This window comes from Lacerta agilis, chromosome 6 (assembly GCF_009819535.1).
Source record: "Lacerta agilis isolate rLacAgi1 chromosome 6, rLacAgi1.pri, whole genome shotgun sequence".
Classification (NCBI taxonomy): domain Eukaryota; kingdom Metazoa; phylum Chordata; class Lepidosauria; order Squamata; family Lacertidae; genus Lacerta; species Lacerta agilis.
In genome coordinates this window covers 41,858,465-41,930,553 of record NC_046317.1, presented here as the reverse complement: position 1 = coordinate 41,930,553, position 72,089 = coordinate 41,858,465, and the positions used below count along the sequence as shown (strand labels likewise).

The window sequence follows — 72,089 nt, the reverse complement described above, 5'->3', positions numbered from 1 at the left end:
CATCTATTGCAGAGCTCTGTTTTCACCCGGCGAAGGCCCAGGGAACAATCTGGCACAAACAGATGCTGTCAGCGCTACAGGGGATTTACAAACTGCCAATGGGCTTTCTCATCATATGTCAAAGCATGGGCTCTGCACGGAGTACACAAGCCCGGCATCCAGCGCGTGGATTTACTTGCTGTTTGCTGCTATCAGTCATGTAAAAGGCATCTTGATTGCATTAAGCTGGATGCCTTCAAAGTGCATGGGAAGGCTTGTCTCTTTTCCTCAGGTAGAATGGACCTCAATACATTTCAACCACTAAGCCAATCTGTATGCCTCTTAAGCCAAATGCAAAATTCTCTGGGCCTCTTGGGTCAGCTTGGCTGATAGGCATCATGCTCAAGTTTTAAGTTTTGCTATGCTTATTGCTGGAAAAGAATTCTTCTGCTGATAGCCTAGCTGAGGGGTTATTTCATCTTTCCCAGGCACAGTTTATAATAACTTCTCTGCTTCATAAATACGGCACTATGATTGTGATTATGATTATTATTCAAGTATTTTCAGGCCAAATTTAGTTGTCAGAATAGCCCTGCTGGATCAGATGAAAGGACCATCTAGTCCTGGATCTTGGTTTCCCATACTGACCAATCAGATGCTTCTATGATGTCCATGAGCAGGGCATGAAGGCAATAGTTCTCACCTGCTCTTGCTCCTCAGCATACTGCCTCTGAACCTGAAAGCAGCATATAGCCATCATTACCTGTTGCCATATGTAAGAATTTTCCTTCACAAACTTGCATATTCCTGTTTTAAAGTTCCATAAGCCAATGACCATCTCGGGGCAGAGAATTTCCCAAGTTAATAATATGAGAAGGGATACTTTTGTTTGTCAAACTGCCAATAAGTTTCGTTGTGGGTGACCTTGAGTGTAATAAGCATTTGAGGGCAGGGAATTCTCTGTTTCTCTACATTGTACATAATTTTATAAATCCCTATTATTATCAAATAAGCCAGCATATTATCTATAAATGAACAAGCCACGAACTTCAAGGGCTCTTGACTTTTCTCCAGTTTGATATTTTCAGTTGCCTTTTCTCATCATATCACAAGACAACATTGACATGAGGAGAAATTTGCCAACAGCTATTGGGTCTTGCAACTAGAAGGAAGAACTCAAGTCTACATAATGACAGAATAAAAATATTAAACTCCCTGTAGCAGGGGTGGGTGGGATCACATTTCCTTATGGACAGGATATATTGGGGGCCACATGCAAGGGGTGTGCACCGTGATGCAAAACTAGGTGAAGCACTGAATGCAAAATTTATCTTTGTACAGTAGCATACAAACACTTCTCTATCCTCCTTTCAGGCAAGCAAGGACATTTGGTGAGCATTGGCCTGGGGAGAGTCCTGAGGACCCAATAAAGAAACCTGGAAACCTAATGCTCCTTGCTCTATGGATTCATTTAACAGAACTCACAAGTGCCTAACTAGACTACTAATTGGGATAAAGCATTGGGAATATACCTCATTGGTGCTTAAATAGACTGGGAACCAGGCAGCTCTTTAAAGTGCTGGTGTTTGTCTGTGGAGAGTCCTGGGGCCCTAGAGTTGCAGGGGCTCTTGTAGCCCATCTGTTCCAGCCCCCTGCTCAAGGCAGAACATTGAGAGCTAGAATAGATGACCATCCACACTTTGTTTGAAGGTCTCCAGTGAAGGGCAGCCTACCACCCTTCTAGCTAATTGGTTCCATTGTCAAGCAGTCCTTAGCATTAAGGAATTTCTCCTAATATCCGACTGAAATCCACCCTGCTGTAACAAGCCCATTAGATCTAGCCTTGCTCTCTAAAGCAGCCAAGAACAAGTGTTTGTCCTCTTCTGCAACATGCATTTGAATAATGCTATCATGTTCCCCCTCAGTATTCCCTTCTCTGGACTAAACACATCTAGTTACTTCAACTTTTCCTCATATAATTTCCCCCCTGTATCCCTGACCATCTTAACCCTTTTCTCAACCCATCCAAGTTTGCCTGTGGTGCTTATAACTGGACACAGTACTCCACATGAATTGCAACTAGTTCCCAAGTTCTGAAATAAATGTCAGAGGTTTCCTCTTCCATGTACTCCTGCCCTCTGAAGTAAGGTGTGATTGAGGAGCGGACCTTCTCAATTTCAGTGCCCCATGAAAATCATTTCTGTGCCACATAATTACCGGTACCTTTTTTTTTATTTGAATGCAATGAGATTTTTTATGTTGCTGGTTTTTACTCGGTTTGATGTATTTGTTTGCTTATGAACCACCCTAAAAACAGTTACTGAAAGGCACTATATATTTTCATTAAATAAACAAAGAAATATGGATTCCAGTGCTAACAAGGTACTCATTTGGGAATAAAAATGTTGACTATACCTGGCCAAAACAATGTACCTGTGATATGATCTCAGTTAAATCGTTAATGCTTGATAGAAAGCAGAAGAACTCCACTTTAAATAGGTGCTTTTTAATTTTTATAGGATGGGCAAGAATGGAGAAAATCAAATTATGGTATACCCCTGTCTCCTTTGTTAACACATACTCAAAAACTTTAGAGAAAATTTCTTGATTCCCACCCCCCGCAATACCCAAGCAGATTCCCCAATTAGAAATATTTGTCACAGAGACAGTAAATCCATGGCTTATAAAAATAAACACAGTAGTAATTACTTCTATCAAGGAAGAAAATTAACTCTGTTTATCTTCAAGTAATTAATCACCGGCACAGTCTCATGGCTACTTCATTTGCAAGCTGATTTGTGGGGGGGGGGTGGCATAACTAACATGTAATATACAACGATAAACCTTTGCAATATTCAAGTATCCCTGCCCCCCTCAACTGCGCTTATATAAGTGTCCATATGAATTATGAGAAATAATATTCAGGGCCAACAAGTTACAGAGCTGTGTAAAAGCTGCTACTTGAGGAAACAATAAATAACCCAAAGAACATTTGACACCCTCATTTGTATTAGTCCCTCTGAGGGGAAGGAGACTTTTTGGTCTATGCATATGCATCCTTGTAAGCCTTAAGGCTGGGGTTTTGATTGGAACTTGAGAGAACTAAATAAAATGAGTTCTTTAAGATGTGACATGGAATGTTCCCCTAGATCCAAGTCCAAACACCTCTCCCAGATTACACACACACACACACACACACACACAATGTTAGATATTTGGGGTGGACAGTCGTGAGTACTCCAGAAAGACCTGTAAGTAAGCTTTTACAAAAGGTGAGGCATTCCCCCCTGGCACTTCTATATTTCTTTAAAATCTACTATTATTAACATCTGTGAGAAAAAGAGAAAGTCATCTATAGATATACAAAGAATTATAAGGAGAAGTCAGTAGGTGAAATAATTCCCTAGTTAGCACATTACTAATTTCCCAAGTTTTGTCTAGTTGTGTCTTTCCTACAAATATCAGTGGACTTCACCTGTTTGGATTTGCAATATTTTTCCTCCTTGAAATTGGATTTGGAGTCATTGCATATGTAATGATTAATTATCCATCACAATTACAACTGTCATGGTTCAGTTACCACAACTGAAAGCAATCCATAACTTTGTACATGCAGGTCTTAGTACCAGGACAAGGAAAAACTGAAGGACGAAAATATTGACATTATTCTGTGCTATCCTAAAGTGGCATCATTTCTTCATTTAACAATGAAACTTCTTTGCACCAAATGAAAGCTCTGCCTACAGTCCTGCAGTTGACTTAAGGGAGAGGATTGGTATAATATGAGGGTACTTGCTTGTGTATAAAAAAATTCATTCCAGCATCATCCATCTGCATGACAAAATGATTCGGAAGAGGAAGCTGAGATTAAGGATGGATTCAAATAGCAATGTTATTTGCATGATGGCTGCAGTTATCACAACCAGGTCCTTGTGAAGATTTAATTAGAAGCTGGCGCTCCACTCTTCCCAATGGCACTTTTGTCTAAGGGTGGCAGTAATCATCAGTGGGAGAAAAACTAGCATGTGAGCAGATCATGGTTTGGTTAAGTGGTCATCTGAATTCACCTTGTGACATAGCTGATTGCCAGAAATGAATCAGAAATTCCAAAGTGTAATTGAAATTTGAATCCGTATCTCCTAGATCCAATTCCAAACACTTCTCCCAGATTACACGCACACAAAGTTAGATATTTGGGTTGGACAGTCGTGAGTACTCCAGAAAGACCTGTAAATAATTATAATATTCATTTTCCACATTTAGCTGCTACAATTTTACATCTTTCTCTCATTCCCTTCAAATAATCAGACTCAGTGGAGAGCTCTGGAATAATAAAATCCTTCCTTATAGCACTGGACAACCAGCTGGAAGCAGCTTGAAAGATGATGTGGGACTTGTCCCTCAGTGGAATGAAAAATGGCACTCAAGAGTCTATATTTTTAAAAGCTGCTCTGTTGGTCAAGCTATCTCTGCTTTCCTCAACAACTCACATATAAATCTGATGAAGTAGGAAGTTGAACCTCAGGTCATTAGAAATCCAATCATTTTCCTCCCTGTTTTTACTGCTCATTAAGGTGAGGTATAACTTTACCTCACAGGACACTCCTTTCACTTTTTATCTGGAATGATCCCTGCCAAACGCTAAGCAGGTCACATATGGCCTCTGTCAACTACACTGCAAACCTTTTGTGCCTTTTAATAAAAACAAGATGAATGTTTGCTTTTCCTTTCAGTTTCGCCCAGCCCATCTCCATGATAAATGGTGTCGTTGATGAAATAGCACTTTGTCAAAGAGGTTTTTCCATTCCAGGTCTCCACTGGTGGTTCCAGGACAACATTGGCATCGGGTTAGAGACCACATTCATACAGTGTTGACTCCATTTCTCAGGTTACAAATGGGAGGATCATTTTTATTTCTCTGAGCTTATTCAAGGATGAAGAGAACAATGTGGAAAAGGGCGGTCCTTTCCTCATTACTTTGGAAGGACAAATTGCCAAAGGGACTGGATATTGATCAGAACCTGGATATCAGTGCCTATCCCCCAAATTGTATCAAAGACCTAAAACAATATTGGTTGTAAAACCCTAGGAACTGAAATTGTTTGGGTTGTTGTTGGTTCTGAAATGTTAGAAGTTTTCAAAGCCTATATATTGGAAGATAAACACAGCCTCATGAGTCATCAAAAGTTTTAGAGAGATCCAGGTGGTTTCTAAAGGTCTCTTTTCAGTTAATGGTTTAGCTGAGTTTTGTTTTGTAAGAACCTTGTATCAATAGCATCCCACAGAGTACACTTTGTTGTGTCCATCCGCACAAATATGAACAGAATACTGAGAATTTCCACAAATGAGGAGATATAAGAGCACATGACAACACACCCCACTCAGAATTTATTGTGGACTGTGATATGGGACCCTCCAAATCTTGATGTACTTCAGGAGGTCCCGAAAACACTAATGAAATCAAAAAGAGGAAAATGCTGTAGAAACACAGGTTTCCTTGAGATTTTACCACATGCTGAAGAGACAAAGTGCTTTTAAGTTTAGGTTTTACAATGTGAATTGAAAACAGCTTGTCTCTTCAGCAGAGCATGTGTACACTGTGTGCACACCTCTTTTCCACATGTCCATATGACTTCATTGTTTTAATTTGAAAACTTCCAAGCATCCATCCACATGGTGGCCATAAGGTAAGAAAACGGGCTCCACAAAATGGAACTGCTCTGGTGCTCACCCCAAAAAGTTTAAGAAGCCTTGTGTGTTAATTTAGTCCAAAGGGTGATAACATCCACTAAATTAAAGGAAAATGGTTCTCGGCTCTTCAGTTGCATTTTAGTCTCCTTGCACATGCTACCCTTCTAGAAATTTGAATTATAATTTTTGAATCCACTTCTACAAAGGCAGGCATGCTGCTGTTCAGTTTAAGTGGACTTTTTTAAGATTTGAGGATTTATTAAGTGCGTTGGGCTGCCTTAGACTCAAAAGTTTTTAGCTGCTTTCAAAAATCAAGCAAGCTGAGTATTAAGAACTAAAAATAAAAAACCCTTGCTGTAAATTAGAATCTGTTTAATGAAACAAAACATGTCTAAATGCTGGAGAGACGCTACCTCATAGAAGGCTCACTGCTGGTGGCAACAGCTTTGATGGATAAATGAGACTGGGGGGTGGCAGTGGCCGCCAAAGCTTTTGACACAAAGGTAAATTCAGTGTGAAGTATGAATTTCTGCAATGGGTCGCATATCCCCACACACTCTGTTTCATCTATAGCATTCTAGTACTGCTGTTCCCTCTGCAAGTAATACAGCTATTTCTGTGCCTTATTGCAGTAATTTGTTTGCTGTTGTCATGGCACCACAAACTATGGTGTTCTGTTGCAAGCTGATATTCTGCCCCAACATTTGTTACCAATGAATTTGCCACACATATTTGGGCCATCTTGCTGCTATCTGCAGCAGCAGTCCTACTACAGTTATGCACAGGAAAGTCCAACTCATTTTAACAGGGCTTACCTGCACAAAACTGTGAGTAGCATTGTATCCAAGGAATTCTGGAAGCAAAGATAATACTATGTGGGAACAAGGCATAGCAGGCACTTGGTTGGAAATTCATCCAACTGTATTTACACACACACACACACACACACACCCCATCGGAAGAGGTGCTTAGGAATCCTCTGACTGTGGGGGTGGGTGACAGAGTCCTTTCCTATAACCTACTCAATATTGTTTTGTCCTTTTACTCCCACAGTATGGATAGGCTAGTTGTGTGACACCTGCAGCTGTAAAGAAAAATGATATAGAGGGACAGATTCTCCTTTCCCCCTGCTCATAAATATCCATCCCAACTATGGACTTCACCGCTGAACTGAAACTGGGAGAGAAGGGAGATACTTCTCAAAACCAGGCCACTTGGAACAAGAATAAAGAGATGAAACCTGACAGGATTTACCAAATTACTTCAACAGACCGCAAGTCCCTGATGGGCCATTTCAAAGGGGAGGGGTCCTAACACATGGAAAGTGATGGTTATTTCCACAGATGGAAAGGCAGATGAAAAACACAGGCCTTCCACCATCCTGCTGTCCCTTGCATACCAGCCCCAAACTGAAACATTGCACACTGTGATTATTATGCCATTTACTGTGACAGAAAGAGGTGGTGGAAAGGCAGAATTTCATTTCACAGGGGCCCACTAAGAAATATCTTGGCTTATTCTTACATATAGACACCTAGGAATCATTAGCAACAGAGGAAGCCCCAGGGATGGGAAGGACGCTACCACAAAAGGCGCTAGGATCATCATTCTTCCAGAACTCTCCTAAACATTTCTTTCCACCTGCAATAGATTAAAAGTCCCAGAGGTGGGGGGATTTTAAAAATTTATTTATTTATTATTACCATGCCCTAGATGTTTGTGCAGATCTATTGCAGCTCTATTGCTATTTCATTCAAAATAGTATAAAAAGTGGACAAGATGAGGGAGGTGGGAAGGGGAAGACAACTTTGAACAGAAATGATAAATATGCCCAAGTTCAAGCACAGCTATCAAGCCTGATCCACACACTAACAAACATCTGATTTAATTTGAGATGAACAGCAAGCAGCCCAACCCTGCCCTCCATGTTCAGCTGCTGTGGTGGCTAAGGAAACATTACCATGGAAAAGATCAAGCCTATCCATTCTTAAAGAAATCAGCCCTGAGTGCTCACTAGAAGGACAGATCCTGAAGTTGAGGCTCCAGTACTTTGGTCACCTCATGAGAAGAGGAGAAGACTCCCTAGAAAAGACCCTGATGTTGGGAAAGATGGAGGGCACAAGGAGAAGGGGATGATAGAAGACGAGATGGTTGGACAGTGTTCTCGAAGCTACTAACATGAGTTTGGCCAAAACTGCGAGAGGCAGTGAAGGATAGGGGTGCCTGGCGTGCTCTGGTCCATGGGGTCACAAAGAGTTGGACACGACTGAACGACTGAACAACAACAACAACAACAAAAATGCATGGAATGGCATGTCACTCTTCAGCATCTTTGAGCTTTGCTCTCCTATTTCATCATTTCAGTTGAAAACATCCTGCTTTTTTATGTAAGCATTTTAGATAAAAACCAACACATCGCATCTGTAAAAGACCCTTTAAAAATTAATAGAAACAAAAGGAATGTATATATCACAAATAAAATGAAGAAGGGCACAAAACAGAGAAATAAAAAAAGCTTGGGCAAACATATGGTTTTAAGAAATGTTTAAAGGCAATTACTATACCCACCTCACAAATTACCTGAGGAAGGGTATTCTAGTGCAACTGCTCACTTCTGCATTGTCACCAATGACAATCCACTGGTTGTGGAATGACCAGTTGGGGCTTCTCAGAAGATCTTAAAAGAACAACTTGATCAGTAGTGGGAGAGGCCAAGTATCCTGGCCCCATGTTGGTTAGGACTTTAAGCGTCTACAACTAAAACCTTGAACTTGGGTCGAAAGCTAATAGATAACCAGGGCGGATCTTTCAACACTGGGTTAATACGTGTTTCCCACCAAGAAACACAGCAGCTGCAGTTTGCACTAGCTGAAGTTTCTGAACTAGGCACAATGTACAGTGTATTACAGCAGTCTAATCACGATATTAAGGTAAAGGTAAATGGCCCCTGGACAGTTAAGTCCACTTAAGGCAACTATGGGGTGCAGCACTCATCTCGCTTCAGGCCAAGGGAGCTGGCGTTTGTCCACAGACAGCTTTCCAGGTCATGTGGTCAGCATGACTAAACCGCTTCTGGCACAACAGAACACCATGATGGAAGCCAGAGCGCACAGAAACGCTGTCTACCTTCCTGCCACAGCGCTAACTGTTTATCTACTTGCACTGGTGTGCTTTCGAACTGCTAGGTTGGCAGGAGCTGGGACAGAGCAACGGGAGCTCAGCCCATCACACAGATTCAAACTGCCGACCTTGTGATCAGCAAGCCCAAGAAGCTAAGTGGTTTAGACCACAGCGCCACCCGCATTACCAACGTATGGACCACCATGCTAAGGTTATCCCTGTCCAGGATGGTTGATGCACCATTTTTTCTCCTTTAAACCATCTAAGGGTGGTCTTAGTCACTCATCCACCTTGTCAGCAATTCCAGAAACAGGACTTGGGTAGGAGACGGCCTTTGGAACCAGCAATTAAGAAAAGGCTTTCTGCACATGACTTAAAGCTCCCCGCCCCCGCCCATAACTTCCTGTGCAAAGAATAATGATTTAAGTTGATAATAGATATTCACATTATTTGTAAGGATACTAATTTTCTAGCACAGGGTATAAGATGGGGGAGCGGGAATCATTTTTAAGAAATTCAGATTCAGCACTGAAGCTGGTTCTTCTGTTGTTATTAACTGAGTTCTAGCTGCATATATCTAGATGGAGAATATGGGGAGCAGGGGCGGAGCGAGGGGCGTGTAGGCGGCGGGTCGCCCCGGGTACCGCCCTGGGGGGGTGACACTCACTGGCCTGCCCCTCGCGTCCATAACGCGTCCATGCTTGAAAGCGCCTGCTTTGCTTTCCTTCCCCCCTTTCAGCGGCCTTTTTCACCGCTGGGCTCCCTGGGCGGAGCCGCGGCATGGACGCGAGGGGCAGGCCAGCAAGGAGGGGCTTCACGTCAGTGACAAGCACCCCTCCTCGCTGGCCCACCCCTCGCCTGCAAATTGTAGCCGAGTGCTGAAAAAGCCCTTAAAGGGGGCTGCTTTCCTTTTCTAGCGCCCGTGCGTTGTGCAAACAAGCGGCTGTTTTCCTTTTCTAGCGCCTGTGCGTTGTGCATCATGACGCACGCCGCCACCCCCAGGGGGTGCCTTTGGGTTTGGCGCCCTGGGTGCCGTGGAGGCTTCCTCTGCCACTGATGGGGAGATCCACATCATGCATTTTTTTCACATCATGCATTTAAAGCATATCCAACACACATTTGAAGCACGTGACATTCCCCAAAGATTCCTAGGAACTCGAGTTTCCCCTCTCAGAGCAACAGTTCCCAGTATACATTGAGAGAAGTCATGTGCTTTAAATGTGGGTGGAATGTGTTTTAAATATTTGCTGTGGATCTGTCCTAAATAGGATGTATTTCTCTGTTTGTCAAATACTGTAGTCTGCAGAAGAGCAAATACAGATTATTATGGACTACACAATGTCTCAGATTAGAATCAGTTTGCTCTGTTAGAACCACTTTAGTGTTGTCTATAAAAAAATGTTTCTTTCAAGGAAGCAGATGGAATTTCTGAAAGTACACAGTGTTGTTAATGTTCAACGAAATTAGATTTTTGGCATATGGGATAATCTCAAAATAGAGACATTTAAGGGATGTAATTTGCAGCAATCTTCCGCTTTGGCCCATGAATTCACTCATTAAATCCATACTGAAGAACTGAAACCTTTGGAAGAACACAACCAACCTCAGTCTCTTCTGGGAATAGCACCACAAATACAAAGGCTGTGGTGTCATTAGTAAAATTCTCCTGAGAATAAATACATTTTTTGTTCCACTTTTGTGGGGACAATTTGATGATACAGAATTTTTTATGGAAACAAAATTGTGGCCACTCACAACCAGATCATTGGTTAGTTATATTTTTGTTTTTGAGAAGAAATAATAAATTTAGTTTATACATGGTACCTTTTATACACCAATGCTATATTCAAGAGGTCAGCAACCTTTTTCAGCCATGGGCCGGTCCACCGTCACTCAGACCATGTGGTGGGCCGGACTATATTTTGAAAAAAAAATATGAACAAATTCCTATGCCCCACAAATAACCCAGTGATGCATTTTAAATAAAAGCACACATTCTACTCATATAAAAACACCAGGCATGCCCCACATATATGAACAAATTCCTATGCCCCACAAATAACCCAGAGATACATTTTAAATATAAGGGCACATTCTACTCCTGTAAAACATACTGATTCCCAGACTGTCCGTGGGCCCCTGGGCCTTAGGTTGCCTACTCCTGTTCAGGAGGAATCACTTCAGTTGCATGATTGGAAATCTGAGGTGCTGGTTGTCAAACTAAAATATTCACCTGATTCCTGCTTTCGGCATGGTATCCTGCAGTTTAGTTGGGGAAAGAAAATTGTAGGGTCAGAACAGCGGGAATTGAGAAATGTTCTTCTCCCACATTACTGCTGGTTCTACTGAAAAGATTCCTTTTACTGCAGCTTCAAACAATAAAAAACAAAATTGCTTCAGAAACTTAAAATATCTGTCCCACTCACAAGTCCTAAAAATAAGTCTTGTTACAAAGTTAGCCTTGCTAACACTCACTTGGTCCAGGACCCCCAAGAACTGAAAGGTTCTCAGGGCATCATCTAGACTCAAATCTACAACGATACGTGTGCATTTCAGAAGAAATTCAAGTAACTGAGTGGAATTCTGTGCGTGTCCACTCATGAGTAAGTTCAGTTGGAATAAGTTCAATGGAGTTTACAACTAGGAAACTGAAAATCACATCATAACATGAAGTACCAACAACTTTCGGGTAAAGTTGTTGGGGGGTTTTGTCAATTAATTTTTATTGCTTTTCAAAAAATTTAACAAATTAACATCAAATTAGTTCAAATTTAATACAAATTTAAAATTTGACTTCCCACCCCACTACCTTGATGTTTATCTTCCCTCCCTTACTCACTGCTCAATGCTGCATACATTCCCTAATTCCACAGGTGAAGTTGTTTTAAGGAGGAAATAACTTTGGCTGAGGAATGGGGGCGGTGGGGGGGAGAGAGAAATGCAGTCCTTAACCCTTTATTCACTTGCCAACTCTCTGATCCAAACTCCCATGAGGCTCCAAATATGTATTTGAAAAACATGATTTAATGTCATGCTTAATGTTGTTTATTTAAGGGCTTGTCCAGATGACCTATTTATTCTTCCTCATTGGCTTGCAAGAGGTTGGACTATGTCCAGTATTTATTGGGCATTGACTCTGATTTGTTTGCCGGGAAGTTATATGACAATGAGCTTTCATCTGCTTGTGGGGTATTTATATGGCTGTGTAGCATTTGGAACACACTGCGGTCATTTTTTTCTGGGTGCTTCTGTACATAGCAGTTTGCAATTGTGCACACCTCTATGTGGTACCATCACCAAAAGCAGCTGCTACTATCTCTGTTGTCTGTACACAGAGGTAAGCGTGATTCCAAACTAGTGCGCTATGGTGTACTCTGTTCTCCTCTCCTCAGTTTAGTGATTCCAGAGAGAGAGAGAGAGAGAGAGAGAGAGAGAGAGAGAGAGAGAGAGAGAACTTTGAAATAGTCTGCACAGTAAAAACCATGAGAAGCATCATTCCAATTTCCAACAGAAATGGGCAGTACAGAAAGAAACCTCAAAGTCAGACTCCTAATTCATTATATATCTGGTATTTGTGATCTGTATATCACACATTTTGCATTACATTACCTAGGAGACGTTACCTATAAAACGCTAACAAGTCAGCTTGCTACTTTTTAACAGAGAGGATCTCTCTTAAATGGAGCATTCAAGGTACACACCTAAAATGGCATTCCTTGCAAAAATCATTTCTATTTTCCCTCCACATCATCAGGGTTGTATTTCTGTAGCAGATTAGTACAGGGCGCAAAAGGAAGGGAGAAACCCCTGGAATGTGCTCTAAATTAAGAGTGAATGTGACGGAATCCAGAGCCCTCTTAATAATCAAGTAAATATGTTTTAGATTTTCTCCAAATATGTTTTAGATTTTGGCTACATTTGGAAGACTGCTTTAGCTATTGGAAGAACATAGTGCTGAACTCTAAAAAATGACAATTCCAACCTACGGTGCTTTAAACAAACATACGTAATTCAGAGCCTCATGCAACAGAAATATGCTATAGCTAGAGATGTAGCTGCACAATGGTTAGTATTAGAAATCTGCTAAATCCTGTCTACAACCTTGGGCATACAGTTACAGGGAGAGTAGGCTGAGAGATCACTTCTTTCAATTATTGCTATATATCCCTGGCATTAATTCTGCTGATGCTGACTAAATGCATAGTAGCACATCCCCAAGACATTTTACTATAGTTGCTACTTAATTACTGTGCTTTTCTTCAAAAGAAACTCTTCTTGTAAGTCTTGACAAATTGGTTTGCTCAGTATATGAATAGATGCATGCTTCATTTAAATATTGGGTGAAATTCAATACAGTATTGTACTCTTCCAATGGCACCCCCACTTGCCAGATGGAATGGTCCTCCCTCTCCCCACCCTCACCAGTTGTCCTGACTGCCCAGAACCAAATTTCAGGGGTGGGGTGTGTGGGGAAGAGAAGAAAGTCCCATTGCACAAATGGAAGTCCTTCTGCAAGACTTCAGCTGATGGGGGCTGGTAAGGAGAATCCTGCCCAATATTTCTATCCATAAGAAGTCATAATGCTATAGAAAGCTAGATAGAAAGCTAGGAGATAGACGGCTAGGAGTTAACATGCAAGTCTCATCTTTCTTCTATAGAAGTCTTTCATTTTTGCCGTTTAATATCATGCAAAAGGAATGTTAATGTTATGGAAACACTAATCCAGCAAAATGATTTATTACAAAATCAAAAAAAGCTGTCACCCAGCAGTTGTTCTGTATATTTCCAATCCACACATCCAGCTGGACAGGCTACATCTAAGTCAGTGGGTAAGTTGGAATTCAGAATCCCATTCCTCCGTCAAGATCAGATCAGTTAAAACCAACAGTTGCTTTTGAATAATGAAAGGAAATGTAGAAAATAAGCAAATAAAGTTTATCAGAGAGTTAAGAAGAAGCAAGTGGCAATTGCTTCTGTTGATCCATTGTCATTTTGAAGGCTTCTTAGAGGACAAATCTAGGAGTGGCATAGATTCAAAAGGTGTGTAGACATATTCATTCATAAATCACCATGTTAACGTGGTCCAGACTGATCAACAGCCCATGATCCAAAGTTGTAAGCTGTAAGGTATAAGACAACAGGGTGACATAGGAGATATAGCAAACCCCATCCTTCTTCTATGTCTAGCACAGAACCAAGCAGGCTGCCAAAGGAAGGAAGCCCAGCACAAAAATGCAAAAGGCAGCTCAGAAGGGGCAGCTATTTCCACCCATCCTCTGTCAGCCCCCAGTAGGCCAGAAAAAAAACATTCAGGCTAATCCTTTTTGTAGACTTACTGACAAGGCTGTTCTGAAGTATTTTAACGGTTTATCTTAAAGGCTGATATGCAAGTATGAGACATGGGTCAGCAACCAGGATCACATTGGTCCCCTCCTCTGTGTTCTGTTTAATTCCCTCTTTTCATCCCAATTAAATTTATTCATTTATTTGCAGCACACATTCCATAGTAAAACAAAACAAGGCACATAGGTAGAGAGTGCCATGTCACACTTAACAAAAATATTAAACACTCTGCAACAAATGCATCAGATTGTTTTTTTTTTATTGCAGTGTGAAAGATATTTTCCCCTCCCTTTGTTTTATAGGAAAAAAGAAAATCATTCATGATCACACCCAAAAGTCTTATCAATCTCAAAAGCAGTCTGCTGTTACCTAGCCAGCTTGTTACAGGATCCACTCAGTCCTCTACTTTCTGATTATAAAATGCTTGTTTAGTTATATTTGCACTCAAGTATGATTTATGAGGGCTGAGGGCAGGATGGGGGGGGGAGTTGTTGATTGACTGCTTTGTGTTCACGAAAGCAGTCTGGTTGTAAGGGGAAAGGGTTCCACAGCATTAATCATGTTAGACATGATTTTCCACTAGAACTAAACAAACACTTAAACTCATACCTATAAAAACGAATGTCCTCGGAAACAAACTACACATTATGCAGGAGATTTGTGATGGGATCATTGTGTGTGTGAGAGAGAGAGTTTCTTTTCGTAATGAAGAGCAGCCATGAGGGGGTCTTGGTAATTTACCAAAAGTACTGGTAGTAGTGATGACTGGAGCAGGGTTGCCATGTTTTTGCTGAAACTTCCCCCAGCACCTTTCTTATAAGTAGAGTACTATGTAACAACACAGGAGAGGACTTTTCAGTGGTGGCACCACAGTTATAGGAACACCTTTCCTCAAAAGATGTGCTGGAGCCCCATATTAAAACATACCGTACTTATTTTCCTAGGGGTTTTAATTTGTGCAATGCCTTGGTTTGCCGTCTATTTTTTAGCTGCTGCTTCATGCTGTGACTTTGTTGCCTATTTTAGTGCATTATAGAGCTCACTGCATTGGAATCTATTGGGTGAAGGGCAATATACAAATATTTTACATAAATAAATACAATTAATATTTGCCCTTACACTTTGCTAATCTAAATCATTCCACTCAAACTGGGTGAGAGGGTGGATAAATCTATTTATCTCCAACAACTTGGTCCTCAGATGGTTTCCTTATCTGATTATGTTCAAGGTCAGAACCTTCAAATGATACACTCCATGACCACTGGAGTCACACGGCACCCATGAGGAGGGGTGCAGGAAATTTTGGCAAGCCTCACTTGCAGCAAAATGGGTAATGGGAACCAATCATCCTGCATCAAAATTCAGGGAAGGAGTGATTTCTCAAGGTCAAGTCACTCAGAAGAAGCAGCCTGAAGTGGAGCACCAAATATTAGCTGGCCCTAGCAGAGAGATGGAACAGCATTATTATTATTATTATTATTATTATTATTATTAATGCCCCGCCCATCTGGCTGGGTTTCCCCAGTCACTCTGGGTGGCTCCCAATAGAATATTAAACAGAATAAAGCATCAAACATTGTTCCCAAAATAATTGAACAATGGTGGTGCTGCAAGAAATGTGCTGCATGTTTGGCACTGGCATACGTTTTATTCTTGTAATCACATTTGCAGCAAAGTAAGCAGTAGGACACGGGTGGCGCTGTGGGTTAAACCACAGAGCCTAGGGCTTGCCAATCAGAAGGTTGGCGGTTCAAATCCCCACGACGGGGTGAGCTCCCATTGCTCGGTCCCAGCTCCTGCCAACCTAGCAGTTAGAAAGCACATCAAAGTGCAAGTAGATAAATAAGTACCGCTGCGGCGTGAAGGTAAACGGCATTTCCGTGCGCTGCTCTGGTTCGCCAGAAGCAGCATAGTCATGCTGGCCACATGACCCGGAAGCTGTACGCTGGCTCCCTCGGCCAGTAAAGCGAGATGAGCGCCACAACCACAGAGTCGTCCGCAACTGGACCTAATGGTCAGGGGGTCCCTTTACCTTTACCTTTAAGCAGCAGGCAGGACACGGGTGGCGCTGTGGTCTAAACCTCTTGGGCTTGCTAATCAGAAGAGGTGAGCTCCCATTGCTCAGTCCCAGCTCCTGCCAACCAAGCAGTTCGAAAGCATGCCAAAAAGTGCAAGTAGATAAATATGTACCACTGCTGCAGGAAGGTAAACAGCATTTCCACGCGCTGCTCTGGCTTCGGAGTTCCATTGTTCCAGAAGCGGCTTAGTCATGCTGGCCACATGACCCAGAAAAACTGTCTGCGGACAAATGCCGGCTCCCATGGCCTGTAAAGTGAGATGAGTGCCGCAACCTCAGAGTCGTCTGCGACTGGACTTAACTGTCAGGGGTCCTTTACCTTTTTTTAAAGCAGCAGGCAAGGCAGCATCTCTGATCTCACTCTGGGATTCTGAGTGTCCCTGCAAGTGACCTGGAAAGCTGGCAAAAAAAAAAATAATTGTGGAAGCATGCCCAGGAGATTGCTTAGTCATTTGGTAATGGGTCTGAGTGAAGGTATGTGGACACGTTATCACACTATGTTATCAGTTCAGTTTAGAATGAAATAAATCAGCTCAGATATTCTGTTCATCAAAGAAGTTTTGTCTTTCTTTGTACAAGCTGACTGGAAGGGGCAAAACTATTTGGTGGGAAATGCTGATCTTTTTTTTCTTTTCCTGCCCTTTGACATGAAATTATTAGGCCTGTCAACCAATTTGTTAGTCCATTAACTGCCCTGTTGTAACCAATTAATAATTCAATTCATCAGAGAAAAACATAGGGCTACTTATTCACAATACTAGGAAGATTCCTCTGGCATGCTTCCATAATGAGGCAGTTATTCTTCGAGTCCCAAAGCCATTTCATGAGCTCAGTGGATTCTTTAGGCAGACAAAGCAACTCGTTCACATATGCTGGAATCACCCATCACTGACCATGTATCTTGAGGGATTTGCTTATTTGATCTGTCTGCCTATGCCTGCTATATTTTATATAAGTCCATTTAACTTGCTAATGGTTTAGAAAAACTTTTTTAATTTGCTTTTTTAATATATCAACTCCATGATCCTAGCCTATCGGGGACCTCATAGTCATCACGGTGATAACTCAGTGCTATGAAAACATTGTTAGAATTTCTGCAAGCAGAATCCCTGATCTCAACCTTGTGTAAAGTAGACATGAATTTGCTCTCCAACCCAAGAATGAGTTTCAAAGCTTTACTGCAGAATGGCCTTAAAATAGTTAAAAATAAATGTTACAAAAATACAAAGTAACACATTGCTCTTTAACAAACATGATTTTGCTACAGCACTATGTGTAACTCTTTGTAACATTAAGCCAAACTTTGACCAAGCACTTTTGTGACTGCCATGCTATCAGGAGGTGAACCACGCTTTTGTTTAGCATTATGCGTAGACCCAGGTTTTTAAAAAATATTTTATTTTCCAATTTTTTAAAAAATAACAACCTTTTCCCATTCATCTTAACACCAAATTCATCTTGTTTAACTCCCCACCCCCACCCCGTTTCCATTTTTTTTTCATTTCTTCCCCTTGCATATAATTACTTTTCCAATTAATTTTCACTTCTTCATATTTAAGTAAAATATCAAATTAGTTCATAAATGCTACACCAATCCTGCTAATGTTTTGACATATTTACTGTGTTCTTTAACATAGTCTATAACAGTGTTTTTCAACCTTTTTTGGGCAAAGGCACACTTGTTTCATGAAAAAAAATCACGAGGCACACCACCATTAGAAAATGTTAAAAAAAAATAACTCTGTGCCTATATTGACTATATATAAAGTAATTTTTCAATTTTTCCCACAGCACACCAGGCAACATCTCGTGGCACACTAGTGTGCCGCGGAACAGTGGTTGAAAAACACTGGTCTATAATTCCCCCCCCCCAATCTCTCTCAAATTTATTCTTGTCCTGATGTCTGAATAAATATATTATTATTATTATTATTATTATTATTATTATTATTATTATTATTATTATTATCTTCACAGTAAGTTTTGCCATTTCGGCATAATCCATCATCTTAATTATCCATTCTATGCATAGACCCAGGTTTGTGGTTTGCCCCCCAGGAGTGGTAAGCCTAGAACCACAAATCATAAGCCAAGAGCAAACACCTTGGTTACAGCTCTTGGTTTGTTTGCAGTGAGGCAAACCATGATACTTCGGTCATGGCAGTAGAAGCAGGGGAGCAGTGAGGGGTCCACGACGTTATAACTATGAACCAGTAAACTTGCTGATTCATGCTAACTCATAGTTTGGCTTTTTGTTGTTGTTCAGTCATTCAGTCATGTCCAACTCTTCATGACCCCATGGACCAGGCACCCCTATCTTTCACTGCCTCCTGCAGTTTGGCCAAACTCATGCTAGTCGCTTCGAGAACACTGTCCAACCATCTCATCCTCTGTCGTCCCCTTCTCCTTGTGCCCTCCATCTTTCCCAACATCAGGGTCTTTTCTAGGGAGTCTTCTCTTCTTATGAGGTACTGGAGTCTCAACTTCAGGATCTGCCCTTCCAGTGAGCACTCAGGGCTGATTTCTTTAAGGATGGATAGGTTTGATCTTCTTGCAGTCCATGGGACTCTCAAGAGTCTCCTCCAGCACCATAATTCAAAAGCATCAATTCTTCGGCGATCAGCCTTCTTTATGGTCCAGCTCTCACTTCCATACATTACTACTGGGAAAACTTAGCATTGCATTATGTGGAGTCAGAATGAGGCTGATGCTTTTTGCTCCCACTCTGAATGGGTGGATAATTTCACCTCAATTTTCACCCCTAAAAGAAAGAACTTTTTCACAGTGTAGTAACAATGTACCCCCTTTAAGCTTAGCACTACTAGAAACTCAGCGCTACTTGAAACACCTAATACCTTAATAGCTCCAGACTAAATAAAGTGTGTGCCAAAGCTACTAATATTTTAGACCTATTTACCAAAAGTCCGTGAAATCGGAGTAAATTAAAATAGGCAAGGATTTAGCACAGTACTAATTATAGCACTTGGGGTGGGTGGTTGTTGGTGAGTCACCAAAGAAAGGAATTCCTTCTATGTTCATCAAGCCCAACTACTTCTCAATTTGTTACCCAGATAATTTTGTTAGAGATTCTCTTTGTTGCGAGTGTTCAGTACAATGGGAATCATTCATAAAGTGGCTCCGTGCCTGTGGCAGCAATAGAATGTTCTCAGTACAATTTTGTGTGTTGTCATGGTGATGCTTTGCAAAAAAAAAACCTTTGGAAGGTGTTTCTTGAATGGTCATTTTTAGGCCAATTAATCCAATTTATTGTTAATGCAACCTTTATTATATAGCACAGCACTTTTGTGCATTCTACTGCCTATTAAAATAGACTTTCATTATAGCACTAAATGAAGTCTTGACCCACAGTCTTGTCTCTTAAAATACACGTAATGGGGAAAGGGGCTGCAGTAGAGAGTAAATTAGTACAGTATTACAGAATACAAGGGAAATGTCTTTTTCTCAAACAAGTCATTTTCCATGTTATTGCGCTTTTTCTATACAGTTGGTAAGTTTGTTACTTTTCAATCCAACTTATTAAAAATATATGTGTTCCATCTATCAGCAGTGTGTATGCTTTGCAAATTATTTTGTTTTCCCTTTTTGTCTGATACAGCAAAACATATATTAAATGTTTCTCTGTGTGTCACTGGTATCCAAATAATGCAACACACTGATTATTCCATTCTGTAATTCCATTTAGAGGACATTTTCAGTAGATTTATGATATCATAAAAGGACATCAAAGAGGATGCAATCTTTGCAACTCTCTGCTTTGCAAATAGTGAACTGAGGTTACGATGAAAAACCCTTGCTGAATCGGTGTCTGAGTGCATATCTGAACCCTTGTCTTCCCGGGGTGGCATTATGATAAATGTTTTTCTTTTCTTTTCCTGGAACCTTTGTCAGCTGTTGGACAGTGTGGATATGTTTTCATTTTTTTCTCAAACCTTTCATGAGGTTTCATAACATCTAGCAATCAGTTTTCTATTCAGAGTGTTTTCCCAAAAACACAAGTCCTCCAGGCACCACACATCAGATTCAGTGGCAGGTGTTTTAGTTCTATTATGAAACGTTGACTGCAGAAATTTCACTCATGGGATAAATCTGGTCATTGCCATCTGCAAGGTATATGAATAAAGAGAGGGGGGTTTTTTTGGGGGGGGGGGTATTCTAGCCTATGCCAAATATACATCTGAAAGATCAGGGATTCCATTGCAGCAACTCTTTCAGGGATTAGAACATTATTAGCTTCAACACTAGAGTACTGAAAATAAAATAAAATAAAATAATTCCTTCCAGTAGCACCTTTGCTGTTGTTCAGTCATTCAGTTGTGTCCAACTCTTCGTGACCCCATGGACCAGAGCACGCCAGGCACGCTTATCTTTCACTGCCTCCTGCAGTTTGGCCAAACTCATGCAAGTGGCTTCAAGAACACTGTCCAACTATCTCATCCTCGATCGTCGCCTTCTCCTTGTGCCCTCCATCTTTCCCAACATCAGGGTCTTTTCCAGGGAGTCTTCTCTTCTCATGAGGTGGCCAAAGTACTGGAGTCTCAACTTCAGGATCTGCCCTTCCAGTGAGCATACAAAAGCCCATACCAAGAACAAACTTAGTTGGTCTCTAAGGTGCTTCTGGAAGGATTTTATTTTATTTTATTTTATTTTATTTTGACTATGGCAGACCAACACAGCTACCTACCTGTAACTGGAACTAGAGTACTGATCATTAACATTTTTAAAAAAATGATTCAGCTTTTTCTTTCAGTGCATGTAAGTCCCTGTTCCTGCATCAGGCGCACTTAACATAAGCAGTTGTGGTTCCTCCAGGGGACAAATGCTCTCAGACCAATGGGATTCCACCCAGAAAAATTGTTGTTTCCAACAAATCAATAGACCCTATCTCTGGGAGTTATTGAAATCAATGGTAACATTCTCAAAAGATGCCTCTGGAGTAAGTTTGTTCTCTTAACTTCAAGGGGCCCCATCAAAACAGAAGCAAATAATCAGAATCCTTCTACCAAGTTTAATGGCATTGAGCCAGACCCCAGAGATGCCTTGTCCTTCTTCTTCAGCTACAATTCACCACAGAGGGTTCTCATTCTTCATAACCAAAGCCAACCCATATTTGTATTCAGGACATTGACAAAGTACAGTACATTGTGTGTGTTTCCTGCTGTTGATCACATGATCTATTTTGGTCTCATCTCACACATGTTTTCCTTGGGCCATTTCTTCTAGTGGGTCGATTTCATTTTTCTTAATCTGCCCAATTCTGCAGAGTCACTCAAATAGCCTCTCTCACTTAGCCACTATTCCACATGACAAGGACTCTGGTTCCTTATTTCCCCCCACCTTTTTTTATTTCCAGCACCAGTTTCAATTTCCTTTGCCAGTACAAATAATATCTATGTGCATGGCACAGTATATACAGGCCTGGCTTCTGGGTTCTGTCAGCAAAGCTGTTTTTTCTCAACAGTTTATTAACAGTGTTACAGCTAGGCAAATGGGGAAAAAGGATGTCACTGCCAGGAAGCAATTTTGTTTAGCCATGTTGCAACACTTGAGTTATTATTAGGTTCCATTGAAACCAACAAAGGCTTCTGAGCATGGTTATGATTATGACTGGTGCACACTTCTCCACCCTTGACAACTGGTCCCTGTTTGTTTCAAATAGCCATAAGGACCATTCTTTTTGGGGGGGGGAGCTTATTTATTTGAGGGAGGGATAACAATAATAATGGGGAAAGGGGAAGCACTTCAAATCAGAAATATTAAGTATCCAGCACTGCAGATGTGCCACATGAAGACAAAAACATCACAGCAGCCAATCATATTGACAACACATAATAACACCTTACAAGGAGAAAAGGTTAATGCAGATGAAACAATTTCTCATTGTGTAATGTATATTGTTGTTATTATTTTATTATAATTACTTCCCAGTCACCAGGCAGGTCAGCATTGAAATATGTTTTGACTCTAGATAACTGCTCTGAAAATACGGAGTGGACTTCGTAACAGTATTGCATGCCACCCCAACCTCTAAGTCTAAGCAGTGAAAGATTCTGGATGCTTACCCAGGATTCGTGTTTCCTTTAGAATAAGGCACAGTAGAGACCATGGTGTCTCTACTGATATATGGTTTATTTATACAGGTGAAATGTGAAAAATTAGAATATCGTGGAAAGGTTCATTTCTTTCAGTAATTCAACTTAAAAAGTGAAGCTAATATATGAGATAGACTCATGACATGCAAAGCGAGATATGTCAAGCCTTTATTTGTTATAATTGTGATGATTATGGCATACAGCTGATGAGAACCCCACACCTGACATCACATATGACACAAGACATATGACACAAGACATCCAGCCTGCTGCTTTTGCAACCAGCTTCTAGCTCAGCAACCTTTTTCAGCCGTGGGCTGGTCCACCATCCCTCAGACCACGTGGTGGGCCGGACTATATTTTGGAGGGGGGGGGGAAGAGAATGAATTCCCATGCCCCACAAATAACCCAGAGATGCATTTTAAATAAAAGGACACATTCTACTCATGTAAAAACATGCTGATTCCCGGACCGGATTGAGAAGGCGATTGGGCCACATCTGGCCCATGGGCCTTAGGTTGCCTACCCCTGTTCTAGCTCATTCAACTCTTCACTCTGGCCTTTTGTCTTTCTAACTAGCAGACAATTGAGGGAGGGAGGGAGGTCCACCTATTTGTTCTCTGGCAACCCATACTTAGCAGGTGATTACCAGGCTGGCTTGGCTAGTCCAGCAATTGAATTCTTGCCTGGGTTCAAGAATTAGAAGGGAGATGCACACTATTTTGAATCTTTATGCAGACTATCTCAAGTGCAAGCACTGGAAGTGGTAACTTCACAGGTGCCTGTGTTTTCTCTGGTTGCTGAGCAGACACCATATTAGGCATCTTATACAAATCCTTTCAGCAGTGCTGATCAAATGATCCTCCTGTTGGTGAGAAAAAACAAGCGTTAGGTATAGTTGGGAGGAACACAAGCATAGTTCAGCTTTTCCTCTTCTTGCCTTTAGGCAAATAGATCCAGAATATATGCCAAACTGTTAATGCTACCAGCAAATACTGTAGATAGAAGCATATGGGATATGGCAAATCAGGGAGTGAGCTCTTTGAGATGACAGTCCATCATTTGCAATAAGTAATTCCAATACGAAAGCCAAAATGTGCTTGTGAGCTTCTGATGACAGATTCTTGTCCAATAATGTATCCATCCTCTGTTACAGTGGGACATCTGTTTTATATTTCAGCATGTCTGACCTATAGCTTTGGCTGATCTTATTATTAATTCATATTTTAGTTATCAGAATGCAAAGAAAATATATATTTTTTAAAGGGGGGGAGAGAAATAGTGCATTGGTATCTCACTGATGCGCCTGAAATACCACAGTAGCCTCCCACACTTTACCTTTGGGCTGATGATTAAGCATGAGCAATAGCAGTGCAAAGGGAGAAGATACAAGCAAATGGATCAGAAATTCCCCATTGAATGTCTCCTCTAGCATCTCTGATATCTTCCATGATACAAAAGCAATTTGGAAGTACCTGCAATTCAATATCCCTCAGGAATTTTGAAAGGAGTTATATGTCAAAAGTTCTTTAAAATCTATTATTTAAAAAGATAAAAAGAAAAATTGGCTTTATGCAAGATTATGAAGTTAACAGTCCCAAATGAAGGTCTATATTTTGCATAATATACAAACTGATTTGCAAAATAGCCCAGCCAAGGTTATGCACTTTGGAACTCTGTTTTATTTCAGTGGGAGACCTTAGTATGTGCTTAATAGCACACTCTAATGCATGCCATCTCTGAAGTCCCATTAAGGCCGTGGAGCTTAAGTAAGTGGGTATGTGACTGCAGCATAACTCTCTCTCATTAGAAAACAGTGGGACTCCCAAGTGATTCAAGATAGATCATGACATGTGTCTTGGCACTGTGTGCAGTGATAAACTTTTCTGCCGTGCCCTTTGCTTTTAGGCACTACCCTGTGGGAATGCATTGTTCCTTCCCCTCGTGATACTCATAGCTGCTAGTCTCCCATTTATAACTCGTATTATTATAAGGGGCTGTTCTAACTGGACTCTGAAGAACTGCAACCCAGATATAGGTTAATAATAATTACTAAACAGAGTAGCGCTGTGGTCTAAACCCAGATGAGGTTTACCACCTCATCTGCTGTTTGTAACAGCCAGAGTCACTTTTTTTTTAAGGCTGGGAGAAGGTAATCAAACTCCTCCTACTTCTGCCAGGGGGGTGGCTGGTAAGTCAGCATGCCTGCTTCCTGTTCACGAAGTGTCATGAATGGGCAGGACAACAACAGGGAGGAGAAAAAGGAGGAAGAGGATCCTGGTGAGGGATGTAGCTGGGACTGGGACACACCAGGGCAAGCTGGGGGTGGGGAAGGAGAGGTTGGTGTAGTGGGGGGGGGTGTCAGTGCATAGGAACCAGAGCAGCAGGACCCATCACCACAGACAGAGGATCCCTGTCCCCATGAACACAGCAGGCTCTGGGGCATAGGGAGCAGTGGGAGGGGCCGTCTAGGAGGCTGAGGCAGGCAAGGGCCCACAGCCCAGCTCCCTAGCTGGCCAGTTGGAGCTCGCTAGCTCTGGGAGGAGATGAACAGGTGAGGGTTATCAAGCCCAGGTGCTGAAATCAGCATACAATATACAAAAGGGAAGCAGAGGTCTGCTCAACTGTCCACATTAATGGAGCTTGATCTGGATGCTCCTGGACCTTTATGAGACTGTGCTTTGGGTTTGACTCTGGACTGTATCCTGATGGCTGGACTTTGGACTTGGCTACTTGGATTGACCCTGAACCTCATTTCCTGACCTTTGGACTTTGCTTGTGTGGATTGACTCTCGGACTTTGAACTTTGCATACTGACTTGCTTCCAGGTAGGCCAGGGGTTCAGGACAGGAAGGTTTGGAGCAGGAGCGTGAAGCCTCCAGTCCGTAAACCTATTTAGGCCCACAAAGCCTCCTACTCTGGCCAAACCACAACCTATGTCTTGTGTCATATGTGATGTCAGGTGTGGGGCAGGTTGTTGTTGTTTTTCAGTCTTTCAGTCATGTCCGACTCTTCGTGACCCCATGGACCAGAGCACGCCAGGCACCCCTATCCTCCACTGTCTCCCGCAGTTTGGCCAAACTCATGCTAGTCTCTTCGTGAACAATGTCCAACCATCTCATCCTCTGTCGTCCCCTTCCAGGGAGTCTTCTCTTCTCATGAGGTGGCCAAAGTACTGGAGCCTCAACTTCAGGATCTGTCCTTCCAGTGAGCACTCAGGGCTGATTTCTTTAAGGATGGATAAGTTTGATCTTTTTGCAGTCCATGGGACTCTCAAGAGTCCCCTTCAGCCTACAAGGACCTACAAAGCACTGTGCAATGAACTGACAATCCTTTGCAAAGTACTCTGTAAGACCACACTCTCAGCTGATTGTTTGGTCTTACAGAGCATTTTTCAATGGGCTTCACCAAGAAATGACAATAAGCTGATTGTTGGGTCTTACAGAACTCTTCGAAAGGAGTTTTGTGGGCTATGCTTTAGCTCATATTATTTGATTTCAAACTATGCAGGCAAAAGGTTCACCTGATGACATTGTAATATCAGGTGATTGACGGGTGGGTAGCCCCACCCAAATGTCAAACATGGCCTGCAGGAGTGGGGGGGGGGGTGATAATGATCTGGCGCACTGGCTAGATCCAGTTTGCCACCCCTGGTTTAGAGAATGCACTAGACATGAATCTAGGCAACAAGTTTATTGTCCACCTCTGGTTCGAGCAGATACGATACACCTCTAAGGGATATTCTGCAAGTTTGTATTAATGAGCTGATTAGCATTTTCAGCACTACCCATATTAGAGCTTCACTGAGCAACCCTGAAGTCTTGTGCATTTCTGTATGAGAATGGAAGGGCTTCCGACTTGTACAGAGGCCCTTTATTCTTGTGTCCCGTCCCCCTCAAATTCTCACACATCCAGCAGTGCTGCTCTTGAGGCTCTCTAGAGTCACTTAGTAGGAGAGCCATAAACCACAAGTAGGCAGAGACCCTTAGAAAGCAGAAAATGTCAAACTTTCTGATCTACTGACTCGCTGAGGAAATATGTATTATGCACTATCATGCAATAAAACGTTGGGGTCCTGCTCATTTTTTGAAAATCAGAAGCAGTCCGATTAGAATTGCTAATTATCTGCTGAGTAGGTGAAATGCAATTTGTATTAGATCTAGTTTTTGGATAACCAGGATAATACAATTACTATATTTTTCCGTCTATAAGATGCCCCCATGTATAAGATGTCCCCTATTTGGGGGGACTCCAATTTAAGGAAATGGGGGGAGATGGCCCCCATGTATAAGACGCCCCACATTTTGGACATTATTTTTAGGGGGGAAACCTAGTCTTATACATGGAAAAATATGGTAAGTTCTTTGAATTACTTTGTCCTGTAAGCTTTAGCTAGGCTCTGTTGTTATACCATGAATTTGTAACATGATGATCATTTCTAGGTGTTGCTGATTTTTTTATTTTAAAAAATAGTCCACAAGCTTATTTCAGGTGGTCTATGGCAACTCCACATTAAACAGGTTGATTTCTAATTGTATTTTTATTGCTGCTTTTGTTTATTAGATTGTATTTTTATTACATACAATAATAACATGGAATTCAATAAATGGAATTGATTTTTCCAATTATTCCAGTAGATTGGAATTATGGAATAATACAAGAAATAAAAGAAACAATAACAATACAATTAAAAATCATATTGCACAGCAGGATTGTCTGCTCAGATGCTCATCAATTTTCAAATGTTTTATAGGGGAGATGAGAGTTTGGGACCCACTGCCTTGCAATCTTCCTATTCAGAGTGGAGATCTATTGGGTATTGTAGACTTCAGGCTTGCAGGATCTACTTTGTTTTTATACCAGAACTCAGTCCTTCCACACTCAAAAAAAGCCCATTTCCGATTAATTTCAGAAATATAATTTAGGGCAGAATGGGGCTTAGTGATTTTAATGTACAATTGTGAACCAGAAATCCTTGCCCATCTATTGAAGATCATCACCCCCACATCGGCCAGCAGCTCCCTCTCTAGCTTCTGCCCACCACAAACACTCCATGTGATAGACCCGATCTTTCCAGTTGACGCGGTTCAACCCTACAGCACATGGCAGCATGCATAAACAGATGTCAAACAAGGGCATATCTTGGTATGATGAGTTAGTAAAATATAGAGACTTCTTGTGTGAATAAAAATCCCTTTCTTGGGGTGGGGGGTGGGGGGGGATGCAGCCGGGTCTTGAGCAAATACCCAAACATAGACTTCTGATGACAGCTGCACAAACATGACTTAGTATAGTAGATCTCACAATTAAAATCAGGCTGGCCTAATTTGAGGGGAAAATAAACACAGGCCAGGGCTATGTGGCTTGCTTTCAAAAAGAATCAGCCTGAGAAGAGACAGTCCTTTCAGTTCATTGCAGCCTCAAATGGGGGGTGGGGGTGGGAGACACCAGTCTTGCTTGTGGCATCTGTGACTCACGGCTGTTCCCCGCAACAGAAATAACTTGATAGAGGAAGGTCCAGCTGAGTGAAACGATAGGAGTTGAGGATTTCCCATCATTCCTTTTGAAATGAGCTGAACTCAAGTGATTTGCATTGCAGTGCAGATTTTTAAAACAATAGTCGAGTGATCATGACACTTGAGAAAGTCGATATTTGGCATGTCCTATATCAGTGCATCCCAAACTTCTAACCCCTAGGCAGGGCCGGATTTAGGTTTGATGAGGCCCTAAGCTACTGAAGGTAATGCGGCCCTTTATATGTCCAGCTGTCCTTGGTCAACAATAAATTGTCACTGTTTTTTGTGTTGAATATATGCTGTGTAGTAATTTATGGACCTAATGGGTATCTAAAGCCATTTTGTTTTTTTATCTCATATTTTGGAAATGTACATCCACTTTTTTCCCCTTTAAATTTTTTTTGGGGCCCCAAGAGAGTGGGGCCCTAAGCTATAGCTTGTTTAGCTTATACGTAAATCCGCCACTGCCCCCAGGGACCAATTGATATTTGCTGAGCACATTTTTGGGGAATACTGTATAGGCCAAACAGAGGTTGGAATGGTGGTCACAGATTAAGGTCACAACCCACACATTTACCTGGGCTTTGGAATAAGGGTCACTGAACACAGTCAGAGGAGACATGCATGGGCTGTCAGACATCCTTAATTCTGAAATACCTGTAGAATAGGGAGTTCACACATCACCCCTACCCATGTATTGGAAAAACAAGTGTGGGGAGAACGTGAGGCTGTGAGCACCTTGATGCTGAGGATCACAGTGTGTCCCCCACCCCTGTGCATTTGACCACTGAACCAGTCCTTTCAAAATCTCTCCACCACCACCCCAAAAAAGGTCATGGAGGGTAAAGAAAATTTCTCAGAAATATTGCAGGGGTTGTTGGCAAACACTCTTGGGGAGATGGCGAACCCCCCAGGACTTCTGAGCGTCTCCCAATAGGCACATCTCTGGAATGGCATGTCCCTTCACTCCAGAGTGCCTCTCTGCGACACTTCTCTTATGAAAAGTGCACACAAGTCTTCTGGCATCACACAGCAAGAAGGAGGAAACATCCGTAGATCTAAACTACGTTTTATTTACATGCTATACAGACATTCCATAGTCACATCTGTGTTCTCCAAGCTCTGGCAGAACAACCGTTGCATACTGCAAAAGTGAAAGTAAAGTACAATAACACGCTCAGACGGAAGAGATAAGACAGTCTTCCATTCCCATACTCTTCTCAGACATCTCGTGTGATTTATACTAATCACACTAGCCAGCAACGGCTGCATAAAATCCCAACAGTGCACACCCCTGCTGTACACTGCCAAACTGGAGCTCTCTGACCCTTGCCACCATTCCATCCCTGCCCTGATGAAAGCAGCATTGGCACCAGAAGGGCATCACTGTCTCGCTGCCCTTCACACCACTGCTGCCAATGCCGGCCTACCCATGAGGCATGGTGAGGTGACTGCCTCAGGCAGCAGGTTCCAGAGGGGCAGCAGATCCCAAGGTAGATCATTATCCACCCCTTGTTCTTGATGTAGATCTTCATTCCCTGCTTCTTCCATGGTGAGGAGGGGGGGCACCATTTTGTGATTGGGGCCAGGGTCCAAAATGTCTCGGGCCAGTCCTAACTACTCATTGACCACTAGAGGGGTGTGATGCAGCCCTCATACTCAAAAAGGTTAGTCACATTTGCTTAAAAAAAAAAAGATTGCTACAACTTATATTTGGTCAAGAAATATTACAGGAAATGGTGAATTCCTTTATTTTTTGGAAGACCATCTTTCCGAACTGCTGTGCAACCTTTTTAATAACTCTGGCTGCAACTAACAGAGTGTAACGTTTCTATTTGTCCCAGCTCCAGAGCACAGCTAACATTGCTCCCTACTGTCTGCTGGCTCAGTTCAGGGGAAAGGATATTAAAATATGTGCAAAAGGGGATGGTTTCCCCTCTTGTTTAGATTGTCTCCAAGCAAGCTGCACCTGCCTTATCCCTTTGCTCTTTCTCCCAGATGACACAACTCCTTCCTCCCGTTCGTCTTCCCCCCACATCCCCTAGTGTTTGGCAGGGGACAGGCAGGCTCATAAATGTTCTCTTCATTTGCTAGTGAATCATTCTCTCCGACTATTGAAAAACAGGCCTGCACATTGCATTAGAGCAAACGGCTCAGAGCGTGCTAGTGGAACGTTTCTCTTCCTGCAACATGATGACGGAGAAGCTGAGCTTTTCCACACGTTCGACTGATATAATAATGTGCTTAATGCAACGTTAGCACCACCTTCTGGCAACAAAATGAGAACCCTGCAATTTCCTGCTGAGTATGAAGGGCCAGGGAAAAGTGGAGGAACCTAAATCGAAGCGACCAGTAGAGTTGCTGCTTCTCTTCTCTATCTGCTCCCCCTTGCAGTGGGGTTGCGGGAGGAGAGAACCACCCTCAACCTTTTCTGCTTTGTTCCACCTGTGGAGAGGAAAAGGCCCAAACCCACATAAACAGAGAGAAAGGAAAAAGGAAAACTTCTTACCACCTCAACTTGAAAAGGAAGGCTACCTTCCAAAAGTTGCCAAATACCCCACAAACTTTCATAGGGGACAAAACTGATCTGTGTAAGTGTTTGGGGAGGCATCTCTGACTGGCGTTAAGACTGGACTGAATATCCCTTAAACGGACAGAATATACAGAGCTGTTTGTCCCCCATGAAAGTGTGTGAGGTATTTGCCATTAATTTAGAATGAAGCACAACTGTTTATTTCAAAGCATAACTTTTTGGGAGCCCTATACTACTACTACTACTACTACTACTACTAATAATAATAATAATAATAATAATAGCTGTGGTCCTTTTATTAAAGTAAGCAACACACACATACAAGGGTTGGCTGCCCTTGAAGGCAAATTGGAAACTTCAACCAGTCCAAAATATAGCAGCCAGGTTACTAGCTGGCCTTCCATTTAGAACTAATATAACCCCTATTTTAAAAGAGCTGCACTGCTTGCCAGTTTGTTTCCGAGTCCAATTCAAGGTGCTCATGCTAGTATTTAAAAACCCAAATGTCTTAGGCCACAAATATCTGAAAGTCTGCTTCCTTCCCTACAGACTCTCTTGCATGTTAATATCAGCAGAGGGGTCCCTCTTGTTAGTTCAAGTCCCCTCAGACATGCATGTTGGTGGCAGCACGGGAGAAGTAATTCTCAGCGGCAGCTCCTAAGTTGTGGAATTCCCTCGACTTAGACAGAAGGAGGTTCCGCCCTATTCCTGCAACAGTAATTTGTTTTTAATTGTTTTTAATGTTGTATTTTACATTGATATAGCCTGCCCTGAGACCTTCCAATGAAGGGTAGGTTGTTTTTGTTTTTGTTTGTTTGTTTGTTTGTTTGTTTTGCATAAATAATTTCAAATCAGTGTGTCAGCAAAAAGTTTCCTGTATTGTGAGATGGAAAAGCAAAGTCTGGGAAATTGGCCTTTTCTGCTTTTTCAAAAAAAAAAAAAAACCAATACAAAACAAAACCCTAGCATAACGATTTCCAAAACAGTTTCAGAATTGAAGAAAGGTGATTAGAAGCACACTTCCTCAAAATGGCCATTAGGGGGGAGAATAAGACAGAAAATGATGGATTGCTATGGCAGTGTTTTATGGCAGATGACATTGCTAGAGGGGAGCTGTCCTTCATAATCAGGTAAAATATAATGGTGAACACTTATCACTTGTAAAACCTGATGATTCGTAACATTTTCCGCAGGAGGATGAATGTGAAACCTTCTGCCCTGTCCAAAGACAAGTGCAGACTCTTCCATTCTGTCTCAAAGTCTGTGTGGAGTTTAAGATGTTCAGCTCCTGTTTCTTTAGCAGCACAATTCTACACTTGGCTACAGAAGGTGTATAGATGATTGCAAGTAAGTGTGTATATATATATATGATTGCAGCCCAAGTAAGTCCATTTAACCACAAACATAAGAGAATGTTGGTTTTCTTTAGGGGCAGTGTTGGATAGTTGTGGGTGAGGAGACACTCTGTTTTGCCTCCAGAAGCTCCCAGGTTGAATCCTCAGCATCTCCTGTTAGGGCTAGGAGAAGCTTCTGCCTGAAACCCTGGAGAGTCTCTTACAGTCAGTGTAGGCAGTACACAGTATAAGGCAGCTTTGTATGTTCCTACATCAAATACCTCATGGCCACCAGCTCCATGCTTTCCCCTCTTGTCTCCTTCAGCATTTGGCTACAAAAAAATAACCCAGAAAAATCAAAATTCAACCTAGGGGTCGTTATTGGGTGTATATTATGTCACACGAACCCTACAATTCCTTTAGGAAATGTATAACAGGGCAAGACATGTCTAGTTAAATGAAGTTTCGAACAGGGCAAGACATGTCTCATTAAATAAAGCTTTTATAAGCCTAAAAGTGCTGGCTTTTCTTCATGGTGAGCTCTAATCTGCCTTCCTCTTTTGGTAGACCCATACAATTCCTGAAAATGGAGAGTTTTCAGCATCAAGGATCAAGCTAAATTAAATCAATTGGCCAGCTAAACTGGGGCTCCTTGTGGTGGCTGACTCATGCCCTTTGGTTTCCTTTTCAGGAAGTGGGTGGTAATGTTTTTTGCCTTCTCAGGCTAGGACTGCCACTTGGGAGGAGAGATCCTTTTCTGATGACTCCAGGTGGTTCTGCAAAGGAAATAAGAGAAAGATTCAGTGGATCTCTAAGCATCTCCCTATAGAACTCTGCAGACAGTACCCAAACATCTCCCTGAGATTTAAGAAATGAGATCCACTGCCTGGGACCACTAGGAACTGGTCTTCCCTGTCATTTGGGTGCATTCCTGGCTCAGCTTCTCCATCTTCCTGCTCCCTCCACTCTTTGTTCTGGGATTGTTTAGGCCCTTCTCCTGATCCTGTTCCTCCTTTAGCCTGGTCTCAATCAGCTGTCCCTCCTTTCACTTACTGGGCTGACAAGTGAGAGAGCCATGAATTGCCTGATTTATTGTTCAGGGTGCAGCCACTCGCCAGAATGGTCTCTGAAAGGCCCGGCTGTGGTGCCTCCTGGTGGGACCAGTCATGGCCATCTTAAAGGGATATACTACAAGAAAGCCATTTGCAGTAGGCAGAACCTCAGCAGTCCTTCACACTGAAGCAGGATGGGATATTATCTACCTTGAACTAAAAGGGAAAAGCCAGTTTTAATGGCCATTTTGTCTGTGAGTCCTACGAGACCTGCTCCCTACCTTGCAGGCCTTTTCTACCTGGCCTGGGAGAGCAGGGCCCTGACTGACTCCAGCTACAAAAGCTGAAGCTGCTGAACAAACTCTGGGGCAGGGTAGAGGGTTTTTTTTGGGGGGGGGGGCTTTTGAAGGAGTTGTTTTGGCATCTTTATTTTAGATCTTGTGATTTCTGTGTAAGTTGTTCAGTTTGGTTGTGTACTTTTAAATGTTTTATTTATTGTTTGTGACTACCTTTGTCAAGTTGTGGTCATGTTGTAAGCTGCTTTGAACATGGTTTGAAATGTGACAAGGCAGCATACAAATAAAATTATGTGCATTTTTATGAGATATCCAATGCATTTGGAGCTTTTGATAAAATCACTGCTATAAAAGGTTTTCTCCACTGCCACCCCCACAAGTTCTCATATCCAAAAATTAGTTTTTTGAAAGATGCTGATTGCTTTGTCATGAGCCCTGAGTGCATTTGTTTAATCAAACCAACACAGCAATCTCAGTGTGAGAGTCTCACCTGACCTTAAATTCTACCAAGTGTTTGCTTTCTTATACTTGAGAGCTTTGAATAACAACTCATGGGGGTTGATTTTCAGAGTAGCTGTAGTTACCTGAAAAAGAGACACCACTTTCTAAACTTACATACTTCATAGTACTGCCATGCAATTTATTGTGTTTCACATACAGTGACCCATTTGCATGTAATGCTACGTCAAACCATGGGTTGTCTTTTATTTGTCAGATGAGTAATTTGTCACCAGAAGTGGTTTAGTCTCAACACTGATCTGGCCTGCTCTTTCTTTCTTTCCTTCCTTCCACCCTGACATTTACTCTTAAGACTTAGAGACGCAGGGTGAAGTATGATTATTATTACTGTCTACTAATAATTCACTTGCCAAAAGGGATTGCCCAGATATTTGGCTGGGGAACAAGCACCTTTTGTTAGAAGAGCACCAGAGCAAGTCACTCCTATTTCTCTACTTCCTTGATGTTTAGCACCAGAAAAGAGGAAATAATCCTCTTCTTCTGTAATGCAGATTCAGGTAGGCAGCCGTGTTGGTCTGACGCAGTCTAAATAAATTAAAAAATTAAAATATTGTCCAGTAGCACCTTATACCCAGAACAAACCTAGTTGGTCTCTAAGGTGCTACTGGACAATTTTTTATTTATTTTTTAATTATTTCTGTAATGCAGGTCACTAATGTAAGCAACCAACAGGCATGGGCCACTTCCCAGAAGGACTTCTCCGGCAATTTAGTAAGGCTCAAATGCTTCAGGGGTAGAGTTTGGCAATCTTTTGCAATATGGCTCTCTGTGCAAGGCCAAAATTTGGTACCCCCAAATGGATCTTGTCAATTATAGATGTTCTCATTTTTGTGCCCCTTCACCTCAGTGCCCTGCATGGGGGAAGCACCCGCACTGCCCTAAATCTGCTGCTAGAGAGAGGTTGGTCCCTGCCTGCTTGAAGGAGGCAGTGGTAAAACCTCTCCTTGAGAAAAACGCCTATTCACCTTTTTAAGGTGTCATGGGGCAAACACACATTAAGGAAGTTGATGCAGGTGCTCATCTGATAGACACTGAGCTAGGTAATCTGTGATAATCTGCAACCAGCCTTGGGTGGAGTCTGATCGACTGCGAGTGGTTTTTCTGGACAGGTGGTTTTGAATGAAACTACCACAGTGTATGTAAATAATCCAAGCCAAAGCAAATGTCATTCAGCCCCAGCTTCAAGTTATCAAACACAAGAGTGAGAGGGAGGGAGGAGAAATGTAGGCTGCCTCAAGCACACATCAAGGAGTGCTAGGGAGGAGTGTCCAAGCCAGCCAGCCAGCCAGCCAGCCAGCCAGCCTCCACTTTGAGTTGAGCCAAAAGTAAGGTGAGGCAATAGAAGAAGGAAAAGGGCAAGAGAGAAGGAGACAAAGCTCAAGGTATTGTAGAACTCGACATCATTCAAGGGGCCAGGATTATCCTAAAAATACCATAGCAGGGTTGAATTTATCAGTTGCTAGTCGGGAAGAACAAAATAAAAAATTCCTTCTAGTAGCACCTTAGAGACCAACTAAGTTTGTTCTTGGTATGAGCTTTCGTGTGCATGCACACTTCTTCAGATAGTTGGGAAGAAATAGGCATTCTAACAATAGAACCAATCCTAAGGAACATTTGTAACAAAATTTTATAAAGCCACTATGCAGTATTGATGTTTTCCAATTATAAAAGCTCTGGATGTATGGCTTTTCTCCCCTAATAGCTTTGCTATTAGTACTGTATCTTGCAAAATAAAAATACATCTTTCTCAGCTATTATTTTGAAAGCAGCACTTATGAATCATGAAATGACTATGTTGTTGTTTGTGAGGTGTACTTCGCTTTCAATCTGCAACAGGAGTTGTGAGTGACTCAGGAGCTGTGGAAGGGCAGGGCAAGCAGGACATAAAGGAAAGAAGAATGCTGGCTTGGGAAGCCCTGCAGCATATAAAACCATAGAATTGTAGAGTAGCAAGGGATCCTGAGGGTCATCTACTCCAACCCCCTGCAATTTAGGGGGGAGGTTGTATCCATTGTAGTCCTATATTTTTAAAAAATGGCAATGAACTTGTTCCACTCACACAGGAATAAGGAACCTGCAGCCCTCCATGAGTTTTGTAGACTACAACTCCCACCATTTTTTATCATTGCCCAAGCTAGCAGGGGCTGTTGGGAACTGGAGTCCAATGGTATCTCGTGGGCCACAGGTTCCCCATCCTTGCAGATTGTCTTGTTCAAGTGTCTCCTCTTGTGCAAGGGCAAGCTTGTATTCATATGTACAATTTGTACAGAAAAGAAAAGGAAATTCTACTGCATTTCCACCAACCCAAGCTCTTGTGTAACCATTGCATTTATTTTCCCGGAACTTGGTGGCTGCTCTATTTCAATAGGTTAGTTCATTTTACCTTATTTTAGCTCTGCTTGAGTTATCAGCTGTGTTTTATTCTGTATAATGCTTTCAGTACTGGTGCAATTTAATATTGATGCCATTGACCACCACCTTGAAGCTGAGGTAGTAGATAATATATAAATATTTTAATGAACGAAGAAATAAAATGAAATAAAAATGAATGGTTTTACCTATGGTCTTGTTCCTAGTACAGTCTGAACTCTGTTGACAACACAGCTACAATTATTATGGAACAATAAGAATGTCACCAAAATGGCAATACATTGTTTCTTGCCATTAAATACCTGAGAGTTATTAATATCTTGTTCCACATGTCCCAGATCTCCTTTCATTCTGAAGTGGGGCACTTGTTGACTAAGAATTGCATTTCCCAAGGTGCCCAATTTTCCCAGATGCACCACACATGGATGGGGGTGCCTTACCAGCTCACAAATCCAGTAGCTGTCATTTTGTGAATGGGTACCTACCTGGTCCACTTCCCAGTACTTATTGAGAGTGATGGCATGGCCAGGAGAGTGCAATTGCCAGCGCCACATGCTTCTGTGAGGCTTTGTAAGCAAGCAGTCCCTTGAACAAGCAAAGCATGCCAGAAGACTAGAAACGCTAGGAAATTGTAGTTCTTATGGTACCCAGCTTCCATGTACATGTAGTGATATTCAAGAGTTCAATGAAACAGAAACCTTGGTGTCTTGAATGGAGATGGATTGGGCAAGCCACCCCTTCCGTCAGCCTCTGATGCAATTTGGAGGAAAGGGGAGCAGAAAGGCCTCATTCATTGAGCAAAGACTTGAGCTAGGTTCTGAGGTTTTCAGTCTGTGATGTGTAGGGATGTCATTTATCCCCCCACCACCACCATATATGTAAATTTAAGGAAATAAATATAGTGGAACCTTGATTCCCAAACGGCTTAGTTGCCGAACAAATCAACCCCCGAATGCTGCAAACCCGGAAGTGTTCACATTTGCAAACATTTTTTGGAAGCCAAACATCTGACGCGGCTTCTGCTTTGAGTGCAGGAAGATCCTGCAGCCAATCGGAAGCCGTGCCTTGGTTTTCGAACAGGTTTGGGAGTCGAACGTACTCCCGGAACTGATTAAGTTTGAGAACCAAGGTACCACTGTAATACTATAAGTTAAATAAAAATGCAGTATATCTCACCATAATGAGGAAGACTGTGACCTGATTTATGTGCCATCCAGCTGCTAACTGAAGATGGGTTACTTTAAGGCCCCTGTTCTCATTTCTTAGGGGTCTTTATCTTTGAACCAGTGTTGATCCTCTATTAGAAGGTTCTTTGGTTTGTGTTCTGCAAAGTAGAATACATGGCTACTTTAATGTCATTTCCTCACATTAGCAATGCCTAAGGATACTAGCTGCTGCTGTTGGCTTTGTGCACAGCATACATTTAAAGTACATCTGTGCCCCCCGCCCCGAATCCTGGGAACGGTAGTTCAAGAATGCTGATAATTGTAGCACTGCGAGGGATAAGCTACAATTTCCAGGATTTTTTGGGGTTGGTGCTTTAAATGTTGGGTAGGTATGCAGCCATTGTTTGTTTGTTTTCAGATTAGGCATGGACTCCATTGGGTCTGGTCTGGAGCTATGTATTCTTTGATTTTTTCCTGATCACCCCCCCCCCCAATTGCTAAAGCGGTATGAATATAGATCTGTATCCTTTTGCCATATATTCATATTGTGTCATCTTCAAGGATTGTGATCTCCTGACCTGAGTGTCCTAAATCTTACCTGTAGACAGATGTTTGTAGACGTGCTCCTTGAAAGACCTGTGAGATGCTGGAGTTACTATTTAACACAATAGTACTTCAAAGCTTACCTATGCTCAAGGTGCATCACGTAGACAAGATTTTACAGTTTGCTAATGGTTCTTGCAGAAATCATTGTAGTGAAAAAGCAAAGGTTTCCTCTAAGTCACACAGTGGTTCAACTAATATTTCTGGAAAGGTATCATGAAACTATTTCCCTAAAACCTCTCTTTCAGCTGCTTAAATAATTGAGATGGCGGCTCTTTCACGACATTAAGTTAATGTTTAAATAAATAGGTTGTTCAGCAAAAAACATGGTTTGGGCTCCTTGTTCAAGAAAATGCTGCTTCATTATTTGATGGTGGCTTCCATTCCTGCAAGCTCACCTATCCAATCTTAATAAGTAACCTAAAAGCTGACTTGTGTGATTTAGTAATAACGTGGGAAATATGTGTCTAAGCTGCTGATCTTTGCTTCCTTTTCCTGTTCTTGGGATGGAGCCCTTTGGTTTTATTCTATCAAAATCTATTCAGAACCTTATTTCTGTTGAGGGCTGCAATGTTTTGGGGAAAATCTGTTGGACGTTGCTTGCCAGTGGTGGATTGAACCAAAGCTGGCGGAGACTAAAAGATCCTGGACTAACTAATTTTTAAAAAACGACATTCCTGATTCAGTTGTCACCATGTCTATGCCAGATCAGAATTCCTAATCCCATGTACAGCAGACCAATACAGCTCCTGATCTAGAAATATAGGGAAAGTACTTCCTTTCTTATTTTAGTGTGATATACACACAAATGGAAGAAATCTACAGCAGGAGAACCCCCCCCCCAGTCAGACAATATTGCCCCTTTCAATTGTCCTGAAAATGCATAGAAATATGAGGGAACAATTTTTGAAAATAAGGAGGAAGCAAAAAGGAAAGGAGGAGGGAACTATGAGAGAATGGAAGACTGGGCAACATTAGGAGGTGCCCAGGAGGTCAAGTCAAGGCGATATGAGATCCTCAAGTTGCCCACCTGCCAGTATCTCTGACACTGTTATCTGTCTACATATTTAAGACCTCCACAAGGAGAGAATCCTGTGACTGTGAGTTGGACTGCCAGTGGGAATTTATTTATTATAATGGTAGGAAGGATCCCCTTAGATGCTTTTTTCTTTTTCTTTTTAACCAGTGCTAGGCTGCAGAAACACTCCATTAACAGGATGAGCTTTCTCCTATTCTACCTTGCTCAGCTGGTACACTTTCTCCTCTTCCACAATTGTCCTTGTTCATTTTTTTTTGTGACGCTACCAGAAGAAATGTGTTGCTATTGTGAAAGGTTAACTGGAAATCCTTTACAGGTGTGACGTGCCTGCAATCCTCACCAACCTACTGCAAGGTGCAGAGTGCATATACTCTGTTCACAGAGAACATGAAAGCAGAGGGGGAAAGTAGATGGCCCCAATGAAGAAAAATAATCCAGACTGAATGTTAGAGCAGATTTTATTTTTTTACCACTTTACCCACAAGATGGTGCTGTGCTACCCATGAATGCATAGATACCATTGTCTTTACGGTTCCTAAATTGCCATTTGAGAAACTATTTTATTGGGATTGGTGAAACAGTGTTATAGCTAGCGCCTGTGACCATTTACTGAAAATTAAATCCCACTGAGTTCAGTAAGCATAACATCTCTAAGTTCTGTTTCTGTGTGTGACGGAAGGCTGGCTAGCTAGCTAGCTGGGAGGGTTGTCATCGCCTCCACCCCACTTGAAGGAGAAACGACTCACCCTGTGTCTGTAAGAACCAAGGAAGCGATCTAAATTGCGGCATAAAATGGCTCCCCGTCTGAAAATGGGAGAATCTATGCCAAAGAGGAAGCTCTGACAACCAGACTTTGGGGGCAGGGTTAGCATTATATGTGGCAAGCCTCGTTTCAGTTTCACTATCTTTCGTAGTTCTGTGTGTATCAGTCAAGCCTGCACAACAGCTGTTTCCATAACAATTATCAATAAAGTAATTATGGCGCAATTCAGCCCTCTGACATACAGAGCTAAACTACATTCCCTCTCCTGCCCTGACTCACAATCTGTGGTACAGCCACGTCAGCAAATGTGCTTTGCAACAAGATGCTGCAGCTGTCAGTATTTAAATGCCAAGGAAGGGGGTTGGAGAAAGCTTGCTGTTTCTAAGAAGATGCACCCAATGTCAGAGTGTCATGGAAGAGAGTTAGCTTGTCTAATGGAGACCACTGCTTTGGGCAATATTAGAGATAACCAGATCTGGAGTCAGTCCTCCCCACAACCACCACCACAACCACCTTCAAATAACTTAGGTTATTTCATTGCCCAATATTGATCCTGCTTTATGCTTTTCTACTTACCTATTTAAAAGATGTTAGTACCAAGCTTGTATCTAACTCTAGAGCAGCAGCCCTGAGCCCAAGAGTTAATAGCCAGAAGTGGGTCACCCTGTGAGGCAGAGCTGCAATGCTAGCTTCCCGGCCTCTGCCAACCACCAGGAGAGAGGAAAGATGGCTGAGGCCCCAGGGTGTGTGGGCATACCAGCAGAGACAATCTGGTGCTCCCACCAAAGTGCCTTCACTGCTCTGATGTCCTTGCCTCCTTCATTGGAAGTTTTAAAGCAGAGGTTGGTCATCAGTCACGGATGCTTTAGTGGAGATTCCTGCATGGCCGGAAATTGGACTAGATGATCCTCAGGGTCTTTTCCAATCCTTTTTTTTATTATAATTTTTTTTTTCATTATAAGGTACAAACAAACAAACACAATACACATAGCAAAACATAATACACAAATCAAACAAAAATCACATTAACAAAAGAAATACATATACCTACCTAAAATAGACAAAAATATAAATCTATCCTTATAATCTAGTTTCAATCTTCTTCTATCCTTGACCTCCCCCGCCAACCCGACTGCATTCCTCGCAAATATACTTTGGTAACTTTGTATCTTTTCACCTTAGGCATTATCTATAATTCTTAAAGTCCTTAAGATATTTAATCAAATAAATTTCAATATCTGGTCTACACATCCTAAAATTCATACAAATTTCAATCTTTCATAACAGTGTTTCTTAAACTCATTTTTATATAACATCAGTTTGCTAAAGCCATTTTTCTATCAAGTTCTGCTTAAATATTCAATTTTACACATTTATTTAGGTAATCTTTAAAATTCTTCCATTCCTGCGAAAATTCTTCCATTCCTGGGTCTTTCCAATCCAACTCCCAGGAAGCAGCAGCAACAAACTTGCCAGGAAGCCCCAACAAATGATCCACTTCTGGGTATAGCAAATCTCTACTGCAAGACTTTTCTTCTTCTGTTTGTGCATTAACTGGAGGGATCAGCCAGGAAGGGGGTGTAGAAATTCTGTCTTTATTTCTAATATGTTCTTCTCTTCAAAATGTTAAGCTAGGGGTTGCTACCAGGTGACCTGTTTATACTGTATACGGGAAGCCTGTTTATCACAGTATACGGGAAGCCATTCAGAAGCCCAAGGAGCCAAGCAAAAGTCACACAATGTTCTGCCACTGAGAGGTCAAGAAGAATGATCAGGGTTGCACTCCCCCTGTTGATCAACAAAGGCGGATCCCCTCTATCAACACAGGTCATCCATTTATCAGGATAACAAAACTCAGTGGCGGAGGATCCCTGTCTGGCACCCGGTGGCGCATGCGTGACATCCGTACTGACTGCGCATGTGCGGCATCTTGTATGGAGTGCGCTTGCACGGCAGCCTGTACAGTCACCATGCAAGTGGCAGCCTGTACAGATGCCTGTATGGATGGCGTGCACGCTAGCGGCATCCTGTACGGAGTGCGGGTGAGCGGCAGCCTGTATAGACACAGTGTGAGAGTGGCAGCTCGTACGCACTGCGCATGTGCGGGAGCCCATATGGACTGCACACGTGCGGCAGCCCGTACGGTCGCCGTTCGAGAGGCAGCCAGTACAGATCCCCTTACAGACACCACATGAGCAGCACCCATACTGACTGTGCACGCCTTTGGCTGCTCTACAGCTGGGAGGAGGCAGGGGGCATCTTGTCACACACACCCCAGAGTGGCACCCGGGGCGGACGCCCCCTCCACCCCCCCACTTCGTATGCCCCTGACTAAGCTGGTTTTGATCCCACAACCAGGCCTGAAGCCTGAACTGCAATGGGGTTAGAAACTTGGTCTCATCCACACAACTAATGACATATCAAGCCAGGTTATACAGGCTTGGTTTATGGACTCATGTTATGCACCTGCTATGGCTGAAATATTTGAATTGGCCACAACTCTCTTTAAAAATCCCAGCACACAATGCATATATGTGAGAAATAGCTGTGACAAAAAAAGTTGTTTAGATGGTTCAAATGTTACGGCTGAACAGCACAGATCCATACAGTGTACCAAAGTTGCAACATGCGAAATGTCTGTTTTGATGGACCTGCCTGCTTCTTCATCAACATTCTCACTTTCTCAGCCCGGTTAATTATTATTAAAAGGGAGTAATGAAGAGAAACGTGTGCCGAAGTCCATTGTGAGATAAAGAGGCAACAGGCGACACCTTTTGGGGCAGTCATGAGCCAAACACCAGCCACTACTGAGCCACCCACTGCCAGGCCTGAAGAGAAGAGACTTGCCCTTGAAGTGCCAGACATCATTGTTGTCGTCCTTTATTTCGTCTTTGTCCTTGCTGTTGGAATATGGGTAAGTCAGTCATTTTGCAATGACTAGAGGTGTTAGAGGTTCTTGTTTTTAAGAAAGGCCTCTTCACTGAACAACATAGCACTGTAGTATATAAGTGATGCTCCTATTTAACAACATATTGTTTCCTTTTGGCCGCATAGAACAGAGCCAGGTTTCCTCCCTTTTATCCACATAAGATCCTAGGTGGGCATATAAATCTGTGTTCAGTTGTGCTTTTCAGAGCTACAAAGCCATTATTTTTTTCCTCCTCTTCATTTCAGTCTTCTCTTCGAGCCAGTCGGGGAACAGTTGGAGGCTATTTCTTGGCTGGAAGATCCATGACATGGTGGCCGGTAAGTATGTAATAACCCACACCTTGTTGAGAACAGCCTTTGCCAGATGTTGCAGATGACTGCAGCTCCCATTGGTCCCAGGCAGTGTAATGGTGGGAGCTGATAGGCGCTGAGTCCAAGAACATCTGGGGTGCCGAGTTGGTTGCATTACTCTTGATCAGAGGTGGCCAGCCTTCCAGATGTTGCTGGAGTAAACTCCCATCACCATTGGGCATGTTGTCTGAGCTGATGAGAGCTGGAATCCAGGGCTTTTTTCAGGGGGTATTCAAGGGTACACAATACTGGCACATTTTTTTCCTAGAAGAAAAGTACTGCATCAGCATATTGAGGGCACCATGTAAGCTATCTCTGTTTAGGACAGAATTTTTAAAAGCAGTTTTCCTTACAGTGTGGTTTAAGCAGTTGACATATATACACATGTCAAGGGATAGTTGAAGGCTGAGAAAGAGGGGAGATGAAACTGGGATGATCCTTGCTGTGGTGAAAAACAAATGAAAGAACGCTGCACTAGCTGTAGGAGGAAAGTGGTGAGGGTGGGGTGATAAGAAAGGAAGAATGTGGCATATCTTTCCTGCTGTAAGAAATATGTAGCTAGGAAGGTTGTGCCAACTGCTGCACTCTCAGCATCACAAGTCATAGCCTTGTTGCACGGTTGCAAAGCAGTTAGTACAGCAAGCACTGAGGGAAATACATATTGAAGATTTAAAACTTTAGGGCAGTTTTTAAAATGCATAGTTTGCAGGAGTGTGTGTTTGTGAGTGAATATGAATGTGAATATGGCAATTGAAGTCAAAACACTGTTTCAAGGGAAGTCCTAGTGGACACACTGAAACTCAATTCATGCACAGGATTGCACTGTTAAATGCTCATGCACCCAAACGAACCACCAGTGATGTTAAGCAGGGATAAGGAACCTATGGCCCTCCAGCTGCAGTTCAATTCCCATCAGTCCCAGCCAGCCATGGGAAATGGTCAGGAAAGATGGGAGCTGGAGTCTACTAACATGTGAAGGCTTCGGGTTCCCAATCCCTGGTGCAAAGCTTTTAGAAACAGCAATAAACAATGGAGGAGGTCTTCTCTATTTCAAGCAGCCATATTGCTAGAAGCATATGAAGCAAATCAATTCCGGAATTGGATATATATCAGGTAACATCAGGCTTTTGCAAAGTTGGCATTGTTGTTGCAAATAAGAGAGCCAATTTCTTTTTTTAATAAATAAATAAAAATCTAGCACACCCTAAAGATAACAAAGGCCTTTTCCAAATAAAAATGAAAATAAACTCAAGTTCAAGAGCAGTTCCCATTCCTCTCATGAAACAACGGCAGGAGTCTCTTTTGCACTGTCTAGTAACTTCTTCATTTATTGAAGCAACTGTGTTAGGACTGCAACTCTCCACACTAAACCACCCAGATATAAATCTCCAAAATGATTCACTGGAAAGGCATAAACCTTTTGAAGGACACATTTTCTTTGGAGCAGAAAGGTAATATAACAATAATTTAAAGACCCAGAGAAATAAGTGTCAGAGGAGTAAATATCCTTTTTGCCCTGTCACAAAAGAACACAAAGCTGTAGATCTTGCAAGTGTTTAACTGCAAGCTGAATGCAGTTTTGAACTCCAACATTAATTGTAAATTCCATAGGCTACATTTTCTCCCCTGGAGACACGCACTCGCACCTGGTTATTGTTCTAATGCGCTTTGTGATTCACTTTCTCTCAGGTGACATGTAAGCATTGGCTTACCTGTAGTCTCTACAGTTTCATTGCAGGAAATTTAAGGGGCTGCCAAGAAGTCAAGTGTCCCCATCATCTGTCCTGCTGGACTTAGTTTTTTCAGGGAGAGCAAAACTTCCTGGGAACTGAATCAAAGCAGAGGCTTGCATTCCCATCACCCTGAGTAAGGTGGCTGTTTAGCATTCTTCATTTTATTTATTTCTTGTTTTGGTATCCCATGGAAGCCCAGGGCAGCTAACAGCAACAGTAAGATACAAAATATAATAAAACAATGATTAAAATAACTAGCAACATGGAGCCTTTAATTTGGGAGGCCTCCTAAGTGTCCTTTCTAAATGAAGACCTGATCTAATAATCCTGCTCATGTTGCAGGAAATCTCACATTTTACACTACCTTCAACTTTTTGCAGATCACCTACACTGTGGATTACCAGAGTTTGGGTTCAATAATGTGGAAAGGCAGCATACAGAGTTCCCAGGGAAGAGGGATTGGTTGTTAAACCATTTTGGGAATTGTAGCTTTCTGGCGGTAGAGGAATAGGGACCACCTAACAACTCTCAGCACCCTCAACAAACTACAGTTCCCAGGGTTATTTGGGGAAAGCCATGACTGTTTAAAGTGACATGTATTGTGCTGATGAGGCCTTAGTTATGAAGCAATTCCCTTTCCAGGGTTTCACTTTGAGGCTGAGAGGACCATTACCTGAATCATAATAGGCCTTGGCTTGGGATAGGAAGTAACGGTTCCCTAAACTCTTATCTCCGCCTCAGGCTGATTAGTGTGACTTTTTCTTCCCCAAACCTGGAGGAAATGTTGGTAGAGGATGAATCACCGCACAACATCCTTTTACTACCTCTGTGTTCCAGGATATAGGGAGCGCATTATGGGTTTAGACCCAACTGCTGCCAGGAAAATGATAAACTCTGGTTACTTAAGGCCACTGTGGCATTGTATTACATGGCTTTACGTCGCCTCTTTTATACTGTCTACTACAATAAGGACAGGTGTCTTAAGGAAAGTGTTTACATTTCTTGAAAGCCTTTCTGTTTACCCAAGTTATGAATGCGCATTGTACCCGTTAAGTCTCAATCAGAGGCTCCCCAGATGAGATGTTTGCAAGTGTTTGCTTCAGGAAAGGTTTTCAGTCTTATCTCGTATTAATATTTTAACTATCCCAAAGGTGAGGAGCAGGTCAGATTCCATTAATCTTTGCTTAGGGCTCAGCAGCGCAAGAGGCAGAAAGACCTGCTACTTGCAAAAGGAAAATCACAGAGCAAGTGAGGCAATACCTTTTATGGAGGGGGGGACAGGACCCAGTAATGTTGAAAAATGCTGGATTACAAAAAATAAAAGTGTAAGTGTTGAAAGCAAACAGCAACAAGGGACTAATGTCACATTGGACAGGTAGAAAATTAGAAAAACGGAGCAGACTAGTCTGGAATCCTTTCCCTTGGTATCTTGTTAGGTTGTTGGGTCTTCTTGTTGTTGTTGTTGTTGTTCAGTCGTTCAGTCGTGTCCGACTCTTCGTGACCCCATGGACCAGAGTACGCCAGGCACGCCTATCCTTCACTGCCTCTCGCAGTTTGGCCAAACTCATGTTAGTAGCTTCAAGAACACTGTCCAACCATCTCATCCTCTGTCGTCCCCTTCTCCTTGTGCCCTCCATCTTTCCCAACATCAGGGTCTTTTCTAGGGATTCTTCTCTTCTCATGAGGTGGCCAAAGTACTGGAGCCTCAACTTCAGGATCTGTCCTTCTAGTGAGTACTCAGGGCTGATTTCTTTGAGAATGGATAGGTTTGATCTTCTTGCAGTCCACGGGACTCTCAAGAGTCTCCTCCAGCACCATAATTCAAAAGCATCAATTCTACGGCGATCAGCCTTCTTTATGGTCCAGCTCTCACTTCCATACATTACTACTGGGAAAACCATAGCTTTAACTATACGGACTTTTGTCGGCAAGGTGATGTCTTTGCTTTTTAAGATGCTGTCTAGGTTTGTCATTGCTTTTCTCCCAAGAAGCAGGCGTCTTCTGATTTCGTGACTGCTGTCACCATCTGCAGTGATCATGGAACCCAAGAAAGTGAAATCTCTCACTGCCTCCATTTCTTCCCCTTCTATTTGCCAGGAGGTGATGGGACCAGTGGCCATGATCTTAGTTTTTTTGATGTTGAGCTTCAGACCATATTTTGCGCTCTCTTCTTTCACCCTCATTAAAAGGTTCTTCAATTCTTCCTCACTTTCTGCCATCACGGTAGTATCATCAGCATATCTGAGGTTGTTGATATTTTTTCCGGCAATCTTAATTCCGGTTGGGGATTCATCCAGTCCAGCCTTTCGCATGATGTATTCTGCATATAAGTTAAATAAGCAGGGAGACAATATACAGCCTTGTCGTACTCCTTTCCCAATTTTGAACCAATCAGTTGTTCCATATCCAGTTCTAACTGTAGCTTCTTGTCCCACATAGAGATTTCTCAGGAGGCAAATGAGGTGATCCGGCACTCCCATTTCTTTAAGAACTTGCCATAGTTTGCTGTGGTCGACACAGTCAAATGCTTTTGCATAATCAATGAAGCAGAAGTAGATGTTTTTCTGGAACTCTCTGGCTTTCTCCATAATCCAGCGCATGTTTGCAATTTGGTCTCTGGTTCCTCTGCCCCTTCGAAATCCAGCTTGCACTTCTGGGAGTTCTCGGTCCACATACTGCTTAAGCCTGCCTTGTAGAATTTTAAGCATAACCTTGCTAGCGTGTGAAATGAGTGCAATTGTGCGGTAGTTGGAGCATTCTTTGGCACTGCCCTTCTTTGGGATTGGGATGTAGACTGATCTTCTCCAATCCTCTGGCCACTGCTGAGTTTTCCAAACTTGCTGGCATATTGAGTGCAGCACCTTAACAGCATCCTCTTTTAAAATTTTAAATAGTTCAGCTGGAATATCATCACTTCCACTGGCCTTGTTGTTAGCAAGGCTTTCTAAGGCCCATTTGACTTCACTCTCCAGGATGTCTGGCTCAAGGTCAGCAACCACATTTCCTGGGGTGTATGAGACCTCCATATCTTTCTGGTATAATTCCTCTGTGTATTCTTGCCACCTCTTCTTGATGTCTTCTGCTTCTGTTAGGTCCTTTCCACTTTTGTCCTTAATTGTGGTAATCTTTGTACGAAATGTTCCTTTCATATCTCCAATTTTCTTGAATAAATCTCTGGTTTTTCCCATTCTGTTATTTTCCTCTATTTCTTTGCATTGCTCGTTTAGAAAGGCCCTCTTGTCTCTCCTTGCTATTCTTTGGAAATCTGCATTCAATTTCCTGTATCTTTCACGATCTCCTTCGCATTTTGCTTGTCTTCTCTCCCCCGCTATTTGTAAGGCCTCATTGGTCAGCCACTTTGCTTTCTTGCATTTCTTTTTCATTGGGATGGTTTTCGTTGCTGTCTCCTGTATAATGTTACGAGCCTCCATCCACAGTTCTTCAGGTACTCTATCCACCAAATCTAAATCCTTGAACCTGTTCTTCACTTCAACTGTGTATTCATAAGGAATTTGATTTAGATTGAATCTTACTGGCCCAGTGGTTTTTCCTACTTTCTTCAGTTTAAGCTGGAATTTTGCTATAAGAAGCTGATGATCTGAGCCACAGTCAGCTCCAGGTCTTGTTTTTGCTGAGTGTATAGAGCTTCTCCATCTTTGGCTGCAGAGAATATAATCAATCTGATTTCGATGTTGCCCATCTGGTGATGTCCATGTGTAGAGTCGTCTCTTGTGTTGTTGGAAAAGAGTGTTTGTGATGACCAGCTTGTTCTCTTGACAGAACTCTATTAGCCTTTGCCCTGCTTCATTTTGATCTCCAAGGCCAAACTTGCCAGTTGTTCCTTTTATCTCTTGACTTCCTACTTTAGCATTCCAATCCCCTATAATGAGAAGAACATCCTTCTTTGGTGTCATTTCTATAAGGTGTTGTAAGTCTTCATAGAATTGATCAATTTCGGTTTCTTCAGCACTGGTAGTTGGTGCATAAACTTGGATTACTGTGATGTTAAAAGGACTGCCTTGGATTCGTATCGAGATCATTCTATCATTTTTGAAGTTGCATCCCAGTACAGCTTTCGCCACTCTTTTGTTGACTATGAGGGCCACTCCATTTCTTTTACGGGATTCCTGCCCACAGTAGTAGATATGATAGTCATCCAAACTGAATTCGCCCATTCCTGTCCATTTTAGTTCACTGATGCCTAGGATGTCAATGTTTATTCTTGCCATCTCATTTTTTACCACATCCAGCTTACCAAGGTTCATGGTTCTTACATTCCAGGTTCCTATGCAATACTTTTCTTTACAGCATTGGACTTTCCTTTCGCTTCCAGGCATATCCGCAACTGAGCGTCCTTTCGGCTTTGGCCCAGCCGCTTCATCAGCTCTGGATCTACTTGTACTTGTCCTCCGCTCTTCCCCAGTAGCAAGTTGGACGCCTTCCGACCTGAGGGGCTCATCTTCCAGCGTCATATCTTTTATATGCCTGTTGTCTTTGTCCATGGAGTTTTCTTGGCAGGGATACTGGAGCGGCTTGCCAGTTCCTTCTCCAGGTGGATCACGTTTGGTCCAAACTCTCCGCTATGACCTGTCTATCTTGACCTGTCCATAGCTTGCCTGAGTAATTCAAGCCCCTTCGCCACGACAAGGCAGTGATCCATGAAGGGGCGGGTCTTCTTATGCTCACATATACATAAGGAGAAAGCACGCGGGAATATTGTCCAGAAGCATCTGGAAGGGATGAAGCACCTCAGTGCACCTAGTCTCCTGTCAGCCTCATGGTTTGCTTATTGCCAATCCTGGGGCTGTGCCCAGACCATTCCTACTTCCCTGATGTCTCTCCCTCTTTCCTTGTCCCTTCCAGTAAGTGCAGCAGTGCAGCTGTCGGGAGTCCAAGTGCCCAATGCCACTCCTCCACAAAACTCGCCTCACCTGGGCTGATACAACACACGCTGCCACCTCAGGATTTGGCAACTCCATTCTGCTCCATGATTAATTAGGCCTACATTTCTGTGATATAAACATATGGGGTCAAAAGCCTTAAGCTATATCTAGTCACGCAAATCAGAAAATACAGTACACAGCCATATGTAATGGATACACAACCTGAGGTGTGCCTCATAACTTACATCTACATTTTCATATATTCTCCTCACTGGCAGCACTGTTAAAATAAACCCAAGATATTTCAGTCTCTAACCTTTCACAGTTTACACTCTGTATATTTTTAACCAAACAGAGCCGCCTACTTTGAATACACACTGCTGGGCTGGGTGCCCCATTGCTTGTCAAGGCAATATTTTCCTTCGTGGCAGGCCAAGCTGAAGCGTCCAGCATGCAGTATAAATATTTGCCCGCAGATATGTCCTGCATTCTTTCACGTAAGACATGATCCAGTTCCACCACCCATCACCCTGCCCCTGCCCCAGAGTCCCTGGTTTGAGAAGCTCCTGGTTGGTTGTGAGACTTGGCTTGAATCAAGTTGTCTTTATATTGCAGGAAACATCAATTCATGTAACTTTGGTGAATCCTTGAAGGTCTCCTTCATTACAATGAATATATTAGAATGAAAAATTAATTATTACATGATAAATATTTAAATGTGTTTCTTTAAGTATTTACTTTGAAAAGCATTTGTCCTTTGCAGATGTTAAGTGGCTAAAATACATGATCACCATTAGTGGCATGGCTGATCACGCTGCTCAGCCATTAACCATCTGAAAAGCGTAGATTGACACCTTCAATCTCAAAATTTGCACCACCATTTTCGTTTTTAACACAGTTACAACACTCTTAAAACATTGTTACATACTGTGCAACCTTGTTCTTCTTGGCAGCGCCACTATTTATGCACATTATCCAAATCTGTGTATTTATATTTGTACTGTTTAGCTGGTTTGGCCATTTAGCAATGATTAACCTGAAGTGTGAGGGACACAGGTGGCGCTGTGGGTTAAACCACTGAGCCTAGGGCTTGCTGATCACAAGGTCGACGGTTCAAATCCCCACGATGAGGTGAGCTCCTGTTGCTTGGTCCCAGCTCCTGCCAACCTAGCAGTTCAAAAGCATTTTAAAAGTGCAAGTAGATAAATAGGTACCGCTCCGGCGGGAAGGTAAACAGTGATTCTGTGTGCTGCTCTGGTTCACCAGAAGCGGCTTTGTCATGCTGACCACATGACCCGGAAGCTGTACGCTGGCTCCTTTGGCCAGTAACGCAAGATGAGCGCCACAACCCCAGAGTCGGACACGACTGGACTTAATGGTCAGGGGTCCCTTTACCTTTACCTTTACCTTTAACCTGAAGTGTAGGAAGCAGTACTGTTGAATGAGGCTTTGTGTTACATCCTCCATGACTGGCCACTCAGAAGATATTGGAATGGCCTGATCAGTTTTCAAGTGCCCAGTCAGCTGATTGATCTGACATTATCGCCCCCATGTTGAGACTAGTTGTTTGGGGTGTGCCTGGCCTTTAGTAGCTATGTGTGCCTTTTAAAAGTGCACACATACAGCCACTAGTCGGATCCGGTGCCATCCTAAGACATTTTGCTCCTTGGAACAAGGAGGAATAAGGAAGTGGAGACAAACCAAGATCAAAATTCACCTTTGGGAGAAATGAGGCATATATAGATACAAGCTAGCAGCCTAATACCTGACATTGCTCAGGAATTCTGAAAAATTAGGAAGCAAAAAAAATCAGCCTAGTTTTGAAAGGGTCAGTCCACCATCTTGATTTAAAATGGTTTCCAATTGTACCCAAACATAAACAAAAATCCACTCATTGTTCTCAGGAACCATCGTGTAAAATTTGGCTACGATATCATAGGAGGTGCCCAGATGTGTAGCAAACAGACAACTTTCCAAAATATATAGCAGAGAAATAAACAGAGAAAACATGCAGTCAGCTCTTCCAATTTATGCTTAATTATGCAGATTAAAAGATTATGGCATTTGAATAGTCCAAGTATTGGCAGCCAAACACTCAGAGCAGTAAAGTAGGAATCTCCATCACTGATGAGTTTAGGATGAATCATGCAGCCTTTGTTTTTAAACAAGGAAATTAGATTTTGAGGTGTGAACTCCTATGCATTTCTTCTATGCTTTCTCGCCACAGATAGAACATGCAGTTGACCATTTTCTATGAACTAACGGCAGCATTTTGTGTTTTAGATTGGAGCATCTCTGATGTCAAGCAATGTGGGGAGTGGCTTATTTATCGGCCTGGCAGGCACAGGAGCTGCAGGAGGATTGGCCGTTGGGGGCTTTGAGTGGAACGTAAGATTTCCTTGAAGGATTCAACTTGCTCTTTACAAGGGGTGTGGGTGTGGGCATCAGCTTAGTCAAGTGAAGACGTTATTTGGTACTTCCCAATGCCTGAATTTTATTGTATATCCAACAAAACAATTGGAAATGCATAACTGATTTCAGCAGAAACATTAGTAGGCTCGTGTGGCACATTCCAATGCAAATAAGCAGGATAAAATTAATGCTAGAGCACAGTTTCCTAGAACAAACAACAATCTGAAACTTGGAAACCTCTGTAGCTTCAGATTTTATTTTATTTTTGAAACATTTGTGCTAGCCAAAGCCAGGGCAACAAGACCCAGTTACCTCCCCAAATCTTCTCAAGAGGATCAGGAGAACACCCAGAACAGCACATGGGGGCATGGAGAAAGGGGAGATGATTCTATCTGGCAAGAAAGAATGAATTAGATGTAAGATTGCCTGTTCTAGGTCTTGAAACAGTGCCTATAGCTTTAAGAGCACTGAGTCATAAAGACTGTATATAGCAGCATAGTATTGAAAGAGGCTATTTGACCACTGTCCCATCTTCTTTAGGCTGCAGTGCCATCTAGGTGCTTGGTGCCACTGTTTCATTGGCTGGTGTCACTTGCAATCTGGGAACTCTTAAAACAAGTTTCTTGGTCTGAATCTGGCAACCTTAGCTGGATATGTATATATGACAAAAGTCAGAATGTGACTAGATTAACTTTTTGTGGTTTGGCATTATAGTTTACTATCTATCTGCCCTAGCCAGATGGGAGAATGAGCCCCTAGTTTTTACCATGTAACCTTGGTCATTTCTTGTTGGTAGGAATTGTTCTAGATAATTGTACTCTCTCCCAGAGTTGCCAAATGAGGAATGTCAAATAAAGGGTTGGTGCCCAGGATGGAAAAAAAAATATTTAGTGGATAACTTATTCTCTAGTTCATTGCTATGGATTTTAGAGAGCATTGGGGCAAATTTGTTACAAAATTGAAAAGGATGCTAACATGAAAACTACTAATGGCAGTATTCTACTCCTAAATGTGAAACTGTCTTCAAGCAAATGTTGATTCATAATAGTCACTTGCAGCAAACGTCAGTTGCATTAATACATTCCTGCAATAAACTCCTATAGAGATTCTGAAATAAAAGGATTATCTTGTGGAAAAAAATTTAAATGACAAGTGCCTTTTAACTTTCGTCAAATTCATGTTATGATGATGATGATAATATAGTATTTATGGTAGTTGAGAAGTAACGTGGTTCCCACTTCTATTTATTTCAAGGAGGTGTGCAGAAAGCAGGAGAAGGCAGGAAAAGTCCGCTGAGCAGGCATTTAGTTCTAAAGAAAAGGCAGCCTTTTCTGCTGAATAACTGGAAGTGAATTCGAAAGATGGCATTTTAAAACACATGGAACACAAGTACATGACAAATTCAGGTCAAAATTATGTTGCCCTGGCAAAACAGTCCCATCAAGATTGCAACCTCTGCCCACTCTCTGTGTAGCTGTCCAAGTGAACTGAAAGAGGCTAGCTCTGTGCTAGCATTGTTTGAAGATCATGGCTATGACGCTCTGCTCCGGGAGAAGCTGGTGCTGCATGCAGTGACAATGCTTCATTCACAGCGCAGGCCTGCAAACCCTGAGGGATGTGTGAGCTTCTCTGCTGCCAACAAAACCCGGCAGGTTGGCTGTCTCTAAGATGAATGACTCCTCTTGGTGCTAAAGGTCACCCAATAAGACACCTCCTGTTGCAACAACATTCACTCTGGCTAGAACAACAATGATATTGGATGAAAGAGAGGGCTCCAAAATTAGGCAGAATTCTTCTGAGCTATCAGCAATGTTCACCTTCAAGCAGCCTGATCCCATTGCTTGGCTTTAACCACACAGGCATAGGCAAACTCAGTCCTCCAGATGTTTTTGGCCTACAACTCCCATGATCCCTAACTAACAGGACCAGTGGTGAGGGATGATGGGAATTGTAGTCCCAAAACATCTGGAGGGCTGAGTTTGCCTATGCCTGGTCTAACAACATCTGGAGGACCATAGTTTCCTTACCCCCATGTTAAATCCTAATCCAGCCTTCACTAACCAAGTGCCCACCAGATGTTTTAGACTACAGTGTGGTACAAAATATCTGGAGAATACCAAGATGGTGAAGGCTGACCTTATCCTATGCCAAGCAAGTAGCGTGGAGTTCATTTATTTTGACCATCTGCCAAAAACTTCTATTGGTTTGCTTTTTATTACACTTATATCTCAACCTTTACCCCACCTCTTCATTTCATCCTCACAACAATCTTGTGAGGTAGTTCAGGTTGGCAGACACTGCCTAGCCCAAGGCCACCCAGTGAGCTTTATGGCTGAGTGAGGATTTGAACCCTGGTCTTCTGGATCCTAGTGGAATCTAACCACAACACCATACTTGACATATGCCAGTCAAAAATATTCACAGAAGGTGAGAAAGGTCAATACCCCATTCATATGCCCTGACAAATAAGGATGCAATTCTCCTTTTCTGACACATCTGTACCTTTTCAAGGGCAGGAGAGAGCTGCCGATAGAGGAGATACAATGGCTGTTGCATGGTTTGTGTCTGCTCCCACTGCTGCCAAAAACACCATTTGTTGTGCTTTTATCTTGTATTTTTTATCTTGTTAACTGCCCTGAGATCTTGGGATGAATGGCAGTATATAAATTTAATAAATAATAAATACTACTACTACCAGATAGAGTGGGGCCATGGTGCTCTATCCTCTGGCTGGCCCTCCTGCCTCAGTAATTTGTGAACTTGAACACAATACAGTGAAGCCTTCCAGCAGTCATAACCTTTTCAACACTACCACAGTGTTGTCACCCATTTCATTCGAGAGTGATCATGTTCCAAACCCTGAAATCTCTTTTTGCCCAGGATCTATTTCTGGCAACCCACACCCATGGCTTTTGTGATTCACCCTTGTCTTTTGAAAAGTACTGGTCAAAGATTGTATCCATTCTCATCTTTACTCCAATCTGTCTAGGGATGGGTGGACTCAAGGAAGCCCAGTCCATCCCAGTTATCAGAAGTGACAGGACTAAGTATATTCTGTTCCATTTCTAGGTGTATTTTTAAATTCCACCTGAAAACACACATTAGAAATATGCATTTAGAAGCAACTTATGAAGTGGTCTGAGCATTGCATTCACTTCCCTCATTTTTTCTGAAAGTGTGTTGCCAGCCTTCCATACCCTAAGCAGCTAACATATGGGTCTTTTTGCTGTCACATGCCTTGAATGAAGACAAAGCAAGTCTCCATTGCAGTGACAGTGCTTAATGATGTTCCTTTGCTTGGGGGGGGGGTGTACAGAAAAAAAATCCATAACTGCTTCCAACACTTAAAGGGGGGAGGGGACTGAACCACTAATGGAATCTGCCAACTTGCTGATTCTGAAGTGGATCGTTCTTCTAATCTGGGTCAAGATCTGACCAGATTGATCAGGTGAGTTCACACTGGAATCTGAATAGGGCAGATTCCCTCACCATTCTTACATATATGCATGTGCTCTTCTTCCTTGTTAGGCCACCTGGGCATTGCTGGTTCTTGGCTGGATCTTTGTGCCAGTTTACATCTCTTCGGGAGTGGTCACCATGCCTGAATACCTGAGGAAAAGATTTGGAGGGCAAAGGATTCAAATCTACCTGTCTGTACTGTCCCTCATCCTGTATATATTCACCAAGATATCAGTATGTATCTCGGGGAAATAAGAGTTGTAGCTTGTAGAACACAGCACTTTCACAAGGAGGTAATGGATTATCAGTTTCGACAAGTCATTCCACTATTCTCACTGAACCTAGTCCTAAATACTGGATCAGTCCCTTCACTATACATTATATACAAGCTTTCAGGGCTACCACTCCATGTTGGAGGAGGCCTGTGGTGGCCTCCCTCTTCCATCAATGGGCCCTGGTGGGTTTATGTGATAGTAAGCAATGGTTGGGTCTACCTGCCATTGCGATGTTCTCCCTAAAACCCTCATTACTCTGGGGTCTTATGAGAAATTTAAATGCAATGAGATCCTAGCTGCCTGATGCAGCTTGGACTGCCAGGCCAGCATTTCATTTAAGTGTCAACCATAGGCCCAGTTGGGGTGATGGAGCCTTGACAGGTGTCCAAAGATACCAGTTTTGCTAGTTTTTGTCAACACATGCATCAGTTGAGGTTCTGGCATTTCTGATGCCTGGTTTGATTATTTGCAAGAGTAATTTTATTGTAATTTTCTAGGTAGATTATTTGTTAGAGATGTCATAATCCGATGCTACTGGTATCGAGGTCCTTTTTTTCTTGTATTTGTTCCAGACAGATATTTTCTCTGGTGCACTTTTCATCCAAGTCTCCCTTGGTTGGAACCTTTACCTTTCTACAGTGATCTTGTTGGTTGTGACAGCCGTTTACACTATAGCTGGTAACTATGCTATATAATAATGCCAGTACGAAAAGCACAGAGTTCCTTTATATAGCCAGATAGTGTGGACAGTTTCAGGTCTTGGTTCATGGATATCAGTGAGGAGGCATCCAGTAGGTGGGGATTTCAACTGATACCAACCAAGCTACCTACCATGGACTTAAAAGTATAGCACCAGTAGTTAAGTTGGCAGATGGGGAATGTTGTAAACTTCAGATATCTCCAATGTGCTGCATTCAGACTTGTGCTTTCAAAACAACTTTGCTGGATTTGAGGATCATGCTACTTGAGGTGCTCAGCTGTGTGACTATCTTCCCTGAAGTGTGTGTTTAAGTTAAAGCAGCTGTGAGGAGCTAGTATCTGGAACAGGCATTTGCGAGGATGTTTCTCTCCTGCCCTGCAGACCATTTTACTCTTATTTTTTAAAATAAATAAATGCCATTTTCAAGGCCAGGTACTCTTTTTCCAGGACCTGTCTTCTTTTCCCATGGGTAGAGTCGTCATAGTGATCCATAGTTAAAAGCAGAAGTTAGCAAATGTGTCCTCTTTTTTGCTCTTCAAAATATGACCGCCCAAGGCCAGGCAGGCATGTTCCCTCCCCAAGAAGCAAAACATCAGCTTAGAGTAGGCAATGGGGGGGGGAATAGCCTATGGGGAAAGATGGAGAAATGGCCCCTTTCCCTTTCTGATCCTGACTGCAGTTTCCTGCAGTTGGTTGGTCACAAGTTTGGTCTGAAATGAGCAAAGTTTGAAGAAACAGTGATTTCATTATTCCATTCCTGCATTGCAGGGGTTTGGATTAGATGGCCATTGGGTTCCCTTCCAACTCCACAATTCTATGATTCCATGATTCATTTTATGTACTTAAAACCTTAGTATTCATATAATCATAGAAATGTAAAGTTGAAAGACATCCCTTTTATAACAGAGTGGGAGAAATCACCAAAATGTAGAAATATTGGTGAATGAATCAATTCTTTCTAATCTTTTTCACAGGTGGTTTAACTGCAGTGATATACACAGACGCTTTGCAGACTGTGATCATGGTGCTTGGAGCATTGGTTCTTATGTTTATCGGTGAGATGAAGATGGGATTGTGTTGTTTTATTTTTTTGGCTAATAGAATGACGCATCTTGGAAACCCCCCACCGCCGCCGCCAAAAACCATCTGGGTTGATGTCATCTCAACTTCTACATGAAACATTTTTTTATGAGAAGAGAAAACTGGACTTAAGTTTAGTTATATGTTTATTATGTCTCATCTAATATCTGCAAAAGCTCTGCACAATTAATATGGCTTGTTTAGCCAATGTGTGGTTTGTTTGAGCATCTGAACCTAGCCCAGCAGATTTAACTACTTTGTATTCTGGCAACAAACTACAATGCAAAGATATGTTTTGTTGTTGGCTTACAAAATGTGACTAGTTTTGACTAAAGTTTGGTGTAGTGCCTGAACCCAACAACCTTGCTTACTTTTGGTTTGTCTGGCCACTTAATGTGCCTTCCATGGGGGAGAGGGTAATTATTGGGAATCCATGGAGTCAAAAGCTTAAAGCCCTTCCTTCCAAATGCCATGGTCCCAATCCAGCTTGCCTCTCCCCGCAATACTATCCCCCCAACACAAAAGAATGAACAATTCACATTACAAGCTTCACATCTGGTTTGACCCTGCAAAATGTGGCTGGAGGGGATGATGCATGGCTGGGGGAAAATATGGATGGATGAAATGAGCTTGCTGACTGGACTGTGGCCTCTTTCATTTTAGGCTTTGATAAAGTTGGGTGGTACGAAGGACTGCAAGAGAAGTATAGTAGAGCCATCCCCAGTGTCATTGTGCCAAACACTACTTGCCACTTGCCACGGGAAGATGCCTTCCATATGATGAGGGACCCTATCAATGGAGATATTCCATGGCCCGGACTTATATTTGGCCTCTCAGTGCTTGCTCTTTGGTGCTGGTGCACAGATCAGGTAAAGTAAATCAGATAAAGTAAATATGTCTTTCTTGCTGCATGTTTGATAGATTTATCACTGTCCTCTACAGGAGAGTTTTAGGACTGATTTATTGTGCTGGGATCGAAAACCCATTGGATTTTTTCAGTCAAAATCAGCATATGAGATCTCAGTTTCCTTGTACTTACAGCACATAGGAATCATTTGTATTACTCAGATTCTGAGCACGCCTTAAAAAATTCAGAGGCAGGGTTAAAGCCTACTGTTACGAGAAAAAACAATGGGTGCCTTTCAGTGCTACTTGCACTTAGAGTAGGCCCATTAAAGTTAATGGACACAGCTAACTTAGGCTCACTAATTTCAGCAAACTGAAGAAACAGCCCTAACTCAGCCCTGTTACTTGAGGTAATGGAATAGAATAGAAACTTTCCTTATAGCCAGTCCAATTAACCATGCATTAATTGTATAGTACATTTAAAGCTCACAAATGGGTTTTTTTTAAGTAATTGATTAAAAGTATACATTTTAATAGGTACACATCCCTTATTTTTATATATGTATGTTTCATGTGTATTTAGGCAGATATTGTCTCTTAATTTGAGAAAGGTGATCTCTTGAAGATTCTTTACAAACCCTCTAGCCTAGCCTTCAGTTTTTAGCGACTGCCATTTCTTAACAATTTGGCCAAAAAATTGCTTTGACTATCTTGGTTCTCTTCCGTTTCCAAGAAAATGTGAAACAACCTGTGCAAAGTTTCCTTAAAACTAACTGGTTCTCCTTTCAGGTAATTGTGCAAAGGTCACTCTCTGCGAAGAGTCTCTCTCATGCTAAAGGCGGGTCTGTGCTAGGCGGATATTTGAAAATCTTCCCAATGTTTTTCATTGTCATGCCAGGCATGATTAGCAGAGCTCTCTATCCAGGTAAGCTTCTGCTGGCTGTACTAAGGCTACAAGTGCCTACAGGTGGCCATTTACAAGGAGGGTGGACAGCTGTAAACATGCAACCACCAAAGTAGGAACCCTTCCAGCTATATGGTGAGACAAACTTTCCCAAGTGGTCATTGGATAGGCAATAATATTGTGTTTGCAAGCAATTTGCAGTAAATTTATAAGCAGCATTCACAAGGTAAACACAGTCATCTGCTGTCACCCTATATATGTATGGGTGGCACTGTCAGAAGTAATAACATTTGGGACAGGAAACACATGGCATGGATCTCAAACACAACCTGAAAAGCATATGTCTGCTGCACTCTTAATCACCCATAAATGTAAACAGCAACTGCTTCCTCTATATCTCCTATAACTAAAACCTGCATTTCTTTATTTACTTGCTTGCTCCAGATGAAGTGGGATGTGTAGACCCAGAAATCTGTGAAGAGGTCTGTGGAGCGAAAGTGGGTTGTTCAAACATTGCCTACCCTAAGCTAGTAATGGAGCTCATGCCTGTAGGTAAGGTAATTCTATTCTCATCGAGAATAGCGCTGGCCTGCTGATGAAGTGGGCTAGTGCCTGGGTGGGCTGGTGAGAGTTGGCTGGTGAAAGATAACAAGGCTTTCCTTATTGACTTCTTAGGACTCCGTGGCTTGATGATTGCTGTGATCATGGCTGCCTTGATGAGCTCTCTCACCTCTATCTTCAATAGCAGCAGCACACTTTTTGCCATAGATATCTGGCAGCGACTCCGCAAGACGGCCACCGAACAGGAACTCATGATCGTCGGAAGGTCCTTTTTCTTCCCCACACCTTATCAAAAATACTCCCTGAGCAGACACTGCCCACAAACTGCCTAGTGCCCTCAGTTGCCCATTATCTGCAGGTGCACCTAGTGCAGTTTCCAAAGAGGTTTCATGCCCACGATTATCAAAATTCATTGTGTGCCCTCCTGTTAAGGTTCAATTGAAGCCCAAGCAATGCATGAACTGGGGCAAGAATTTGTGAGATGCTGCAAAAGTCACAGGAAACGTTCCACGGTATATATTCCGTTTCCAGGGCCGCATATTCCGCTTCAGTTAAGAACTGAAAGCAACTCAAACTGAGCCACGAAAGTCTCTGAACCTGATCCCAAAGTAGATTTGGGTGGACAAAACGTTCATGTCATTGCCCTCCACAGCTGGTGTCCTCCTGTCTCCGTACCCAACTCTGCAGCTTGTGCTGTTGGCTGTGTGCTCTCCCCATTTCTGGGATTGCTCTGCAGCTGTTCAAGTGACTTCTGCCTGTAAATAAAAAATCATGGCCGCCAGAGATGCCTCATTTCTGCGGGATGGTAGCTGTCCACAATCATTGCAGCAGCAGCATGTTTGCAGCTTTCCCTTACTGTCCTTTTGGTCAATGAAATGCACTCTCTGTCTGATGTCTTGACAAGGAGCACTTGCTGAGCTTTCCCCAAACCCCGTTGTGTCATGAGTGGGGAAATCCCCCCCCCTTTCCATGGCACCATAGAGAACATCAAAAGTTAAATTTGTCAAGTTGTGCAGAAGTAACATACTTTGTCCTGCTCTTGCAGGGTGTTTATCCTCATTCTCGTTGCCATTAGCATCCTCTGGATCCCCATCATCCAGCTAGCCAACAGCGGTCAGCTCTTTGACTACATTCAGTCAATAACCAGTTACCTAGCGCCACCCATCACTGCCCTCTTCATCCTAGCAATCTTCTGCAAGAGGATCAATGAGCCAGTAAGTACAGAATCAATGAGGAGGTGCGTATGAATAATAGCATCTCCCAAACGTCATCGTTTCATAGTTTTTAAGGGCAGACAAGACCATTCATTACGATTATATTGACTGACTTTCCCTTGAATGCAACAACTGTGGAATTTAGGCCCATTAGAGGACAGCATCTCTTTTAAAAAGATTCTCAGGGCTTTGATTACTGGTTTAACTGAAAGAAGTGATAAGGCACAGGAAGTGAGAGGGGGGGAGCAGGGAGAAAAGAAGGGACTTCATAAAGATTCACCAAACTTATTCTCCCCCACACCCACTGCTTAGAAAGCGATTCTTATTCAGAAACTGAATTTCCCTAGCTTTAATCTTCCAGTCATCAAATCTCCTTTGGTTTGAGACTTCAAGAGAGCTGAGCCGTACATAATTATGTGGGAGATCTAGCCACATTGTGAAATCAAGCCAAGTTTCACTTGTTCCTTTTTGACAAACTTGCTAAATAGACCCATTTCCGTAGAACTGTATGTCCTGGTATAACACCAGTACCTCAAGTTGAGGGGAGCCCCACTTTTCTCAAAACCCACACAAGTGAGCATTCAGTAACCTCCTTCTGGGGCTCAGGACTCAAACCCCAGGTGCCCCAGTGTGCAAGGAACACGAGATAGGACTTTACTTCCTGAGGACCTTGGGGACTGTGCCTGTCCCAAAACCATAGCATTTAAGAGGATAATTTGAATAGGTATACTCCCTTCAAAGGCAATGGGGCAACCCGAACATTGGCCAACTCACTTCAGGTCTTTGCCTCTTCAAACCCAGTTAAGGGTAGGGGGGGGGGGCTTTGCTTTTGTTTAAAGGGAATTTCAAGGAATAAAAAGAAACAGCATGGTGTAAGGTAAAACCAAACAAAAACACAGATTCATTATTCTACGCTACTTGTTGATGTGCAATATAATTTCCTAGCCTTTTAACCCATAGGAACCCATAGTTCTTTAATCAGTTTCCAACACCAGCTTTGTTCTAGATTCCCACCCACCCCCAGGTGAAAGCCATACATTTCATGCAAACTTAGGTTTTTCTATGCATTCAGTCCCCCTTGCTTGCTTTCCCTCCCCTTCCCTCCCCATGGGCACTCTTTCTCTAGCTCCATAGAGTTCCACTGCTCTTTACATTATTGTAACTCCAACCTCTCCATAAATGAACCCACACAAACATACACAGCTACATAAATATCATTTACATAGGTCTGTTGTTTACCCAGTGTGGTTTGGGCAATGGCTGCATTAATTATGTTCATATTCCAGCTAATTGTATAGCTTGACTGATGAAATTTACAGGAACTTGGAGGGGACCATTCTCACTTAATGCTGAAGAGCTAGTTTGGGACCTATCAATGTTCCTAGGGAGACTGATGGTCAAAGAGGGAGGGGTCCTGGAGAAACTCCACTTGATAATATTGATGCTCTTTAATCTGGGTTCCAACCAGGCACGCTCTTTTACCATTTCTGTGCTTGCTTTAATACATCCTTGCAATTTCAGTCCTATGTCCCGGGCACTAACTTGATATCTGATCCTGAGTTCATGCCCCAATGTTGTCAGCCTAATCCTAACTTCTCTTCCTGATCTGAAAGCCATCCTCTCAAACTCTGTAGCACTGCAACACTATAATCAGTTCACTCATTAGTCTTTGCTGTCTTTTCAATGTAATTAGTCCCACGGGAGCCTCTCTAGAAGTTTCCACTGTGCTCCTGCAGTAATTAAAGGCTTGTAACGATGTGGGTTCTTTTCTTGAAAATCTCTGCCAGGATGGAATTAGGGATCCCTGTTTTGTGTTAAGGATTCATGCAGTTGGTCCCACTCATTGTATGCCTTTAAACATTAAACTGGTGCTGTAGGATAAACTGTCCGAAAAGCTGTTCTGAAGGCATTACTTTAAAAAGGTAAATACATTGGCTCAGAGTGTTACAGTGGCCAAAAGCTTATTGGTCTAGGGATGTGGGGTTTTTTTGTTTTGTTTTGTTTTGTTATCAGAACCAAGAGAACTAAGTTAAGATTTGAAATAAGGCTTTCTAAGTCTAGGTATGGCAATCTTATATATTAGGTGACAATAACTCTCATAAACAAATACCTGTTAAAGTTTAAATGTAGTAAATATGTTTAAATTATAACTAAATGTGTTGTTAGCCCTTCTCTCAATAAAGAACAAAATTGGATCATGTTAGCCTATCCATTCTTAAAGAAATCAGCCCTGAGTGCTCACTAGAAGGACAGATCCTGAAGTTGAGGCTCCAGTACTTTGGCCACCTCATGAGAAGAGAAGACTCCCTAGAAAAGACCCTGATGTTGGGAAAGATGGAGGGCACAAGGAGAAGGGGACGACAGAGGATGAGATGGTTGGACAGTGTTCTCGAAGCTACTAACATGAGTTTGGCCAAACTGCGAGAGGCAGTGAAGGATAGGTATGCCTGGCGTGCTCTGGTCCATGGGGTCACGAAGAGTCGGACACGACTGAACGACTGAACAACAACAACAATTTCCAAACTGGGGTGTTTTAACAAAATCAATAAGCAAGTTGGTGGACTGGATTTAACTAAATCATTCCACCAGTGAAAGCCAGCCCAAGGAATTCCACTAGCATAACAGGGCTTTCCCCAACTCTCCTCCCCCCTGCACACCCTAACCTCCACTCTGAAGGGACAGGAGAACCCCCAGAACACCATGTGTTGGTAGCAGAGATGCCTCCCTTGGGCAAGCAGAAATACTTGCACTGATGGAGCAATCTCCTAAGCACTGCTTTGAATCCCACCCTATGTTTCCAACTCCTCCACTCAAATTTAGTCACATCTCCCTATGTTTTCTTCCCAGGGAGCTTTCTGGGGACTGATGTTTGGGTTAGCAGTCGGACTCGTTCGGATGGTTATGGAGTTTATCTACATGGCACCCTCCTGTGGTGAGGAGGACCAAAGGCCAGCTCTATTGAAAGATGTGCACTATCTGTACTTTGCTATCCTCCTGTGTGTGCTAACAGCAGCTGTCATCGTCACTGTTAGCCTCTGCACACCACCAGTCCCAGAGGAAAAAGTAAGTGGCTTTCAAGGATGAATGTTCTTTTTAAAACAAAACAAAACACCTCCACTTGCTTAGTTTTCCTTGTTGTACCTTGGACCCTTCAGTACTACTGTAAAATGGAAAGCCCTACAAAGAAGTCCTCCTTCTGAATGATCTTGCTTCCCAGGTATTATAGGGTTAAAAAATCATTTAGGCTCAGTGAGCCCTGGAGATGGAGAGAGCAGGCTTCCATGCTGTGAGGACACTACTGGCACATCCTATCAAGTAGAGAGGCAGACAGTGGGGAAGAAATCATATTAGCATGGGCTGCTGAGGAGGGGATGTAATGGCTCTAATTGAACCCTCTCTCGTATTTCAGAAGAGATGGCATCAATCTTGTAAGCTAACAAGATTAATATTGTTGGAGCCCTGGCATTTAGAAAGAACATTCCATCCCAAAGTGATCTCAATTACATTGAACGACTGAGGTTTGGTAGCAAAGAACTTTATTTCATTTGCTGCATAAAACCGGGTGTTTTTTTTTTAAAAAAGTTTTCTTTCAGTGAGTTCTTGAAGAGATGCTTTGAATACTTTCTCACAACTCTGGTTTCCCCAAAAGCAGTCCAATCCTGGTTTTGCTGGGTCAGCTTAGTGAATAATGGAAAGAGTTTTCCTCAGTGAGCAAAAGTATGGGTCATATTCTCAACTGATGTGAATAGACAATAATCCATAGGTTCAGAGTGCCTGTAGCCCTCAGCTTTCCCAGGTAGCCTTCCTTCCAGGTGGCAGACAGCTTCAACTCCACTTAACTTCCCATATCAGAGTGGGGCTCTCAGAATTGTATGGCCTAGGAATGGTGAAGAGATTTGTCCAGGCTGCATTTTTCAGTGAGCTGGACTAATATATATAATCTGGAGCATAATTATCCTTCAGATTTCACACTGGTCCGAATTTTAGAATGCAGGTTTAAAATACATATTTTGTGATAAAACGTGTACTTAAATATGAATTTTCAGACAGATAAAAAAACCAAAATGTAAATATGTAATGGAACATATGCAAAACTGACAAGGGCTGAAAAGAGAATGGGCCATTCATCCTAACATGGCCACAAAGGAGTGGTTAGTGAACCTCTGGCTGAAATGATCTCTTGAACCTATGCTTTTGAATGGATAAGGACCCTGGCTCATTGGTGCAGAGTTGAGTACAATCCTCCTGGAGTTTTATTTGGAAAAGAGTGGCTACACATGGCCTCGGAAAACTTTCTCTGTTGACCTTCTTGTCTGACAGTAGCAAATGGACAGAAGAGGAAGGAGAGATTTGTATCTGGTGTTCGAGTAGTACCGTTAATGCACCAAGCTTTAAATGAATTACAGCCTAAAAACAGCAAGCAGAAGCATTTTTCCCTGCTGTTTTGGACACTCTCCCATCCCTGTGGTGATGGATGCTGTACCGCAAAACAAATATGCAAAGAATTTGTTTGGTATGCCTCAGAGTTCATATGTCTTCATTGTACATAGCCCATATTGTGTCATGTCGCCCTTGAAAACTCTGCAAAGGAGCTTACAATTAAATTTGAGACTGTGAAGCTGAAACGCAACTGCCAGATGCCAGATGGCATTTTGGAAGAGAAGGATTTATTCTAGTTCGACAGAGGAAAAAGGGGGAGGGAAAACTTTTTTTAAAATCTTGACAAAGTTTCTTTTAAGGTTTGTCAGACAAGAACATGAGGAAGTGGGGAGTGGCAGAGGAGGAAGTGAGGTCACAACAGGATAGTGGTACTATATTAATTCAATTAAAAATTATATTCCACTTTTCTTTATAAAATAAACTCGGGACAGATTGCAAAAATAGTAAAATGTCTAAAAATACAATGGGAGTCAGAATTATGTGGGAGTAATGGGGTTGGTGCAGATCCCCTTCCCCACCACTTCTTTCTCCTCACAGCAGCTCCCCCCCCCCCAAATCCTGAAACTATTCTACTGAGGGTTAGTGGACCCTACTGAATTTATTTCTTTAGATGATTTATATGCCCAGGATAGTTTACAGCAAAGCACCCAGATCAAAATCCATAAAAAACCGAATAATCCTTTAACAGCACATAACAACTAATTAAGTAAAGGTAAAGGGACCGCTGACCGTTAGGTCCAGTCGCGGACGACTCTGGGGTTGCAGCGCTCATCTTGCTTTATTGGCTGAGGGAGCCGGCATACAACTTCCGGGTCATGTGGCCAGCATGACTAAGCTGCTTCTGGCGAACCATAGCAGCACACGGAAACGCCATTTACCTTCCCGCTGGAGTGGTACCTATTTATCTACTTGCACTTTCGTGCTTTCAAACTGCTAGGTTGGCAGGAGCAGGGACCGAGCAACGGGAGCTCACCCCGTCATGGGCATTCGAACCACCAACCTTCTGATCGATAAGCCCTAGGCTCTGTTGTTTAACCCACAGCGCCACCCGCATCCTCAACAACAAATTATTGAATAACAATTAACTAATAGCAGCAGCAGCAATCACATATCCCCTCCTCCAAATGCCCACTGAAAAAGATGAGTCATAACCAGCCTCCTAAAACTATAGATGGAACCAAATGCAGCTTAGCAGTGTATCAGGAGCCACCACTGAAAAGGCCCTTTTCAATGCTATCACACCATGTACAGTACCTCATTCCACAGAGAGACTACCAGGTGGGTTTCATCTTCTGATCTTAGAGCATGGAGAGGTTGAGCCAAGACATTGGGGGCTTTAAATGGTGTGGGCTGTAGCATGGGGAGCGAGGGGGAAGAAAGATCACCCCAAATCAGGCAGAAACATTTACCATGTTGCTTCCACTCAATTTTGTGGGATTCTCCCTCAACCCTTATGGTTTGAATGTCATTCATTCATCAGATAAGAAGGTTCTGCAGCCACTGGAGCTCCCAGCTTGTAGTTTTACTACTCCTTCACCTGCTCAGTGTAGCATGTAGAACTCTAGTATGTGCTTGAAAAAAAACAAGGAGGAAGACAGGCTAAGCAACTGATGGAGTAATGGGGTCTCAGGTTGGCATGATAGGCCTTTCAAAGACACATGGTCTCTCTCCAGATGAATACATATGAACTCTAGTATGTCAAAAATAAGTGTCCTACACAAGCCAAAGTCATGATGAGCCTTGCCCATGAATCTGTTTCCTATCCAATAAGTGCATTTTAGAGTTACAAGCATTAATCACGCCTGCACTTAACTTAGTTTAAGTGTTTTTGTCGCTTCTGCTAAAACTATTTTATTTCATCCTAATGTATCTCTTCCCCTTCACTCACCAACAAGCCATTTGTGTTCAGAGGAAGAGGGAAATGTCTCCTGGATCCTTTTGTGTCCTCCAATTTCATTACATTCTAGTTAGATTTAATGAGTAACCAAAAGGGGGGGGGTGAGGAAAGGAACGTAAAAAAGAAAGAAGCCCCTAAAAGGATTCTTCAGGAAAGATGAGGATCATCAAATCAAAGCAATTTAGCACAATGTGACAAGAAAGATTAGCCTTGCCTGATGCTCATCTTGGTTGAAAATAATTTAAATAAAGCTATAAATCTTCTGGAGATTATACAACTTTTTGTGTCAGCTGGAAACTGCCTTTCAGATTTTGTGCCTGAAATTCAAAGTATTAAAACTACTGTTCATTTATAAGTGACCTTTTGAGAGTTACTTTCCAAGTAGAGTAGTATGCTAATGGCATGTTATGTGCAAATGTGTCTGTATTAGAACTGCCTACAACATTTTTGTTTTTTAGAAAAGCAACTTTAGGAGGGGTCAGTTTGGAGCAGAGAAGTGGTGTGTGTGTGTGTGTGTGTGTGTGTGTGTGCTTAATGCTTCAACACAAGAGAGATGGGTGGCTTCCACATGAACTGGTGCTGCTCCCACATGCAAGTTTTTCAGTGTTCACATGTCACCATCCTCTTCAAAATACCCAGGAGGTTCCGGTTCTCTTTTCTGTTTTGTATATATAAAGGTTTTGTGTGCTATTCTACGATTCTATAATTTTATATTATCGTGATTCTGGGAGACAGCGAATCACAAGGTACTTACTTTTGAGTAGATATGCATCAGATTGCGATGTGCCTTTTTAGTACGAGTTGCAAGACAACTTATCCCCACTCAATTTGTGTGGCCTTTAAGCCCTTCTATGTCAATCTGGCCAGGTCTAAAGCAAGCAGACGCATAAGCTAAACAACACACAAATATTCTGTGGCTTTCACTTCCTTGCTTTTAATTTGCAAATTATTCAGCTTGCCCGACTGACATGGTGGACTAGACACAGCAAAACAACTGGAAAAGACCTGGAGAGCCACACCTGCCCAAGCACAGAGATGATTCCCTCCAAGAGAGAGAACGATGTAGATACTGTTCAATCAGAGAATGGAGATTTAGTATGTAAAGAACATGGAGGTATGTTACCTGTTTCCTCCTGCCAGTTGTATATGTATGTGCACAATATACAAAGAACATCCAGGGTCCATCAAAGCCAATAGATGACTAGAAAGCTTGCTCCATAACCTGGTGTCCTCTGTTTAGTACAGGTGGTGTGCCAAACTAGACACGCCAAGGTAGATACGTGTAACTTTCTGCTCGTGTTATAATGTATTGTACTTTTTCCTGATTTTATGGTTGTATCTTTTTGTAAACTGCTTTGAGGGTTTTAAAATCAAGCAGTGTGTAAATTTTATGAAATAAATAGAGAGGAGGAAAATGTTCCTAGAAATTAGCCGAATCTATTAGCATTGTTTTGTTTTTTGCAACATGTGCCAAATTCCACAAAAACTGATCATTGTAGCAAGCATCCCGTAAGTTACATTTTAGGACACCCCCCCCCATGGCTGTTGTTCTTTAAGAGGCCTATTTTGAAACAATTTCCTTTGATGTGTAACAGTTCTCCACTAAAATGAGGGAAACCAAAGATTGGAAAGCTTAATTGCACTTTTGGTCAGAGGAGTTACTCTTTTACAAGTTCACAGCACTGCAATGTTATCTTCCGGCAGCAATTTGAGAGCAGAAAAGGGAAACCCAGTGGTTGCAACTTGAAAGTTGGCTGGATGTAAAGTGTTGTGTTTAGCTGGAGTAATCATCATTCATTATCACAAAAAGATCTTACATAAAATGTTTTAGTCGTTTTCATACAGAATGCGAGAGTCAGCTCAGTAAGGAGATGCCACAAATATGTGTCTAGGATTAAAGCCATTCTCCTTGCCTCTCAGTCTAATCCACAGGTATAATGGAAAGCAACAACAAAGCAGCTTAAAAACCAATAAATGTATTATGACAATAACTTTTGTGGACTGTGGATCTGTCAAATCCACTTCCCCTCATCAGATGCATCTGACGAAATAGACTGCAGTCCACTAAAGTATAAATCAAAGCATGATAAATTAGTTTGGTCACATCCACACCATACATTTAAAGCACATTTAACACACATTTAAGACACACCGATTCCCACAAGCAACCCTGAGAACTGTGATCTCTTAAGGGTGCTGGGAATCCAAGCTCTGTGAGGAGTAAACTGCAGTTCCCAGGGTTCATTGTGGGGGTGTAAATCCAGCAGAGTTAAAAGTCACTTGGCGGTAAACATGCTCCACTGGTGAAATGTTTTGTACCAGTGGAACATTGTTCCAAAAGAGCAAATTTTTGTGCAATCGACTATGCAATCTGTTGCACTGGCTTCCTCTGTTGCACATTTAAACTCACCCTTGCACTAGCAGACAGAGCAATGGATAAAGCCTGTGGTCTTTAAGGTGCCACAACACTTTGTTGTTTTTGCTGCAGCACACAGCTACACTTCTGGAAATTGTTGCATAACAAGTAAAATGGGGTAACGTTTACAAAGCCCCCTCCCCAAATCCTTGGATTTTTTAAGTTGGCTGAATTCCCATCCTGTGCTCAGAGCTGTTGGATTTACCTTCATCAAAGTGTTCTGTTTAGAACTCATTGTCCCATATCTTAGTACAAGGATGGGGAAACTGTGGTCATGCACATGCTGTCAGACTCCAACTACCATCAGCCCCAGACATCATGGCCAATAGTCAGGGATGATGGGAGAAACATCTGGAGGTTCCCTAGTCCTGCTTAGTGTCTATGGAATAACAGCTATGCTAGCCCACATTTTAAGCCCAGGCTTTTGAACTGAGAAAAAAGGCAGGGAATCAGGAGACGGGGACACTATTATCCTCTGAAGCTCCTTATTTTGGAGAGGTCCAAAGAAAACAGATCTGGAAACCACTGAAAAATGAGGAGACACCAGACTTTTATCTGTAGGTCCGACAGGTAGTTTGATTCACATTCGAAGCAGCTGTTCAACCTAATGTTGTTAATTATTTGTCACCTTTGTTTTCACATGAACTAAACTCATCTGTCCTTGCATCTGTTTGTAAACAGCTATCTTGAAGATGAGGTTATTAGCACTCACGGCAAAGGAAATGTAACATGCTTCATGTAAAAGCATAATGAGGCTGTGTGTGTGTGTGTTTATGCCATTTAGATATAAGGGTTTCCTTCTGTTTTATATCTGGTCTGTTCTACCATGAGAGATGAAGAGGTTTAAGAGGTGAAGTGAAGCTTTCCCTAGCAGGCAGATGTTATTAAAGACACAGGAGCTGAGAAAGACAGGGTAACAATGCTATGCACACACATGTGACTGAGGAAAAAAAGCTAGCATGGCAGCTTATTTTAACCAACAGATCTCATTTGCTGGAGGGACTTCACAGAAGGAAAGCAGGACAACAAAGCAAGAACCTCTGTACTTCACAGCTTAGCATTCAGGAGCAAGGGCTTTGCCTGCAGAGGCATAGCAAGCCGCTTGGCTGCCGTGGGCGGCAAGCCAAGCGGCACCCCCCCAGGGGTGGGGCCTTGCTCCGTAGCGTATGCATCATGACATGCGTGGTCTGCCTGGACTCCCAAGCCACCACCCGGCACCATTTCCGTGTGGTGGCTGCTCGTGCGGAAGGGCTGCCAGGCGGCGGCTTGGGAGTCGCACTCACAGGGTGTGTGTGTGTGTGTGGCCGGGTGGTGGCTTGGGAGTCAGTCTGCCCGGCCACCCCCCCCCCCCAGTGTGATTCGCAAGCCACCACCCAGCAGCTCTTCTGTGCGAGCAGCCACAGCACGGAAGGGATGGAAAAGGGGTGCCGGGTGGCTTGGGAGTCCGGGCAGACTTCATCTGTCTCTGTCATAAAGTTACCTCATCCTGCTAAAACTGTAAAATAGCATTAGTGGTTCATATAAACACACAAAACAAAAACATTCATTTTCCTCATTTTTCCCATTCAGGAGCAAAGCATCCTTGTTGGAAGAAAGTGTATTTCTGGTTCTGTGGGATTTCCACCGACCCCAAGCCCACTTTAACCAGAGAGGAGGAAGCAGCGCTTGAAAAGAAACTCACCAGCATCAAGGAAGAGCCAATGTGGAAGGCTGTTTGCAATGCCAATGCTGTAGCGCTCTTGGCTATTAACATCTTCTTATGGGGTTACTTTGGATGAACACAGGATTTCCTTGTTCCAGTTAGAACAAGCACAGGCATCAACCGGAAGCTACAAGTTACAATTCATTCAGCCATGGACCTACACAGTGGCTTTAGCTGGTCCCCTTCCCTGTCTCCATCCCTATCAGTGATATCTTGACCTACCTCATTGGGTTGTTGTGAAGACACACGATAAAGTGATTTACACACAAGTCTAAAAAATATTTATTATTAATAGCTGTTGTTGTTGTTGTTGTTCAGTCGTGTCCAACTCTTCATGACCCCATGGACCAGAGCACGCCAGGCACACCTATCCTTCACTGCCTCTTGCAGTTACTTTCCTCCAAAGCTCCATGCTTCTGAAAATGGAAAGACATCTTCTTTATTTATATATAAAGTGGGGAGAGGAACTACAGGATAATTTTTAAAGCAAGAAATGCAATTAACATACCTTCTAGTCAGTCTTATTTCTTGAATGGCATGTGGGTTATAACTCAGTGGCAGAACAGGTTCAACCCCTGACATCTCCAGGCAAGACTGGGTGAAACCTCTGCCTCAAAACCTGGCTGCTAGTCCATGTAGACAATACTAAGCTAGATGGGTCAATTATGTGACTGGGTAAGGAAGCTTCCTATGTTCCTACCCGCAGGTAAGCCCTCAGCACAGGAGGCAGCTAATACCAAGACTGCATTCACTGTGCTCCTTTGGCAGCTGCCTATG

At 42.4% G+C, this 72,089-nt stretch overlaps 1 protein-coding gene across 3 annotated transcripts; it reads left to right on the top strand.

Moving 5' to 3' along the window:
* The first annotated feature begins 42,239 nt into the window (after positions 1–42,239).
* Positions 42,240–71,575, top strand: SLC5A9 (solute carrier family 5 member 9). Of its 3 annotated transcripts, XM_033152188.1 has the most exons (14): positions 42,242–42,425; positions 42,686–42,757; positions 51,690–51,794; positions 55,347–55,511; positions 56,125–56,230; positions 57,227–57,307; positions 57,996–58,201; positions 58,968–59,103; positions 59,527–59,634; positions 59,758–59,908; positions 60,689–60,857; positions 63,705–63,920; positions 68,149–68,308; positions 71,180–71,573. In XM_033152188.1, the coding sequence occupies exons 1-14, from the start codon at positions 42,297–42,299 to the stop codon at positions 71,386–71,388; spliced, it is 2,013 nt and encodes a 670-aa protein (XP_033008079.1). In that variant the 5' UTR covers positions 42,242–42,296; the 3' UTR covers positions 71,389–71,573. The 3 variants fall into 3 exon arrangements, with proteins under 3 accessions (XP_033008081.1, XP_033008079.1, XP_033008082.1); XM_033152190.1 differs by lacking the exon at positions 51,690–51,794 and having other exon boundaries at positions 42,240–42,425; positions 71,180–71,575; XM_033152191.1 differs by lacking the exons at positions 68,149–68,308; positions 71,180–71,573 and adding an exon at positions 64,267–64,419.
* Positions 71,576–72,089: the final 514 nt, after the last annotated feature.

What these genes read in the sequence shown, in the direction of transcription:
- SLC5A9 (XM_033152188.1), top strand. Translation starts at nt 42,297, where the DNA reads ATGAGCCAAACACCAGCCACTACTGAGCCACCCACTGCCAGGCCTGAA. An exon ending in TCCTTGCTGTTGGAATATGG is followed by an intron (nt 42,426 to 42,685) that starts GTAAGTCAGTCA and finishes TCTTCATTTCAG; the next exon opens with TCTTCTCTTCGAGCCAGTCG. An exon ending in GCAAGAGGATCAATGAGCCA is followed by an intron (nt 60,858 to 63,704) that starts GTAAGTACAGAA and finishes TTTTCTTCCCAG; the next exon opens with GGAGCTTTCTGGGGACTGAT.